The 72,089-nt window shown below is 36.6% G+C and overlaps 2 protein-coding genes and 1 pseudogene across 2 annotated transcripts; 1 reads left to right on the top strand and 2 right to left on the bottom strand.

Annotated features, from left to right (window-relative positions):
• Nucleotides 1–31,284: 31,284 nt before the first annotated feature.
• LOC131845168 (uncharacterized) lies at nucleotides 31,285–32,074 on the bottom strand (annotated as a pseudogene).
• Nucleotides 32,075–37,704: 5,630 nt separating this feature from the next.
• LOC131845167 (uncharacterized) lies at nucleotides 37,705–41,710 on the top strand. Its single transcript, XM_059194203.1, has 5 exons — nucleotides 37,705–37,798; nucleotides 38,615–38,625; nucleotides 38,930–40,213; nucleotides 41,084–41,162; nucleotides 41,592–41,710. The coding sequence occupies exons 1-5, from the start codon at nucleotides 37,705–37,707 to the stop codon at nucleotides 41,708–41,710; spliced, it is 1,587 nt and encodes a 528-aa protein (XP_059050186.1).
• Nucleotides 41,711–43,487: 1,777 nt separating this feature from the next.
• LOC131845166 (uncharacterized protein K02A2.6-like) lies at nucleotides 43,488–47,835 on the bottom strand. Its single transcript, XM_059194202.1, is given in 3 exon segments — nucleotides 43,488–45,107; nucleotides 45,162–46,141; nucleotides 46,144–47,835. Coding segments are annotated over 3 exon segments (4,164 nt in total). The 5' UTR covers nucleotides 47,708–47,835.
• Between the last annotated feature and the right edge of the window lie 24,254 nt (nucleotides 47,836–72,089).

Raw genomic sequence — 72,089 nt, 5'->3', positions numbered from 1 at the left:
GATTTTACACTATCGATGTGCGCTAAATATTGAAACAATAATTAATACCAAATCTCAGTTAATAACATAATAAATACGAAATTCGACTATACTCCTAGTTATAAGTACGAGTATATTTTAGACAGAATCTAAATTATAGCAACTAGTGTTTACCGCTCAATGCAATATTTGAAGTTTGCTAGTTATCGACACTGATGTGAAGGGGTCAACGTAAATTGGTAATGATCGACGTTTTCATACAATATTACTTTCCGTCCAGTACAAGATGAGATATTTTCGCCAGGGATCAATGTCAATTGGTGGCTATCGACGTTTTCATAGAATTTTAGTATTCGTCCAGTATAAGTTGAAATAGAATCAATTAAAGTGAAAAATTGTACTAAAATGATAACAATTTACCAGTTTCAGATTTTTTCCTTTATATTCACCTAATTACCTTGCATGCCAAATTTGAACTTCCTAGGTCATCTGGAAGTGGGTTATAATTTGGATCTATAGTTGATCAGTGATAAAAATGACAATTTTTGGACATTAATATCTAAATAACCGTTTGAGATATGTTTATGAAATTTGGAACACATATTTATCTCGCAAGTCTCAATATATGAACCAAATTTGACAGGTTTGTGTGAAAGAGTTTTTGAGTTATGAGGGAGTCAAAAGTGGCTCCAAATGGTTCGTGTAAATATACACACGGTGCTGCTTGCCAGTTTACTTGAAACTCGGCTTGACACGCTACCGCGTGTCTAGATCAGGATTATTAAGACTGATAGATTGTAACTCTAAGTCTAATTTATATTTAACCGTGCTTTTGTATTTATTAATATTGTAAGCATTTATTTCTCTTTTTGATCTTTTATTATTGGTATTTTTTTTAGTCTGATTACTAAACTTAACAATTTGACCACAGTGATCTGAAAGAAGTTTATTTATTATTAATTTTTCAATATACTCACAGTTACAAAAAACATTGTCAAGACAAATTGTTCTGATGAACAATTACCAATTCTAATTGCTTTCCCTTTGTCTTTGTTAGCAGTTTAAATCTGCAGTCACATTACTTATATCACTATTTAAACAAAAAATAATAGAATCATTTGTTATGTCACAATTTTTATATTGAAGTTTACCATGTAAACTGTTCATGAAGTCAATATTATAAGCCACTAAAGTGGCTATTTTATTCTTATAAGATTTAGAAAGATACATTGTATCTTTTGTCAAATAAAAATCACTAATAAAACTATTAGTGTCAAAAAATGTAAAAACGTCACTATGACGACATATCAATGTATGTAATAAATTATTAAGGTAATGTACCTTATTGTTAATTTTTATGATAATGGCTACTTGTATAAGGAAGAGCGCACAATACAATCTTACATACATTCAATTGTAACAAATATTGAATACCTTTAATTATATCCTGTCTATTTAATTTAATACTATTACCGAAAAATAACACAACTGTGGTCATTTTATTCATTTTAGTAGATTTTTTTTTTTTAATAATTTGTGCAAATGATGCCTCTGGCATACAGTAATTTAATAAATCACCCTTAAGATGATACTTCAATATAGACCCAAAATTACAGCCTATCCTGTCAGAAGACACCATTCTGCTACTTTTAGGATTATAGTCACTGGCACAAACCCCCTGAACTTTTCAGCACAGTTGAAACTGAATTATTATTTGGCAAAGATGAATGATCACATGTACAATGTTTAGTTAACGACTCAAAACGGTCAGCATTGTATTTACTGACATCAATCAAATCATCCATTGCTAAAATATGCTCCTGGTTTGTTTTTGTGAGATAGTATACTTGTTATTTAAGTCATGAAGCGAAGATTCTAAACTATTGATTTTTGAAGTTAGGTAGTCTGTATCAATGTCATATAACTTTTGGCTTTCTACTAACTTATTATTACACTTATTAATGTAATCATGCAATTTTAAATTATTTATAGTGTTTTTTTTTCAATAACTGACCCTTTTTGCAATGCTTATTTAGCATCGTAAATTAAAAGTACTATTTGCGTATATAAACCTAGTATTTTGTTGAGTAGGTGTTTATTACTAATTAATACACATTTAATAAAAGTTATAAATGTATCATTGCATATTAGCGAATTACGTAAGTCGCAGCCTTAGGACTTAAAAAAAAACTAAAATTATTTAAATATAAATTTATTTAAAAATTACAATGTATTACTTATTACTAATTATAATAAAAAAGAGGTGACTCTATCGAGGCAAGAATAGAAGTGGCGGACGGAAGCCTGGTTCGGTTGCACCATTAGGCAACCGCGAAGTCACGTTGTCGGCGCTGGTGCACGTTCCGCTGCATCAGCGTTGGACCATTGCGTTTGGTTAACACCAAAGTCCATGTAGAATCTAGGTCGCTCTTCATCAGCGATATTAGGGTGTCTATGTATTGTAACACGTTCCCCATAGAGCAGCAACTATTTTAAAACGTTGAGTGAAAATGTTGCTGGAATCTTGCCGTGATCTCCGGTATTAACTGGAATTGCATCTCTATGATCCTTTTCTGTTCTGAATGGTTCAGGTTTATTAGATTTATGTTTCTTATAATGCCTGGTTACCAGTAGTATGAGGAGTACTATTATACTAAATAGTATGACGTAGAATGGTATTGTAGTATGATATATTGTGTCAGGAATCTTGTTCAGTTGTATGAACGGCTGAGCTATGATTTCGTCTTGAATAGTGTGCAATTCTTCTAAGTTAATAGAATTTACATTTGTATGTATGTAAACTGGCTGCTGCGCCTCAACGTCATATGGTACGTTGAGAATTTTCAGAGGTCTTCCTTTTATTTCATCGTTACTATTAATGATGGTGAATTCTTCAGTGCGTAGTAGGCAATTAATAGGAATGGTAACGAGGTAACTGCCTTGTATAGTCTCAAAATCCTCTCTGTCACATCTTAACTGTACTCTTGTAGGTTTTGGGAGTGATAAGATGTATTGGCGGCTGTCTAATTCTTGCATGGCTTCCTTCTGGAGATGAATGGTTGTTAGATTGCAGTCTTTACGTAAGGTTTTAGTCATAATGAAGTGCTGGATGCAGTCAGGTTGTGTTCGCAGTTGATGATGTAATTGTTCTTCATAAAGATACTGGCCGTTGTTTAACTTCGGGCATTCAGCCTCCATGTACATGAATGTTTCCTCATTTGTTGCTATGAAAGGATAAGGAGGTAGGAGGGTATGGTTAAATTTATTAGGAAAAATGAACAATTTATATAATGTATAACCATATACTGAAACTATAGGAAACTTGAAAACTATAACTACATTATTTCCATGATAATAGCACAGATAACATAATATTACATACAGATACCCCATCCTATACAAGAAAATGGTTCCTTCCTAACTCGGGCTATTCTTCGGGCTATTTTATTTCGCCACCGTAGCCGCTAGATGTCGCTAGATCTGAAGCAGTTCGGATTACTAGTGGGTGCTTAGTAACAAAGCATGAAAATAGATGGCAGTCAATTCAGTCTACATGACATCTGTTTTGCAAAGATATGTATATAATAGATATGTAGGTAACTGTATCGTGTACCTCATTAGGTACGATTCAAGATTCAATGTAAGTAAATGTGTAGGTATAATATGGTTAGCCGACACTGCAGATATGGCTTATGTGCCAATGTATATACCTATTATGTTATGGTTTATTTTACATTCCATGCCTATTTTTTTGATATGTTGTAACGCGTCTGCGCTATACGTATAGCCTGATTTTGATACGTTTATACTCGTACGTATCAAAATCGGGCTATACGATTTTTTATTTCAATCGTTATATGTATGAGACTGATTTTAGCTACAATTAATTTACTGGTATATACCTCATGTATTCTACGATGTACCCCTCTTTTAGCTAATGAGAATTCCGCTATATCTTATATATAAATTTTGTATCACAGTGTTAGTTGCCATATTTCTCCCACATTTTGATGAAATTTGATATGTATACTTGCCAGGTCTTAGGTAGGGTTGTTCTCTATTTTTTATACCCCTAAGTCATAGGGGTGGCCTACCCCGAAAAAATATTTTTTTGTATTATGGACAATTTTTTATTTATTTATAATGTTACATTGAAAATACATACACGCCTAAATTTTCACCCGTCTTTCACCAACCCCTATTTTTAATAGCGATATTCTTACAAATATTATAAATGCTAAAGTAACTCAGTCTGTCTGTTTGTCTCGCTTTCACGCCAAAACTACTGAACTGATTTAATTGAAATTTGGTAGACAGATAATGTAGACCCTGAGAAAGGCTACTTTTTAATGCGAAAAAGTATTGAAAGGGGAAATGAAAGGCTATATGAGGATATCGTAATTTTTAAAGTCAGATCTTGTAAGATTAAGTGAACAGGGTCGGTCTAGGTTTTTCATTATTAGAAATGTGTAACGGGGTAACACGTTATTTAGTGCGAAATTGTGTATATTACAATAAAATTTAACGAGAAAATATTATAATGATGTCACTGGGACACTCATTGCCTTACTACTATATCGTCCGTTAGTCGCGAACTTTCTGGAAACACGAGAGGCGCGCTCCTATTGGTCGGTCGGCGCGGTTACCGCGCGTAGATGAGTAGATGAGGTAGACGAGTCTCACGGCGCCGCAGCGTAAGTAGTTACTATACATACGTAGTATACATATGGGTGTTACAAATGTTTTTATTACGAGTAATATTACTCTGTTATCTAAGCAAGTAATGTGTGCTTATTTTGAACTTGATAACATTCTGAATTACTCGTATATCTTTCAATATCTTTAGCGGTATAAACCAGGTTATGTACTACTACTAGTATTGTTAGTGAGGGATAAAGTTGATGAACAAAAATAAAACAATATTCGTATTAAAAATATATTCATCTAATATTTTTGGCATTATTTTTAAGTTTCTTCCAAATACAAGGGGTCTGACATGGGGTGTTATGTACCTACATTAAAAGATACTTTTTGAAATGTATGAAATTTTTTAAATGTATGATATTTTGAAATGTATGTACCTACATTAAAAGATAATTTTTGAAATGTATGAAAGAAACGTATTGTATGAAATTTTTGAAATGTGTGAAATGTATGTACCTACATTAAAAGATAATTTTTGAAATGTGTATGAAAGAAATGTATTGTATGAAATTTTTGAAATGTATGAAATGTAAGGACCTACATTAAAAGATAATTTTTGACATGTATGAAATGTATGAAAGAAATGTATGTACCTACATTAAAATATAATTTTTGAAATGTATGAAAGTAATGTATGTACCTACATTAAAAGATAATTTTTGACATGTATGAAAGGTATGAAAGAAATGTATGTACCTACATTAAAATATAATTTTTGAAATGTATGAGATTTATGAAAGAAATGTATGTACCTACATAAAAAGTTCATTTTTGAAATGTATGAAAGAAATGTATGTATGTACCTACATTAGAAGATAATTTTTGACATGTATGAAATGTATGTACCTACATTAAAATATAATTTTTGAAATGTATGAGATGTATGAAAGAAATGTATGTACCTACATTAAAAGATAATTTTTGACATGTATGAAATGTATGAAAGAAATGTGTGTACCTACATTAAAAGATAATTTTTGAAATGTATGAAATGTATGAAAGAAATGTATGTACCTACATTAAAAGATAATTTTTGACATGTATGAAATGTATGAAAGAAATGTGTGTACCTACATTAAAAGATAATTTTTGAAATGTATGCACCGTACAATAACAATACACGTTAAACATCATACCACAGAGTCATACGCAAGTTAAAAACAAAATGCTATGATATTAATGAGAAAGGAAAATCAACTTTATGGTATTCGAGTTAGGGTCGATTTCTCTCTTTTTTTTAAATACTATTTTAATCTTACCAGGTGCCAGTATTCGAAGACAGCTACGATTCGTACTCGATATTTTAAATTATTATGTAATCGATTTTTCAGTACAAATGTAAATAACCAACGACACTAATAATGTACTACTATATTCCGTTCTTTGAAACGGAACACTGCTATAATACAAAATAATGAAAATTTACTGTTCACAACGACTCATTAAAAGCATCATCGAATAATGCGCTGTAATAAAATCCTGTTATCGATTATTAAAAAAATCGATAATACATGTATTGATTTTTAATATGACAACACTTCATACATAAGTATTATTGGAAATAGTAGTACTTGATTGTTCGGCAATTTTTAATTTACTTAAAATTTTTTTATATGTTTAATTTACAATAATAATATATTATTGGAAAATATAAAAAAGACATTTAATTAGGCCGATACAAATGACAACAATGCCATCTATGAAAGCATTTTGAAAACATTGAGCCCCGTATTAGCACTGATTAAAGTGTAATTAAGTACTGGAAAATAACAAAATGAGTAAATATATGAAAATTACTTTTCTAAACGCATTATTTCATTTTAACATGTATATATAACTATTTAAAAATTGATTAAACATTTTTGAAAACACAGTTTTGTTTTTTAAAACGTTTGGAAAACTATGAAGAATTCCATCGATACCAATCACGCCATCTATATGCAACTTTTAGCAATAATAATGGCTACTTCCTCATTGAGTGCCACTGATAATAGTAACCACTTTTTATTATATCGTAGTATTATCTTAACTCTATGTCTAAAATACTTTCCTTACTATATAACTTCCTAAGTTTTTCTAATATTATCTCTAAGCTATTTATTCCTATCATACTATGGTGATTGCTTGATGCACGCGTATATGCTAAACTATTTTCTAACCTATATAATTCTATAAGAATATCTTCAATATTCTCGCTAATTATAGTAAGTAATTGAGCAAACTTAGTAAATTTCATATAACTGTAATTTTGCATAGCATCACTATCTAATAATTGATTTAAGGTATTATTAATTTTTATCTAATTATTAACTAGGTGAGATAAAATTTTACTCTGAGAAGATGTTAGTTCTTTACTAATTGTTATATGACTATTGACTTCATGAGACATTTTTAACTGGTTATTTCGCAGTAATTCAATGGCTTCGTTATATTTTAGTGCATCTGTATAATCTAGGTTACCAGTAATGCTTTTTATAAGGGATCCAAGACCATTTATAAGACTTCTTTTAGCTCGGTTTAGTTGTAAGGTGTTCAACTGATCAATTACTTTATTAATTTTACTGTTAAGGTATTCTATCTGAAATTCGTATAGAATGTATGTATCGTTAGGCAATTTTATTTTAAAATTATATAATTGAGTTTGTAATAAGTGAATGTTAGTCTCAATGTTGTCTAGTCGTATGTGTTGTACAAAGCTATGGAAGTGAGTAATTAAATTAGTTTTGCCTAATTTAAATGGTATTAGTCCGAGTCCGTCATCTAAACTGTCAAGTTTTATCTCTTGGCTGGTCGTTCGTTCCATGGTCAGCATCAGCATCAGTAGGAGTCTGTAACAATTTTGCTGATTCAGGGATTCGTTTTAATCTTGATTTTGCTATAGGATTTCGTTTTTTGAGGTATAAATATGAATCGATAGGTTTGCTAGGACGGTATCTTGATTATAACGTGGGGCTAGTTTTTGCCTAGATGCGAAGGGATTTTTTATAAAAACTTGTTGATCAGGCTGATAGTTAATTTCGGGTTCGCGATCCTTATTTCTATTCTCAATAAGGGTGGTACGGTTAGAGAGGGATGTTTCATTAATAAGTTCATATACATTTTTCATCTGTTCATCATTCAGAGAAGAGTTGGTTTGTAAACTCTGTCCCATTGTCTGTCACTATAACTAGTGGTAGTCCATGATGAGTTGAAAATTGTAGTAGTGCTTGTATGATACTAATAGCAGTGCCATCTCTGAGGTGATAGGCTTGGGTATATTTTGAAAAGACATCTATAAGAGTTAAGTATTTTTCATTTTCAGCTGTAAATAGATCCATATGAATAATTTCAAATGGTTTTGCAGGAGGGGGTACGATATTGAATTTCTGTTTGATTGGGTTGCGATCATATTTCGCCTGTCCACAAATAGTACATTCATTAATATACTTAGTTATTTGATCTTTCATTTTGGGCCAGTAATACTTTTGTGAAAGTGCTAGGTAACATTCAGTGATGCCACGGTGGTTAGTTTTACCCTCGTGGTAGTTTTTTATGATTTCTTGTTGCCTTAAATATTCTTTAACATTTTCTATTTCTGTTTTAGCTAATACGAGATTCATGGATGAGCTTTTAAATTTATCTTGGATGATAGGTATGATAGAATACATCGCTAACGGTGGGTTTATTAATAATGCAGTTTTAACTTTCGGGTTGACATATTCTTTTATTGCGTTTACTACGTCTTCTTCTAAGTTACATTTAGATATCTGGATTGATGTACGTGTGTGAGTGTCAAATGGCTTAGTCGTTGATGGTCGTTTTTTAATGTCTCCTACAATAGTTAAACATATTTGTCTGTGGAATCTGTTAAGGGGTTCGTCAGTGATTGGTATTTCTAGTATGGGGTGTTCATTGCTCGTGTGAGCTGTTTCGGTAACAGATGCTGTCGGTGAGGGTGGTCTTTCTGAGGGGTTGGCGATCATTGAGCTTATTTCTTCGTTATAGATTTCGATACGAGACAACACATCGTCGTTTGTGTTGTTCTTACCCTTTTTGTATATAACTGAAAAATTATATTCACTTAATTTCAATCTCCACCTAGTCAAACGCGAATTTGGCTCTTTTAGATTCATGATCCACTGAAGTGGTTTATGATCTGTCAGTATTTTAAATTTACGGCCGAAAAGATATGGTCTAAAGTATTTGGTAGCCCATACGATTGCAAGAAGCTCTTTTTCTATTGTACTGTAGTTTAATTCGCTCTCATTTAATGTGCGAGATGCGTAGGACACTGGTTTATCAGATCCTATACATCCTTGTGAGAGGATGGCTCCAATTGCAACATTGGATGCGTCAGTTGTCAGTATAAAGTCTCTGTTGAAATCGGGATACATTAATATAGGATCGTTTGTCAGTAATTGTTTGCATCTTTCAAAACAGTCAATGTAGTTTTTATCAAGAGTGATTTGTTGGGTTTTCTTTAAACATTGTGTGAGAGGTTTTGTAATTCTAGCAAAATCGGGAATAAATTTACGATAGTAACCAATCAATCCAAGGAATTGTTTAATCTGTTTAGTAGTTTTTGGTAGTGGATACTTTTCAATTGCAGCTATTTTATCTGGGTTGGTTTGATTCCTTCGTTACTAATTATGTGTCCAAGATAAGCGGTTTCTAGTTTTAAGAATTCAGACTTTTCCATCTGTATCTTAAAATTAGATTCACGGAGTCTTTGAAAGACCTTCTCTAAATTTATAATATGTACTTGTAATGATGTACTAAATACAATTATGTCATCTAAATAGACAAGGCAAATAACGTTTTGTAATCCTCTTAACACATTATCCATCACTCTCTGGAAAGTAGATGGTGAATTCTTTAAACCCATCGGCATGCGTAAAAATTCAAAGTGACCATGCTCTACGTTAAAGGCAGTCTTGGATATATCTGCAGGTTTCATTTCAACTTGGTAAAATCCACTAGCCAGATCCAAAGTCGTAAAATATTGACATTTACCTAACTTGTCTAAAACGTCAGTAATGTTCGGTATCGGGTATTTGTCGTCAATGGTCTTTTCATTTAACTTTCGAAAATCTACAACTAACCTCCATTTTTGTTTCCCGGATGCGTCTGCCCTTTTAGGAACAACCCAAATAGGCGAGCTCCATGCTGAGTCAGATGGTCTAATTATATTTTGTTCTAGCATTTTTGTGATCTGGTCTCTGACTTCCTGTCGATGCACGACTGGATCACGATAGCTCTTAGTGTGTATTGGTATTTCATCTGAGGTTCAAATTTGGTATTTAATTTTGTTAGTGAAGGATAACGGTTCGCCGTCAATATAAAAGACATCTGAATATTGTGTACAAAGATTAATTAAATTTGCTTTCTCTTCTTCATTTAAATGTTCAGTACGCAAGCGAGACAATACTTCGTTTACTCGACTACTATGATTAGTATGAGTGTACTCCATATTAAAAATCACTGCTTGTACTGGACGATCTACACAGAAAATAACGTCATTAGGTGACGTATTTTCGACTTCAATTACGCCGCGATTATTACGCACGGTCGTTATGCATTCGTGTATTAAACAATTGCCTATTGACTGCTGAGGGATGAATCTGTCTCCGTCAGGTGAGTTAATAGGTATTCTAACTAATTTGGATGAATTTGCGGGTATGATATCTTCATATAAGTTAACATTTCGAGAGTTAAACATCTGTAGGGGATTTGTAGAAGTCTGTGTAATAAGTAGTTTGTCTTTTAGGTCAATCTTAGCCTCCCATTTGATTAATAAATCTAGTCCAATAAGTCCGTCAAAGTAGTTATGAAAATTATAAATGAATAATTTTATGTTTTCTGAGTTATTAAACTCTGAAAAACAAGGGATGGTTATAGAATAATCGTTTTTACTAGTTGCGTGTACGTTGGTAACTTCGAAAGGATCAAAATTAAGTGGTAAGTGTGAGTAATAATCTTGTACTGCACGTGGACTAATGAAGGATTGGTTAGCCCCGGTATCAATTAACAAGCTAAGGGGTGGATTCGATATTTTTATATAAGGTAGTTGTCTTTGAGATTGTAAATTTAATTCTATCTTGATTTTCTTATAACCAGTTCTTTGTGAAAATCCTCCTCTGTATTATTAGAAGTCTGGGGTGCGTCATTATTCATATCGTCATTCGTAACGTCATACGGGTATGGTACAGTCATTGCGTCATGTTCGTATGTGTCGGGCATATCGTAGGAGTAAGGGGTTACGTCGGGGTAGTAATTATAGTCCGGTTCATAATTATAATAATTGTCATACTGCGGAAAGTCGTCATAATTATAACATTCATTAAAATTCATTTCTCTAGTTTTAAAATAATTGGTAGGTGGCGGATTACCAAATCTACGCCAGTCAAGCCCCGAGGGTGGCAATGGCTTAGTAGCGAAATGGCTAACTCCACTCATGGGTTGAGGGCCATGGTCCTGGGTTTGATTCCTGTATGGTAATTTAAAAACATTGCTTTGCGGTTTATAATTAGGTGGCATAGCACGGAACATTTGTTGCGTACGTGTAGGCATTTGAGGTATGCGTTGCTGTGAATGGTTGAATTGAGAGGGTTTCCAGCCCTGTGGTTGTGGGTTCAATCTTTGTCAATTTGGTTGAAAATTAAATGGTCGTGGTACTGACATAGTTGGCCTGTGTGGCATGGCAATAGAAGCTAGGGGTGGTGGTTTAGTAAATTGAAATGCCTGTGGTGGTTTCCGTTCAGTATTAGAGGTGCCGGGTGCGTTTCTTTGTTGTAGATACATTACATTTAATTCATCCTGTACGAATTCTAATGCCTTTTCTATTGTTTCTGGACGCATACAACGTATACGGGAGCCTAAGGGTTCCTTAAGCCCTCGTACAAATGCTTGCATTGTAAGCTTACTGTACAATGCTCGCTTGGCCTCTATGGTGGTAGGCAGAGACTCATGTAACGAGATATACGTCATTATAGTGCTGAACAAGGTTTGACAATGATCATAAAATTCTTGTGGTGTGGTGTGACCTTGAGTTGCTAATAAAAGGTCATTATAAAGGGCTGTTTCATCCCTTTGGTCTGAAAAATTATTAATTAAAGCATTTCTGATTCCTATCCAGTTATCTGGGATGCCATTTGCATTAATTTTATTGGCTGCCGGTCCAGTTATTTTGTTCAAAATGCCATTGATTAGACATAAATTACTTAATTCGCTACCTGGTTCGTTATTAAAATATGTAATCACAATCTGATCACATAACTTTATAAATCTTACTAGTACGTTCGGGTTACCATCAAACTCCGGAACGGGACGTAGTGCCTTAAAAATAGTGTCTGGTTCGTAAGACATTTTATCTAAATTATTTAACTTGATTTCTCTATATAAATCTAATCTAGTTTGCCGACGAGACTGCCTAGGAGATGCAGACTCGCTGGTACCCTGGTGCCTAGGATGGAAAATCTTGGATAGGATATTAACACGCTAAAGAAAGCAACAAAAGAGTGATTCAATTGTACTTACATATGTATTATTACGGCTCGTCCTGCGAATCGATTTTCGGATTCTTCTGTGGCTGCGTACCTCGTGGTTCGGATACTCGACGAAGGCTTGATAGCTCAACCAGTGGCGTACGATTGGGAGCAACGATTTTGGATGCTGGAGACCGATCGCGACGCGCACTGACTCGAATATCCTACCGACTGCGCCAATTACGTAAGTCGCAGCCTTAGGACTTAAAAAAAACTAAAATTATTTAAATATAAATTTATACCGTATACCGTATCTCAAAGTTGATGAGACGTACGCATGGTAAGCACTTAGAAGAGTAGTTATACTTACTACCTTTGAAAGATTGTATAGAGCAAATGAAAATCGATTTAAGTCTTTACAAATTTTTTCGATTTGATACTTCCATTTTAATTTATCGTCAATATAAATACCCAAAAATTTTGTATTATCAATGTTAAGTATTTTATGTCCTAAATAGTTAATTTTCATTGTAGCGGTTTGAATTGAGTGTCTATTAAATGTCATCATATTTGTTTTAGTCAGATTAATTTTTAAATTATGTCTTTGTAACCAAGTTTGTGAAAGTCAATTATACATTTTGTAGAGTTATTTATTTCTTTTTCATAATTATAATTGGCTAATTTATCATTTGTAAATAATATAGTACTGTCATCTGCAAATAAAATCATTGGATGATTAACAACCCTCGGTAGATCATTTATGTATATATTGAATAATAGCAGACCTAGTACACTACCTTGAGGAACACCACATCGTATGTATCGCAATTTCGAGGTGTAAATAGTCTCATTCTTACTTTTTACACATATTCTACTAATCTGTGTTACCTGTTGTCTATTGAATAGATACGATTCTAATAATGATAATACATTTCCTCTTATACCATACGACGCCATTTTTTTAAATAATATGTCGTGATTTACATGATCAAATGCTTTTGTCATGTCCATAAATAGCGCTGTTACACTTATTTTCTTATCAGTGTTAGTAATTACAGTATTAAGAAAATTATATATAGCTAAGTTAATGTTTTTATTTTTTCGAAATCCGTTTTGCTCATTAGTAATTGAGTGAATTATCTTAAAACGGTTACATCTACCTACTAAAATGTCAATATAAAGCGGCCCGTTAGAATTTTTTCGCACCTACCTTCTTTTATTGTAACATCTCTATTCAGTGAAGATAACCACTTGTTATGATTTTAAACTAGTTTTCTGTAATAATAATCCCATCAAAAACATAAATGTGAAATGATAGCCGAGTTTAATATTATGATATATACCTTGATTGTTGACTTCTACGACAAAAGAGATGAGATCTAAATGGGTGCCAAGTTCAATGGTCTGTCCTGAAATGTATTTATAACAATATAAAATATCATTTCTTCTTATAACTTAGGATAATATACTGTAGCCTAAGGTCTAACTTGGCCAGTTCTCATATACCAATTATTACTTTCTATTGCTAGTTACTACTAATATTAAAATAGGAACCGACAAGTAACATGTTTAGAACTTGCGAAGGCTACAGTATATTTCGTATATGAAAACTAGCCAAGTTAGACCTTAGGCTACAGTATATTATCCTAAGTTATAAGAAGAAATGATATTTTATATTGTTATAAATACATTTCAGGACAGACCATTGAACTTGGCACCCATTTAGATCTCATCTCTTTTGTCGTAGAAGTCAACAATCAAGGTATATATCATAATATTAAACTCGGCTATCATTTCACATTTATGTTTTTGATGAGATATCATTACTTTTTGTACATAAATTATACGAGGTTCTTATTTATAACTAAATTAATACCAAATTATTTTTGATAAATTACTGTATTTTCGTATATTTACGGGGTATAATTGTCTTTTTTTGTGTTATTTTCTATATTTTCTTGTAACTTTTAAATGTTCAAGTGCATTGCCAATTCAGTATCAGGAATTTTTGGGCAAATCGGGGCGGTATAACGTCCACAGATGGTTGTACTCTACAATAGACCTCTCGTGACTTGGATCTAAATTGTTAAGACGTACTCCATCTAAGGTTTTAACTCTGGAGAGTCCAAAGTAAACCTGCCCTTTATTAAATATAGAGGAGCCTATGTTGAGAAGAGGACTGCTAAAACTAAGGCCTTGTGATTTGTGGATAGTAATAGCATATGTTAAGCAAATACGGAATTGTTCTCTTTCAACATATACATTATTTAATATCTGAAACTTGGTATTGACACGTTATAGTTCGTAAGGACGATTATGTAATAAATTGACTGTTATCTACTGAATTCTCAAGAAAACAATTTGTTACCAATGAGTTCTCATTCTCGAGTTAACTATACATTCCTACTTATAACTATACTAAAATTGTTATTAATTTTTGGTTTAAACTATTGTCTATACCATACGTATTTACTAAAATAATGTAATAATAATATAACCACAAATATATAAGTATAATTTAAGAAAGCTATGAATTTCGTAGCATAAATCGCAACCTTATAGGTTAGATATCGAGAAACAAAACATTGAGTTTTATCGCACCGCTCCCACACGGCGCCCTATACCGAAATGCCTATTATTTAATAATTATTTATAAAAATAATGATTTTACACTATCGATGTGCGCTAAATATTGAAACAATAATTAATACCAAATCTCAGTTAATAACATAATAAATACGAAATTCGACTATACTCCTAGTTATAAGTACGAGTATATTTTAGACAGAATCTAAATTTCTAAATTATAGCAACTACTGTTTACCGCTCAATGCAATATTTGAAGTTTGCTAGTTGTCGACACTGATGTGAAGGGGTCAACGTAAATTGGTAATGATCGACGTTTTCATACAATATTAGTTTCCGTCCAGTACAAGATGAGATATTTCGCCAGGGATCAATGTCAATTGGTGGCTATCGACGTTTTCATAGAATTTTAGTATTCGTCCAGTATAAGTTGAAATAGAATCAATTAAAGTGAAAAATTGTAGTAAAATGATAACAATTTACCAGTTTCAGATTTTTTCCTTTATATTCACCTAATTACCTATCTGCATGCCAAATTTGAACTTCCTAGGTCATCTGGAAGTGGGTTATAATTTTGATCTATAGTTGATCAGTGATAAAAATGACGATTTTTGGACATTAATATCTAAATAACCGTTTGAGATATGTTTATGAAATTTGGAACACATATTTATCTCGCAAGTCTCAATATATGAACCAAATTTGACAGGTTTGTGTGAAAGAGTTTTTGAGTTATGAGGGGGTCAAAAGTGGCTCCAAATGGTTCGTGTATATCTGTATGGGTGTCGTGTAGTAAATATACACACGGTGCTGCTTGCCAGTTTACTTGAAACTCGGCTTTGACACGCTACCGCGTGTCTAGATAATAATAATATATTTATTTGTCAGAATATGGTATGTACAATGGTGGTAAGTATATATAATATATGTTTCATCATATTCTGCTGTTTCACGCGTACAAATATTAAATCAATCAAGTCATTATAAATTCTAAATATTACTCATTCACCATAACTTCTTACTTTAAAAACATTATGGAATATAATAGAATGTCAATATTTCATTAATTGTCAACATTTTATTTTAATTCTAAATAATTCAATTGATTGATACTATTTCGAAATACATCACAATCAGATCAAATAAGAAATTCATCAATTGAATAATAACATTTTTCCAGTATCCATGAATATACACGTTTTTTAAAGAATGTGGTATTGAGACTTTTAAAATTGTCTGGTAATTTATTATAAATACGGATCGCCATGCAATATACATTATTTGAATAAACGGTCAATTTCTGTCTAGGATTTTGAATTTTATAAATATTAGTGCTCCTTTTGCTCAGTGTCGTGCTTTTCTGAAATGAATTTGTATTAGTATGAACAAATACACATATGTGATAAATATATAGACTGGGTAATGGTAATATCTTTAATGGCTTGCAACTATCCCGTCTTGGCACAACAAAGAGATCTGATGCATTTCTTTTGTGTCTTAAATGCCCTATGCATTTCTACTGAGTTGCCCCATAAAATTATTCCATATCGCAGGTTAGATTCAACGTAGCCTCGATATGCTGAAAGTGCTGCTGAAAGTGTTACTGTCTTTCTAATACGATTTAGAATGTATACAAATTTGTCTAACTTTTTGCATATGGTATTAATATGTTCATTCCAACTACAGTATTTATCCATTACTATTCCTAAAAATCCTGTGGAGCCTACTGATTCAATTTTGTTTTTTTTTTTTTTTTATTCTTTATTGTACAAAAAACACGTGTACAAAAGGCGAGCTTAATGCCATAAGGCATTCTCTACCAGCTAACCTTTAGGTACAAATAGAAAGCGTTGTAGGGCAGTAGTGGCGAAAATCTGTGACAATAAAAACTATATAGTAGATATATAAATATAATATACAACTAAAATATACATAAATAAATAAAAATACTATGTATGATATGGATACAAAAATTACATAAAATAAAATAATATATACACGATATAAATATAAATGTGATATATAATGTACATATATATAAATATATATATACATATATGAATATAATACTCTTAATTCAACACCAAACAGTTATAGCTCATTCTGGCGACTCAGTAGGTAGTTAAAAAGTTTCTTTTTAAAAATGGGTTTACTCTGTGTTCTGCGCAGGTCTACAGGTAACGCATTCCAAAGGTTAATTGCCGTGACTGTAAAAGAGTTGGACATAAAGGTTGAATGATGGGAAGGAGTAAAGAGAAGGAGGTTATGAGCTGAGCGAAGGTTACGGGGATGGGAGTCGTTGATGAACCGAAATCTATCTTTCAGATAAGTAGGAGAAGAAAGGTCGAAAATAATAGAGAAGAGTGTGCAAAGGATACGCAGGTCTCTGCGGTTACGAATTGACAACCATTTAAGTTGTGAGCGAAATTTAGAGACGTGGTCATACTTTCGCAGTCCAAAAATGAACCGGATACAGTTGTTAAGGAGACGGTCCAACTTATTCAACTGATCTTGGGAGAGGTTAGTAAGACACACGTCAGCATAATCAAAATGCGGAAGTATAAGTGATTGGACGAGGAGCAATTTAGTGGAAGGTGGGAGAAAGAATTTAAACCGATATAGAACACGGAGAATACCTGTAACCCTGCGAGATATCTCCGCTACCTGCAAATGCCATTGAAGTGTCGGGTCGATAAGAAGACCTAGGTTTTTTACGCTGGGACAGAAAGGGATGATATTATTCTCAAACCGTACATACAAATTTGCCGAGTTTAATTTTGGGAGAAGTTTTGAGCTCCCTATAATTATTGCTTGGCATTTGTTCGGATTAACCGATATGCCAAAACGATGGGACCAACGAGCTATGTTGTCGAGATCAGCATTGAGACGGTCTACGGCCGCAGAGATGTCATTAATGTCCGATTGTACATAAAGTTGCAAATCATCTGCATACAGGTGGTAAGAGCAACTGAGATGGGAGACAACTAGATTAATAAATAGAGAAAAAAGGAGGGGAGAAAGAATACCGCCTTGTGGAACACCGGCGACCAACTCACACCAGTCAGATAAGTCCTGCCCGGAGCGAACGGCCTGCTGGCGACCACGAAGATAAGAAGAGAACCAATCCAGTGCTGAAGACGAAAAGTTGAGTTGAGAAAGTAGGGTTAGGATTAAATCATGATCAACACAGTTGAAGGCGTTGGAGAAGTCAATTAGAACTAGAATAGTAAGTCGAGTGTTCTCCATACCTTCACGGAAGTCTTCAGTTACATTAAGTAACGCAGTGGTAGTACTGTGACTAGCCCGAAAACCAGACTGGAAAGGAGTAAGGAAGTTACAATTATTTATAAAGTAAGATACTTGTTTATGTACCGTAATTTCAAGAACTTTCGATAGAAAAGGCAAAATAGAGATAGGTCTGAAATGATTGGGAAGAGTTGGATTGGAGACTTTGGCAAGAGGGATAACAAATGCTTTTAGCCACAATTTGGGAAAACTGCCTGAAGATAGAGAGAAATTGACGATATGAGTAAGGATAGGAAGGATTGTATCTAATAAGAAAAGGACCATAGTTCTACTCACTTCGTCATAGCCTTTAGCATTTGATTTTATGGATAAAACTGCCTTACGTATGTCGTCCTCAGTTACTGGAGAAAACGTGAAAGAGTCGGAAGAAAGTGCAGACATGGATTTAATTTCCTGTAAGGTGGATTGTTTTGTGATTACATTGAATGGTATTATAGAGGAAAAGTGCTTATTGAGATCGTTTGCTGGAACAGTTGAATTGGAGATGATTGGGGCTTTTCCAAAACCAAGAGAATTGAGGAATTTCCATACGTCTGTTGAAGGAGAATTTAAAACGTTATTGTGGATATGTCGGCGTTTTGCAGCCCTTACCATCTGATTGCAGCGATTTCTAGCACATTTAAAGTGCTGGAAGTTTAAAGCATTTCTTTCCCTTTTAAAAGTGCGAAAAGCCCTGTCTCTTTTTGCCATTGCTTTACGCACTTCGTCCGTAATCCATGGAGCAGGCGGACGTCGTAATTTCACGACATGAACTGGTGCATGCTTATCAAATAAACATAAGATTTCTGAGTTAAATAAGGAGATTTTAGTGTTTATGTCGGTAACATCTAACAGCGGCTTCCAGTCAATAATTGCGGCATCGCGTCTAAACAATGTGCCATTGATTCTGTTAAAATTACGAACACTGGTGATGATCGGCTTTGGCTTAGATGGTTTAATTTTGTATGAAAGAAACAAGAGATCATGACGAGAAAATGCTGGAGCCGAGATTTGACCATAATCAATAACGTTATCTATAAAGGAGGTACATATAAGGTCCAGCCAGGAATCGTCCGTGTCGGTGTTTTGATGGGTCGGTTTTAAAGATAAAATAGACAGATCCGCAGAATTGAAGATGGACCTTAGCTTATTTGATTGCACCGAGTCATTCAACAGGTTAGTATTAAAATCACCCATGATGATGACGTGATTATAAGATGTATTAATGATATCGATGGCGTCATCAAGGTCACTGAAATAATCTGTTAATGGTGGACAGTAGACAACTCCAACAGCAACCTTCGTCCCATTAAAGTCGATCTCTATAAACAAAAGCTCTGCCGAACCCCTATATTCAGAAGGAGATGACAAAATTATTTTATAGGGAATATGACTACGCAAATAAATCGCGACACCGCCTCCACCCTTACCCGTGCGGTCGTTTCTGATTAGTATATAACCAGGAAGGGCGTATGTGGTAGATGGCAAAGCAGGTTTTAACCACGATTCGGATATGAGTATAGCTTGGAGATTAGGCTCAGAAAAAGAGTCGAGTAAATCGGTATGATGTGCCGGCACACTTTGCGCATTAATGTGGCATATGTTAAAGAAATTAGATTGTAACAATTTATCACATAATAAGTTTTTAATACTGATGTTATCATTGAAAGAAGAGTCAGCAGAACACAAAGATAAACTACTACTATCACATGCTGAATGAAATGAGTCGTCGTCTGAGGGCATTGAGTGTATATAATAATATATATATTAAATGTATAATTGTAAAAATAAAAATATGAATTGAAATAAAAATATGCAATATAAGTAAAATATTAAAGTAATACAAATATAAAAGCCAAAAACGCTTTGTAATTTATTTACCTGCCGGCTCGCTGTAACAAATATTATTTATAAAAACACGAGACTTAGCGCATATTATTTACATATACAGACTGGTGAAACAAAACGCAAACATTAATACATAAAAAAAGAAAATTATCACTGTCTCAACTTGCTATGGATGTTACGTCAAACAGTTAGAAATTGAAATGTCAATCGGTATGACACTGACATACGACATGTGTCAAAATGACATATGTGACGACAACTATAAAAATATAAGTTTATAACATTACAAAATTAAAACGGTAATCAGAATATAAACAATATTAGAAGGTATTAAATAAACATGCAATTATTGAAACATCTGAACGGTACTTTGGGAAATAAGATAAGTGTAGGTAATGAAGTATTAAGCTAAGAGAGAAGATAATGTTTACTACTATATCGATCGAGCAACAACAGCTGGTGTATAACAGATTAAGTGATGCAAGTTTGGGATCAGAATGAGAAAATGAAGAACAAAAGATACACACTTTAACATTAATAACGGCAGTTCATTTCTTAGTCGCTCTCGTAGACCGATGATACTTGGGGGCGGCAGATGTAGACCTACTACTAGAGGCTGCACTGTCCACAACCGGGGCTACAGAAGATTCCATTGGCTTCTGCATAGCGATCAGCTTTTCTAAATCCTCTAGCATGAATATTTTAACCCGCGAATTATCAGGAAGCTTCACGCTTATGACACCATCCAAAGTCCAGACTTTATTGATCCCGAAATGCTTCCGAGCTTCAATAAACAGCGACTGCCTCATGCGTGTCAAATACTCGGACAATAAATACGAGCTGCCCTTAAATAGAGACTTTTTTGCCCAGATTGTTTGACGAAGTGATGGATCATTGAACTTAATGAGAATAGGGCGACAGCGACCCACCGAAGGAGCTCCCAGGCGATGACAGACTACAAGTTTGTCTGGTGTTAATTCTTGAATTCCAAGATGCTTGGTTATGACAGTGACTGTAGCTTCCCGAACACTCTCATTTGTCCTTTCATCTATACCACCCAAGAGCAGGAACTTTTTTCGGTGACGATTTTCAATGGCATCCATGCCTGCTATTAGATGACTTATTTGCTGCCGCAATAAACTTACAGAGGTATTGATTTGATCACGGAAACACCGGAACTCTTCATTCAGATGCTTCAGACTGACTTCGCCCGCTGGAGCTTTTAGTTGCGCCTCAAAGGTGTTAAGACGATCGTTAAGTGTCTTCTCCAGGATGGCTTGTGTTTTGAGTACATCCAGTATGCTTGCCATTGTATGAATGTTTTATATAGTATAGTAGTGAAAAGTGGTTCAGCGGCTTCTTGCAGGTAATTAAATTACAACTATCACAACATAAGTATGTCTATGTTAAATATAAAAATAATTTTGTAAAAAAAATAGAGTTTTACTATTTATAAATAAATAAAATTGTAGTGATAACAAAACTCAGCTGTTACTTTTTTAACCACCTACCCGCGAAAAACGTTTTTTTTATAGGATATATTCAAATTTATATCAGTTTTTTTTTAGTTTGGAATTGAATTATCTTTGTTTTATTCATATTGATGTTCAAATTGTTTGTTACTAACCAGTCTATTACCGATATTAGTTGATTGTTTATTTTTGTTTCATAAGATATTTCGTTTTTATTCTGAATAAGTAAAGTAATGTCATCTGCATACAATACACACTCACAGTTAACAATGTTAGGCAAATCATTAATATATGTAATAAACAAAAAAGGGCCCAGTATGCTACCTTGAGGTACTCCAAGCCCATTCACTGCGTATTTGGATCTATATGTTTGTTTACGCGAATTCAATATTTTTGTCACTTCTGTACACTGTCTTCTTTCACATAAGTAGCTTTCCAACCATTTATTAGCTTTTCCTCGTATACCATATCTATCAAGTTTATCCAATAAAATGTCATGACGAACATAGTCAAAAGCCTTTGAAAGGTCTAAAAAAATAGCTGTTATTGGTGTGTGGTCATTAAGGCTTTCTGTTATCTTTTTTACCAAAGTAAAACCAGCTAGTGAGGTCGATTTGTTCTTTCTAAAACCAAATTGCTTTTCAGTCAATACGTTGAATTTATTAAAAAAAGCGTCAACTTTATTGTACATTGCCCTTTCTATTATTTTGGCTAATATAGTTACAAGTGCAACTGGTCTATAATTATAGATGTCTGTTTTATTTCCTTTACCCTTGTACAAAGGCTTAATAACTGAGTATTTCAATCGTGTTGGAAAGTGTCCTTCAGTAAAAGATAAATTTATTATATGGGCTAATACAACCGATATAGATTTCTTGCACTGCTTTAAAATTTTTGTGGTAATATCATCGTATCCTGCTGAATTTGTGTTTTTTAATGAGGTAATTATTTTTTCTACATCTGTTTCATTAATGGGTGTCAAATATATGCTATTATTATTAGATTTTATTTCATAGTTACGATAATTCTTATCATTAATTGTTATATTTTCATGAGTCCGGTATATAAAATGATTGTTAAATTGTTCACATATTATTTTAGGGTCATTATAAGTCTTTTTATTTATTTTTATTTCATTTATTTCATCTCTATTTACTTCTGACTGCATATTGCTTTTTATGATGTTCCAAGCAGCTTTACATCTATTTTTTGCATTGATAATATATTCCGTGTTATTTATTTTTTGTGCTTGTAGTATGCAGTTCCTCAATATTTTTGAATATTGTTTATATTTTATTTTATTTAACTTTTTATTGGATTTATTTAAATGATATTTCAAATACAAGATTCTTTTAACAATACAGCATTTCTTAAGTCCTTTTGAAATCCATCTTTTTTTATGTATTTTTCTTGAATGTTTTATTGTTATTAGAGGGAAGCATAAGTTATATAAGAGGGTTAAAATATTATGGAAGTTATTGAATGCTGCTTCTGTTTTGGTTTCATGTAAAACATCATCAAATGTGAGTGATTCCACATATTGTTGATATTTCTTTATATTATCGTAACTATAGTCTCTACGCTTCTCAAACCAGTAATCATTATTAGTATTAAAAGTATTTGTTAAAGCTTGAAAACTTATTATTTGCGCAGTTTCATGATCTGACAGGCAAAGGCTATGTAAACTAGATTGTACTTTCGTAATATTGGAACATATTAGGTCTATACATGTATTCTTCCTGGTTGGTTTATCAATGTGAATCCTAATATTGTGATTGCTAAGTATTGATGATAATTCAGTTGAAAGTTTACAATTTTTAATCAGATCGATATTCCAATCCCCACAAACAATTAAACTTTTTTTAGTATTTTTGCTCAATGTACCTAAAAGTTCATCCAATTTATTAAAAAATATTTTTGGGTCTGATTTTGGCACCCTATACAGGCAAACAACTACAATGTTCATATTTTTTATTTCTGTGGCACAATACTCAAACTGAAATGGTATTGGTTTTATGGGGATTATTACTGGGCTATAATTCAAAGTATTCTTTAATAAAATACATGAACCGCCTCTACGCTGATCCCTTGAATAACATGAGGCAAGTCGATAATCTTTCAATTGCAAATTACTTTCAGTACCCCTTTTTAAAAATGTTTCAGTAAAACAAATTATGTCAACTTCACCTATTTGTTGTCTTAAATTACAAAGTGTTATTTCAAATATATCTTTTTTATGTAATATGCCTGCAATATTTTGGTGTAGCAATGTTAATTTTGTTGTTTTAGTTACGAAAAAACCCTGAGTTATTTGTATTTTGTTCTAGTCTTTTATTATCTTTTATCCTCATTTGTTCAAAAAGATATGGTATAGTTCCTTTTGTGTTGCTAGTAGACTTATTACTCGCCACTGTAATATTTTTTGTATTGGTTAAGTATTTATTATTTGCATTGATTTTTTTTAATTTGTGAAAATGATTACACGTCTGGTCTTTATATTTTATTAAGTATCTACGTCTATAATCTAAGTAATCAATTTCTACTTCTAATTTAAAACATAGCTTCCTAACAAAAGTATGACATACATACTTGAAGTCATTGCATATACATTTTTTTGAAACCTGATTGTGATTTATTTCGATAAATTTACAATTTTCGTAATTTTTGATTATACACTTCAAATGATCATTTAGGGTAAATTCATTCAGATTATTGTTTTTTTGTACTCTTACTACAAATATTTGTTTACATGATTTTAGTCTATGTAATGTGTTACAAAACATTGATATAAACTCAAAGGGTTTACTGTCGTTCGATCCTAACGCTAAAATAACGATGTCCTGATTTGTAGCATTATTTAGATTATTACAATTATTCAAAATCTGGTAACAATTTGCATTTGGTTTAATAAAAGACGATATCTGGTAACGACGTTCATTTCGATGTGTTTTCCTCATTTCTCTGGAAAGTCCTCGTACTTGTTCGTCTCCCATAATTATAATATTCGGCTTCTTGTCAATAAAATCTACATGTTTGGATGTGCGTAAATTTAATTGTTGACTCATTTCTAATGTAGTCTGTTTTATATCCAATATATTGTTGTTAATATTTTTAATATTTTTTTCGTCATTCTTCCTTGAGTTACCTTGTGGCGATTTCATTATGTCATTTTGTTCATTCGTATTCAACATAATATTCTGGGAGTCTTCAGATATTATATCAGAAAGTGGGGTTGCTAATACAGATTCCTTTTTATTGCGTCGTAAATTAGGTGTTGATGTCTTGGTATGACTAGGTTTAAGTTTATTTGGCGTTAGCACGTTGCTTCTGTTCATGTCATCATATTTAATGGACTTAAACATTTTCAATTTTGTTTCACACTGTTCTACCCGTTTAGTTAACTTTGTATTTTCTAAGTTTAGTTTATCTATTTCTTCGTTGGCTACACTCAGTTGTAATTTTAATTGTTCAATTTGCTGTTTCAATTCTAATATGTATTGTGTATCTTTAGTTGATAAATCTAGCAAACTTGTCGCACTCCAGTCCATTAACGTTGTATCTGAGTTACTCAATTCATTTCCATCAGAATAATTTCGACGTTTATTTCTACAAGTTATATTTTCTGAGAAACTCATATTTGCAGTGTTGCTAAAACTCAATTTTATGTCTTCGCTTCTCTATTTATAAACAAAAAACCAATATATGTAAATATCGGGTTACTGAGATTTGAACGCACGACCATCAGTATTTTCTCACTTATTAAAAATCTATGCACATGACTATTGAGCCACAGCGATGTTTACTATAGTCGTTGAAATTGATATAGACGTTCATGTGTTTATGTACAGGATTCATTAATGATGAGTAACTTTGGAATGTTGGAGATCGCATCACACTACAAAATTCTATCGAACTACCCCATTTTTTGTTTATGATATAAAACTGCACTGTTATCACTGTAAACAAAGATAGAAAACCGTAAATGTATTTTATGTTTTTTTTTTTTATGTTAACGTATTTTCACTGCACTTTTCTGAATTATGGATAATCAGTAAATACAAAGTTATCTTCAATCTTTTTGTTCTAACTGGGGGCGTATTATGAACTCTTTAAAATCCAGTCAGTTTCCAGGCAGTTCAGTTTACGGCCTTAAACTGAATTGTTCTTTTTCGTATTATGAGGGTCCAAATTCAAACCGTATTCTGCCTGGATAGTTTGTCTCTGACTGGTTAGTGGATTTTCTCGCGCTGCGTTCGGATACGCATACATTCGTTGCAACGTTAAGTCGAGTTTTTGTATGTCACTTTTTGGACAAAATATTAATTAAATAAATGTAAATTAAATATAGAAAACAGTAATTAAGATACAATGGTAGAATTTGTGTAATATACAAAAATATTCCAGACAGTTTTATTGTCTTTTTTAATAATTCGGATTTATTTGTAAAAAATATTTTCATTCTAATATCCAAACGAACTTTGTGCATCTACTTAAAATTCCGCGCAAAGTACTTAATTCTGATTTTAATGTACAATTTGAAACTTAGCCTTTCCATTACATTCTTCTTCTCATTCGCTTCGTTCTTATCAGAACGGTCGTGGTCATTATGTAGTGGGATGTGAGGCTGATGTCATCCACCACACGACAGCTCGCCATTTGTCTCTACTATCTGCCATTCTGGTACACTCGTGGAGTGGACCGCCTATTGCTGCTTTGATTTGGTCGGTCCATCGCATGGGTGATCGTCCACGGGGTCTAGTACCATCAACTCTACCCTGTATGACAAGTCGCTCTATGGATGCGTCGTTTTTTCGTGAAACGTGACCGAAGAAGGAAATAATGCGTGATTGTGTTGTTGCTGATAGACGCTGTGTAATGCCGAGTTCTTCGAGTATAGAAACGTTTGTTCTGAATTCGGTCCATGATACCCGAAGCATTCTTCTCCAGCACCACATTTCCAGAGCGTCTATCTTTTTCTTTTCTATATCCCGCAGGGTCCACGTCTCGGCACCGTAGAGAAATATGGGGAACACGAGTGTACGCACTAATCTCACTTTTGTATTCTTTGTTATTTTTCGGTTCCTCCATATTTTTTTCAACTTATCCATAGCGCTTCTTGCCATGGCCATACGTCTCTTGACATCTTCCATGCAACCTCCTCCATTCGAAACTAATGAGCCCAGGTAAATGTAGGATGGGACCACTTCACAGTTCGCCAATTGAGTGACTTCGGGCGAATTATTATTTGCGCGGTCAACAATCATGATCTTAGTCTTTTTACGATTGATTTTTAACCCAAACTCATTACTCACTCGTTCCATTTTCTGGAGTAACGTTTCCAAACGTTCAGCACTAGTCGCAAACAAGGTCGTGTCATCTGCATAGCGTAAGTTTGTAATTTTGTAACCACCGATGTTAATACCGTCAGTCCAGTCCTCTAAAATAATGCGCATGGCAAGTTCCGTGTACACATTAAACAGTAGCGGTGATATTATACATCCTTGGCGAACACCAGCACTGGGGTGGAAACGTTCAGACAGTATTTCGTCAGTGCGTATTGAAGCTGTTCCGCTCTGGTATAGACACTGAAGGAGATATACCAGGTGTGCCGGTGTTCCCATTTCCAGTAACGTTTTCCACAGAACTGGCCATTTCACAGAGTCAAACGCCTTTGAGAAGTCAACAAACAAATATAAGTTGGCCTATTGAATTCACGGGCCTTTTCTATTATCTGTCGCACGATAAAAATTTGCTCTCGGGTCCCTTTTCCTTTAACAAATCCTGCCTGTTCAGGCGTGATTTCCTTAGATAGGCAGGATTTTAGGCGTTCATTTAGTACATGCAACATGATTTTACTAGCATGTGAGATTAGGGCTATGAGTCGGTAATTACTACACTTCTTTGTAGAGCCTTTTTTGTGTAAGGGTACAAAGATAGTATGTGCCCAGTCTGTTGGCCAAACTCCAGTCTGCCATATCCTGTTGCATATTCCATGAAACATTATGACCGCTCTCTCGCCCAAGGCTTTGATGGTCTCAATTGGAATAAAATCAGTACCGACTGCTTTCCCGTTTTTAAGATGTTTAATTGCTGCTCTTATTTCCGATTTAAGAATATTCGGTTCTAAATTCTTGTATTCGAATTTTATGTTTTCGGAGAGGTGAGACTGTGGATCTGCAAAGAGCGATTGACAGTAAGATTGCCATATTTCGGAGATTTTATCAATTTCTGTAGCGACTGTGCCCTGGTTATCTTCTATTGCCCAAGTTCTAGAAGACAATTTTCTTGTGATTAAACGAATCTTCCGAAATAGGTCTCTGGACTCATATCTATCTGCGTGATTTTCGGCTTCTTCACAGATTTTTTGAAGATAGGCGTTATGATCACTCCTGCATCTTGTCTGGATTTTTGCAGATAATATATTTATGGCAGTGATATTTACACCAGCAACCTTTATCTCACGTCTCTCTTCAATCAGAGCCAGGGTGTCATCAGAGATCCAATGTTGGCGTTTTTTTGTTACAGTTGGTGGTGTGGACTGTACCACAGCTTGAGTAATTGCAGCTTTCCTTTTAGTCCATAGCAGCTCTGATGTTATGTCAGCGCAATTATCGTTTGTCCAGTTATCCCAATTTTTCTCCACTATTTCAACAAACTGTGAAATGTTTTATTTCTAACTTTACTTGTTTGCTAGTGTTCCTAGTAGCTTTCAGTTTTAATTTTAATTTTGTAACAAGTAATTGGTGATCTGACCCACAGTCGGCTCCAGGTAAAGTGTGAGAGTACTAAATTGAAGTTCTCCATCGTGAGTTAATTAGAATAGTTAGTCAATCTGGTTACGATAACTGCCGTCGGGCGATGTCCAGGTATAAAGTCTGCGCACATGATGTTCGAAAAGACTGTTTGTTATAACAAAGTTATTTTCGGTGGCAAACTGTATGAGACGTTCACCTCTTTCATTGCCTATACCGAGTCCAAATTTTCCAACGCAACTGCTGATTTTATGATAGTTGTTTCCGATTTTTTAATTAAAATCGCCCAAGATTAATAGTATCTCTCTCTTTAGGACTTTAGAAATAGTGTGTTCTAATTTAGCATAAAAAAATTCTATGATATCATCACTAGCTGTGCTGGTGGGAGCATAAATCTTGAAATAAATGAGGTTTAAGTTGACTGGACATGCTTTAAGTTTGATACTTAGTATGCGATCGTTAACCGCTTCGTAGCCAATTACATAATTCCTAAGGTGTTTTGGAATTACAAATGCCACTCCATTTACACTAGAATTATTATTGCCAGAGTGGTATACGGCGTGGTTTTCGGTAAGAAAATGTCCACTATTTCTCCAGTGTGTTTCGCTAAGGCCGCAGATGTCAAGTCGTTTCTAGTAATTTCCTTTTCTAGTATAGTAAGCTTTCCAGGACATAGTAAACCCCGTACATTCCATGTACCTATCTTCTGGATATGTCGCAGTTTAATGGTGGTTCTAGTGGCAGAGTTTCCATGAGTGGCCTGGTTCCCTACCACAAAATGGCTGGTAGTCCATTTATCACCGCGCGCCCCGGTCGCATCACGGCGCCGGTTGCTAATCGGTTCGCATGGCATTCGTCGTATATCTGATTGCACTTCCATAATAACTTTCTTGGGAGATTTGTAGCAGTGGTTTCCCTTTGCCTTCTGCTCCAGACATTTTTGAAATCATTTAATTCCCAAGGCCGCTGTAGCCTCTCTTATCCAGTTGCCTGGTAGGGTTAGTAGTTATACCGCCACTTTCTCGGTCGCCAGAGCCCCGTCTGTTATCTAGCAGGGAGCACCGTGACAACTTGGTTGTCACCGCCGTTTAGCGCGTGCAGGAGGGGTTGACAGTTGGGCTGAACAAGATGTTGTCATTCTCCCCTTACCCCCATTACTTTATACGCAAGTTAAATTTAATAATTCAATTATTGTGAAAAATATACCTAATGTAACGTAAGTATTCCTAACGGTTTCTTAATAATGTTTTTTTAAAATAATGCTAATATTTAACTGTTTATATTTGTATATTTATCTAACTAAATTGTAGATCAGGGACTGAAACCTCTCGTCAACGTCGTGTATCATACCGGTAATTTGAAATTATATGGGATTTTTAAAATCCCATAGGAAAATGGCAAGTGGCTTTAATAAGTCCGCTCGAGAATACTATACCAATCGCTTGTGTGAGGACGTTACTCAACAATTAAACTCCTTAGGAAAAGGGGGTTTTAAAGACTGGAAAGGATTGTCAAGTTTAAGTGTTATAAGGTAACCATCTGAATTTTAATTTATTTCATTTAATAGGAATCTCAGTAAAATCTGAAATACATGTATCTATGCAAATAAATTGAAGTGTCTGTTTGTAATTCTGAAGTTCACCATACAACAGATTTTCATTAAATGCATACATATATAAGGTAAGATAAATGACATTAAAAAAATAAAAATATTTGTCTGTCCGTTTGTTTGTTCTTGCTAATCTTTGAAACAGCTGGACCAAATTTGAGGGATACTTTCACTGTCATATGTAATGAGTTGTGTAAAGGAGTAACTTAAGTTACTTTTATTTGAAATATTTTATTTATTTTAACAAAAACTAGGTATGCCATATGGACAAAGTCATAGGTAATAACTAGTATATAATAAAATTATCATATCCCTTTAATTATAACTACCAATAAAAGACATAAATAATGTACCTATATCCTTTATTATAAAAACAAATAATTAAAACATTGACCTATTAACAATATTATTATTTATAAATGTTTCAATTTCTTAGTTCCACAACTAAACAACATGGGTTTGTCTAGCAGCTAGACCTTCATTTAGTTTTCTATAAGAGCTCAAAGTACATGTAGGCATCTAATCTAGAAGCCCAATTTTGCTCTCAATGATATTCCATGTTCTTACAGTGTAATATGCTTCTTGTGGTCCTGGTATAGCATTTGAGATGGGAGTATACTTCTCTAAAGCATATCCTGGATCTCCTAAAAAAAAACACATATTTTATACTATAATATTAATATTTATTTACAAAAAGTATTATTTCATTAGAAACACAGCACAATAACTGTTGGTGCTGATACATAACTATGTTTCTAAATTACTGAAGTTTAGAGCTTAGATGTAATGATGTTTGTAGTTTCATAATAAAATTTTGTTCTTACCAAGTAATCATAAGGATTTATTCCAGCTTAAGTCCTCTAGATGTTGCTTAATGCCTCTGCCCAAATGTCATGATAGCTCCAGTTCCAGTTGGCATCCACACTTATAATCTCCATGTCAGCATTACTAACCTAAATTTTTTTTCCAGATTAATTACATTGATGAAGATTATTTGATTAATTAAGTGGATACAGATTATTTGAAACATAGGTCTAAGTGTTATGGTCATTTAATATTTAAGTAATCAATTTATTGTTAGTATATAAGTAGCTTCAGAGATGTATAATCATTAACATATTTTGCATGTCTAAAATCTTGTTTATTGTTAATTTATATAATTATATAAAAAAGATATTAAAAGTGCTTATATTATTAAACATGTCTTTTAATTTATATTTCACTTACCAATTATATATTTAATGAATGGTATTGTTTTCTACAGTAATATCTCTTCTTAATTTACAATGGGGTGGCATGTGTACAGTCAAATACAGCCAATACACCCAGCATTCCAAATTCCAATTATAAAACCTAAAATATAATTAATTTAATTTAATTAATTGTCCTCGGAGGAAAGTGCCGGAGAGACTGCACATCATCAGACTGTTGCATACTTGTATACTTGCTTTCTAGGCTTTACTTGTATGTTACCATATATATTATCAATATATCATATGGTATGGTACATGGTACTCATAGATGTATTTGCAACAATAACAGTTGCTAATTGTATAGAAATACTTTGAATATTTATTATCTATCCTTTACTCAGATGTCCTTGGAATTTTATATATGTATTTACTTTTGGATGTTGGGTAAATGCAATAAATCGGTTATTTGCCATTGGCTGTGCTAGCGAATGAACAGCAATATCACAAGTAGGCCGTTGATACGAGCCTGCAGCATAAACAATAATGCTACTAAAACCTGACATAGTCAGCTAGTGATTTAGTGAAATAATTACAATACAATATACCTTAGTTTCCACTGGTAGGTCTGTAAATTTCGATGATACCGAATGTGCGTAAAATGCGTGCGAACTCATATGCCGATATGAGTTCGCACGCATATTACGCACCAAATCTTTATTTAGATTATAATGTTTTCTAAATTGTTCATTATCTATATCAATTAGATTGGATTGGTGGCGTAATCGACGTCTTTTCACTTTCCTTACTTCTTTTTCGTAGGGTGCACACATTTCCAAAAACACCAATACTTCGTGTTCATCACACATAATTAAAATTAAAACGAAACAAAAACAATCGAAATAACTGCACAAACATGTTATAAACATAATAAAAACTGACATAGAAATAGAAATAATAACCAAATTACAATAATGAAGCTATAAATTAGAAAACAATTCTATAAAAGCTAATATGAAGCCACCGTAAACTGAATTGTTTTTAAACGGTCTTTTTGACAGTTGCGTCCGCTTAGATCTGTCAAATGAAACGCTCATAATACGAAATAGCCGGTCAGTTTTCGGGCAGAAGACGTTCAGCTGTCACGTGACCGCTGACTGGCTGGCTAATAGCGTTCGTAATACGAAATCGCAAGGCAGTTCAGTTTAAGCCGTAAACTGAATGGGAATAAGAGTTCATAATACGGCCCCTGTACGTAGCCAAACACTTCATGACAATTGTTTTAATTACAGTTAGACTGGTAATTTCATTTAAATTATATTCTCTAGACGGGTATACTTATTTGTATTTCACTTTTTTAACATTTTTACAACACAAAACAATTTATTTAGTTTTATATAATTTTTAGAGTACAGAAGCGTATGTTTAGGTGCACAGTGGCGCCGCCATGCGAGAATATTGTGTTTATGGTACTTTGTATGCTCACTCTGTATTAAGTAATATTTAGGTACATTCTTGATTTGGTTGAAAATATAGTTAATAATTTTTATTATTATATTTTATTTGGCCTTTATAAATACTCGTGAGTTATATCTTTGTATTTTGTTAAATATTTCTTTTGTTTGCGGTAATTAATATTTAAAATAAAGATGTCGAATCCTAATGATACGGTGAAAGCGTGTTTATTCAGTGAGACTGTTGAGTATCGTCAGTCAATGGGTACTGTTCGATTGATCAGTGACTGGATTACGGATACTTATGCTTTGCTGCCTTCTGCGTCACGTGATAGGCTTATTGTGCGACTTTCTGAACTGAATGAGAACTATGCTAAATTTAATGAAGCGTGTTCTTGTCTCCTTGGCGGTTTGAACCCGGTGATTGATACGAAGGAGTATAAGGATACTCTAACCTTATCTAAGTCAATGCGGCCTATGGTAGATGAGTTGCGGCTTAGGTTTAGTGAGTTGCAGCCTGAATTGTTCCATGATCCCCCTACAGAGTCGAGTACTCCTAAGCGGCTTCCATTAATACCTTCCCTTCTAATGTGTATTAAAAATAAACTACCCGACTTACCTATTCCTACCTTTAATGGCCAAAGCGGATCCTATTTGAGCTTCGTCGACCAATTTGATAGTATTGTCGATTCCCAGCCTGACCTTAGCCCTACTAATAAGTTACAGTACCTTGTTGGTGCATTATCGGGTGAGCCTAAACATCTACTATTACATTTACGTATTGAAGCAGAGAATTACCCTATCGCTCGTGATTTGTTAAAGCGGAGATATCATAATACGCGAATACTGGCGGATACATATATAACACAGATCCTTACCTTACCTAACATACCACTTAAATTGAATGGATTACGTGCTTCGTTTCTCAACCCATTGTTAACAGCTTATCGTTGTTTAGAACGCTTAGAGCTACCTGTGACTAGTTGGTCATATATGCTAGTGCACATATGCCTTAATAAGTTGCCCCTGGAGTTAAAGGCTCGTTTTGAGCGGCGTTACGGTGGTGATAGTGATCGACTGCCCCAGTTTGATCAGATCATCACTTTTTTAGAGGATGAGTGCCGCCACTATGATAATGTAGGTGATGCAGCATTAGTAGATTCTGCCCCAACTTCCCGTACGTTTGAACGAAGACCTATATAACTCGTATAACCAGCAATCTAACCGCCCGCGTAGGGCCTACGTTTCCCAGGTACCAGTTTCCAATAAGAAGTGCCATAAATTATGTGTAATAGTGGTTCCCATTATTTACGAGAATGTCCCCAATTTCGACCTGTTGCTGGTAATTTCCCCTTGCCAGTCATAGGGGTATGACTGGCATTTCTCTATCCCAGGTCGTAGAGAAATTTTAAAAAATTGAGGAACTGCCTCAAATTCTCAATCCCAATCCTGAGGAGTTAGAGTGCGAACGTATTTTTAAGAATGGCATCACCCGTGAGAGTGACGGTCGTTTTATTGTCCGACTTCCGTTTATCTCAGATCGTCCCCAGCTAGGTGAATCCAAGTCTACAGCGGTTAAGTGTTTCCTAAATTTAGAAAGACGTTTCAATGCCAACTTAGAGCTTCATGAAAATTATATTATATTTATGCGTGAGTACATAGATCTTCACCATATGTCTCCCATTTCCTATAATCCATCATTACTTGAGCATTATTATATTCCCCATCACGGAGTGTTTAAGGCCGACGACCACTCTAAAATTTGTGTTGTTTTTAATGGAAGTAGTCCAACCTCTAATGGTATTTCATTAAACCAGTGTTTACACACAGGTCCCAAGCTCCAACGAGATATCACTCATATCCTTCTTAATTTCCGTAGACATGCTGTGGTCTTTGTGACAGACATAAAAATGATGTTCCGGATGACCTGGGTGCACCCCAATGATCGTCGGTATCAGTTAATCTTGTGGCGTGAATCCCCATCTGCACCTCTTGTTACGTACGAGTTAGCTACAAATACTTACGGCCTACGGTCTAGTCCCTACATTTTCATTCGTACCCTTTTAGAGCTTGCTGAACGTGAGCGCTCATCATACCCACGAGCAGCTGCTGTTCTGGAAAATGATATTTATGTTGATGACTGCCTAACCAGAGCGAGTTCACTCGCTGAAGCTCAAATATTAAAAACAGAACTTCAGTCCCTAATGGCCTGTGGTGGTTATGAGTTGAGAAAATGGATTAGTAATGAACCCGAATTGCTCAAAGACATACCCCTCGAACATCTACAGGGTCCATATGAATTTCATGACTCAGATAACCCACCAACCATTCCTGTACTTGGTATTCAGTATAATCCGACTGCAGATTCCTTTACATGCAGTTTTTCTTTTAAGCCTCAGAAGTCCCTAACCAAGCGTACAGTTCTCTCCCTCATCGCTCGTATTTATGATCCATGTGGATGGATATCTCCAGTTGTATTTAAAGCCAAAGCATTTATACAACGTCTATGGATGTCGGGCCTCAACTGGGATGATCCTCTTAACCAATCCCTTTCTGATGAGTAGTTATTATTTGTACAAGACCTGGAGAATATCAAACAGCTGAGCATTCCTCGTCGGATATTGCCTGCGGATGCCACTTCCATTTCCTTACACGGCTTTTTTGATGCTTCGGAGGCTGGTTATGCAGCTGTTGTATACCTTGGGACTGAATCCTCTTCTGGCCATTGCTCTGTCCATCTCCTCATTTCTAAGAGTAAGATTGCCCCTATCCGTACTCGTCTCACAATTCCCAAGCTGGAATTGCAAGGAGCTGTGCTCCTCACAAAATAAAATTAATTCATCACGTTACCATCTGTCTACAGAAGGTAATCGTGTTGGATGCTATCCACAGTTGGACGGATAGCAAAATTGTGCTGGCATGGAAAAAGACTCCTCCTCACCTGCTTCAAACATTCGAAGCAAACCGCGTGTCTCAAATCACCTCTTCCGATTTCCCTTCCGAGTGGCATCATGTTCCTGGTTCTATTAACCTAGCGATTGCGCTTCCCGAGGTCTTAGCGCATCGTCTCTTCTTGACCATGATCTATGGTGGTCTCCTTCCTGGTTGACAGAATCCCTAATCATTGGCCTATTGGTGCAGACTTGACAAACAATCCTATTGATTCTTTACCTGGCCTTCGCTGTTTGTTAATTGAAATACCTACGCCAGCTATGGATCTCTCGTTTCTCCTCAACCGGTATAGTTCCTTAAATAAACTAGTCGGAGTGTTAGGCTTTATTCTGCGTTTTATTTATAATGTTAAAAAAATGTTAATTTACGTGTTATTAATCCTTACCTTTCTGTTGACGAACGACGTAATTATTTGTTGATGCTTATTAAAGCAACCCAGTTACATGCATTTTCTAACGAGATAGAATCCTTAAAATGCGGTAATGTTATTAAATCCCCTTTAAAACGGCTGTCGTGTTTCCTAGATGAAAACGGTTTAGTCAGAGTTGGCGGACGTATACGTAATTCTGAACTCCCATACGATGCTCGTCACCCATTACTTTTACCTAAGTCTGGCCCCCTTGTTAAATTAATAATTTCCCATTATCATATCGAAAATTCTCATGCTGGTCCTAATGCCTTACATGCTATCCTTTCCCGTGAATACTAGATATTATCGGCCCGACGTGCTATTCAAAACATAATATTTCATTGTCTCTCTTGTTATCGCCTTAAAGCATCCGTATCTCAACCCTCTATGGGTGATCTACCCAGGGACCGGGTTACTTCGGCTAGACCATTTTCTCGTGTTGGCACTGACTTTGCGGGCCCTTTCTATACTAAAGTACAATCCTATCGAAATAAGAAAATAGTAAAGAGTTATCTGTGTGTATTTGTTTGCCTGTCAACTAAAGCGGTACATTTAGAAGTGGTATCCGACCTTACGACTGAATCTTTCCTATCTACCTTTACCCGATTTGTTGCGCGTCGCGGATTACCTACCCTTATACGTTCGGATTGTGGACAAAATTATTTAGGAGCGAGTAACTATATTAGAGAGCTTAATTCATTCCTGTCCCAAAAGCATGATGATCTTGCTTCGCAAGTAGCCCGCAAGAATATAAATTGGGTATTTGACCCACCGGCCTGTCCTCACTGGGGAGGATTGTTTGAAGCAGCCATTAAGTCTGCCAAGACGCACCTTAAACGAGTAATTGGTAAATCCCCTTACCTTTGAGGAATTGACCACTGTATTTGCAAAAATTGAGTCTGTACTTAACTCTCGGCCTTTGTGTTCCTTATCTCAAGATCCCAATGATCTTGAAGTGTTAACCCCTGGTCACTTTCTCATTGGTCAACCCTTTACTGCATTACCCGAGTAGCCATTGAGAGACGAGAAGTAGCATCGCATTTCACGCTTTCATTTGTTGCAACAAATTACTCAACATTTTTGGTCGCGGTGGCGTTCAGAGTACCTGTCAACCCTTCAAACTCGTAATAAGTGGACTTCTCCTATGAATCCTCCTAATGTTGATGAATTGGTTTTGATAAAGGTTGACAACCTCCCTCCTTTGGAGTGGCGCCGCGGACGTATAGTACAGTTATTTCCTGGTCAAGACGGTGTAATTCGAGTGGTCGAGGTCAAAACCTCTACTGGTTCCTTAAAACGTTCTCTTACAAAACTGGTACGCCTCCCTATTGAATAATATATTGTATAGCCCCTTTACCTTGTAATTTTTCCCTTAATTTTGATAATTTGTCCCGTAAACATCATAGCTGTTTAGAGCGGGGGCTCTGTTCAAAATCTACCCTGTAACATCGTAAGCACATATTATTATATTAGAGTCCGTTAGTTTGTGTTCCCGCGCTTTGCCTTCCGCTCCCTCACCTAGTAACAAAGGGACCGTACAGCGGCCTTGACGCGCGCGCGCTATTGTTGTGAATTGAAATAAATTAATTAGAACTGGAAACCCTACTGTGAAAGTGTGTGAAAGCTAGCGAAGATATCTTCGAGACCCTGAAGCCCAAGAAATCCGCAGAACCATACAGGTACGCCAGACACACTAAATCCCCCTATATATTCCCTAACATTTTGGTAGCAGAGTAGTTTTCCAAACAATATTTTATATGCAAACATTACATATGCAAACCCTAAAGTCTTTTTTTTGGTGGGTAGGCAGTTAAAAAGCAACAAGTAAAATTTATATACTCTGTAAATTAATTTATTTAAAATAATAAAACCTTATAATTGTGTGTAAATATCATTTGAATTGAGTATAAATAGGCTTATGACATAATAGCTGCAATTGAAATACCTGCCAGTGGCCGCTAAAACATTTCTCACAATATCACTGTGTATCACACTTATACAATGGCAAGCATCTTTGATGTACTCAAAACACAGGCCGTCCTAGAGAAGACACTTGACGAGCGCCTCAACAGTTTCGAAGCACAGTTAAAGCACAGTTAAAGGCACAGCACCAGCTGGAGTTCCAGTGTTTTCGAGATCAGATCTACTCTTCAGTTACATTATTGCGGCAACATATTGGGATTCTCATAGCTGGATTGAATGCTATTGAGAATCATCATCGTAAGAAATTCTCTTTTTAAGCAGCATCAGTTCATATATATTGTCTGAATATCTGACACGCATGCGGCAGTCGCTGTTTGTTGAAGCTCGGAAACATTTCGGAATCCGTAAAGTCTGGACATTGGATGGAGTCATAAGCGTGAAACTTCCCGACGATAGTCGAGTTAAGATTTTCACGTTGGTGGAATTAGAAAAGCTGATTGCTGCAAGGAAGCCAGTAGAATCCCCTGTGACTACAGTTCCTGAAGCTACGAGTTCCGGTGGTAGATCCACTACCGCTGCTCCTAAGCAGCAGCGGTCCACAAGGGTGGCCAAGAAATGAATTAGTGTTTTACGTTTAAGTGCATTTTATATTGGTTTCTCTAATACGAAAGTTTAGAAGTAAATTCACGATACCAATTCTCTTCTTATTTTTCATTGTACTGTCTAAATAGTCACTACAATTATGTTTTTATATAATACCGTCTAATATTGTTATTGTTTTATTAACTGCACTTTTTACTTTTTAGTTACTGCTATTTCAACTGTCATACTGACGTTTCTCGTATTGACGTTGATTGACGTAACCACAGATTGATTAATATTGTGTCATTGATAGTCTGTCATTGTACTTTTTGTTATATTAATTGCGTTCCGTTTCATCAGATTTTATGTGTATGTTTAATGTCGTGTATTTATAAATTTGTTACAGCGTGCCGGCAGGTAAATAAATTGCAAGGCGTTTTTTGGTACTCATATATATCAGTAATTTTGTTTTTTTTAAGTATTTTAATAGTATTTATTTTAAGAATTAGGTATAAATATATATTATATATTATTTTTTAATATTAATTGATTTAAAAACGCAATGCTAACAGACGAAGACTCATTTCTTTCATGTGATAGTGATTCGTCATTTCTTTCTGCTGATTCATCTTTTAACGATAGCTATAGTATAAAAACTTTGTTATGTAGTAAGTTGGAATTTTTGAAATCTTTTTTTAATGTTTGCCACATAAATGCGCAGAGTGTACCGGCGCATTACACGGACTTATTAGACACGTTTTCTGAGCCTAACCTGCACGCCTTGCTCATTTCAGAAACATGGTTAAAACCTGCTTTACCCTCTACTACTTACCCTCTACCGGGTTATGTTTTAATCAGGAATGATCGCACGGGTAAGGGTGGTGGAGGCGTCGCGATTTACTTCCGTAGTAATATTAAATACAAAGTAATATTGTCTTCACCTTCTGAATACAGGGGCACAGCTGAAATGTTAATAGTAGAAGTTGACTTCAATGAGACGAAAGTTGCAGTCGGAGTTGTGTACTGTCCGCCCTCAACAGATTATTTCGTCGACCTTGATGATGCAATTGATTTTTTAAACGCGTCTTATAATCATATTATCGTCATGGGAGACTTTAACACTAACCTGTTGAGGGATACAACACAATCACGCAAACTCAGGTCAATCCTCGACACAGCGGATCTCTTTATCTTACCATTACGACCGACTCATCAGAACCCTGACACAGACGATTCCTGGCTGGATATTATTTGCACATCCTCCAAAGATTATGTCATTGACTATAATCAATACTCGGCACCGGCCTTTTCACGTCATGACCTTCTGCTTCTTTCTTATAGGATCAAACCTCTTAAACTTAAGCCGATCATTGCTAACGTACGTAATTTTAATAAAATTGATACCACCTTATTGAACCGCGATGCTACATTAATCGACTGGAAGCCACTGTTGAGTTCTACCGATATTAATGACAAAATTTCACTGTTTAATACACACATTTTACAGTTATTTGACAAACACGCTCCCGTCCGTGCTGTAAAATTGCGTCGCCCACCTGCACCGTGGATTACAGAAGATGTTCGTAAGGCAATGGCGAGAAGGGATAAGGCCTTTCGATCCTATAAGAAAGAAAGAAGTCCTGTCAGCTTTCAACTTTTTAAACGAGCTAGGAATCGCTGCAATCAGATGGTAAGAGTAGCAAAACGCCGACATATCCACAATAATATTTTAAATACTCCTTCAGCAGATGTATGGAAATTTTTGAACTCTCTTGGTTTTGGGAAAGCTCCAGCCGTCTCCAATTCAAATGTTCCACCAAATATTCTCAATAAACACTTCTCGTCTGTGACACCTCTCAATAGTACCACGAAAGAATCAACTTTACAGGAAATCAAATCCATGCCTGCACTTACTTCTACCTCATTCACATTTTCTCCAGTTACTGACGATGATATACGCAAAGCTATTTCTTCTATTAAATCTAATGCTAAAGGTCGAGACAATGTGAGTAGAACTATGATCCTTCTTTTATTAGACATTAGACACAATTCTCCCAATTCTTACTCACATTGTCAATTTCTCCCTATTTACTGGCTGCTTTCCGAATTTATGGCTAAAAGCATGCGTTATTCCACTTCCCAAAATCACTAATCCCACTCTTCCAAGTCATTATAGACCTATTTCAATATTACCATATCTCTCAAAAGTTCTTGAAATTATTACTCATAGACAAGTTTCGTCATTTATAGCTAACACTAACTTTCTTAGTCCCTTTCAGTCTGGTTTTCGTCCTGGACACAGTACTACCACTGCGTTACTTAATGTAACTGAAGACATTCGTGATGGCATGGAAAACACCCGTCTTACTATATTAGCACTAATAGACTTTTCTAATGCCTTTAACTGTGTCGACCATGATTTACTTTTGGAGCTACTTTCATATCTTAACTTCTCCCCGTCAGTACTGGAATGGTTCTCCGTCTTCGTGGTCGCAAGCAGGCCGTTCGTTCTGGACAAAATCTATCTGACTGGTGTGAATTGATTGCTGGCGTTCCACAAGGCGGTATTCTCTCTCCATTTTTATTTTCACTATTAATTAATCTCATCGTACCTCACCTCAGATGCTCTTACCATCTCTATGCAGATGATTTACAGCTTTATTCTCAAGCCGATCCCAATGGTATTTCTGCAGCTGTAGATCTACTGAATGCTGACCTTAACAATATATCCCGATGGTCTTATCGCTTCGGTTTATCAGTTAACCCTCAAAAATGCCAGGCTATAATTGTCGGTAGCTCTAAACTGCTATCCAAATTAAACACGGAAAATCTGTGTCTGCGTTTTGAGAACAATATTATTTCATTCTGTCCCCAGGTTAAGAATCTCGGCTTGATCATTGATCCAACACTTAGGTGGCATACGCAGGTGACCGAGGTGTGTCGTAGGGTTACAGGTATATTGCGTGTGTTATATCGCTTTAAATTCTTTCTCCCACCTTCGACTAAATTACTTCTAGTCCAATCCTTAATTCTTCCGCATTTCGACTATGCTGACGTGTGTCTTACTAACCTTTCGCAAGATCAGCTGAATAAGTTAGGGCGTCTGCTTAACAACTGTATTCGGTTCATCTTCGGACTACGGAAGTATGACCACGTTTCCAATTTTCGCTCACAACTTAAATGGTTGACCATCCGTAACCGCAGAGACTTCCGTATCCTATGCGCACTCTTCTCTATCATTAATGACCCTCTCTCTCCCACTTATTTGAAAAATAGATTTCAGTTTATCAGAGATTCCCATTCCCGTGATCTTCGCTCATCCCATAACCTCCTTCTCTCAACTCCCTCACATCTTTCAGGCTTTATGTCCAACTCATTTACAGTTACTGCGATTAGCCTTTGGAACCAATTACCTGTAGACCTACGTAAAACACGATCTAAACCACTTTATAAAAATAAATTATTTAAATACTTACTGAGTACTGAGAATCAGCAGAATTAGCTTTAACTATTGTGCATTGCGTTAGTTTTAGTATATTTATCTATATTTAACGTGTATGTACGTATTTATTATTTTATTAATTCAATATATATCTTACTTATTCATACATGTATATAATAATTTTGTTTACTGTATATTTATATAATATATATATGTATATATATATCTTGCATAGTTATTTATATGTATTAGCAAATTTAAAACAGCTCTCGCTAATACCCCATTACGCTTTCTGTTTATACCCTAAGGTTAGCTGGGAGAGAATGCCATACGGCATTAAGCTTGCCTGTTGTACAAATTTTTTTTTTTGTTCAATAAAGAATAAATAAATAAATGGCCAGTAGTTTTGAAGAAATAAGTTTTTGAAATTGTATGTGTAACTTATACATATACCAGTTTTTTCACAAGAAGGAACAAAAGTAGAATGGCCTAGTTAGGAGTGTACCTGTGTACCGTGGTAAGTCCACACAGACACCCCGGGCTCGATTCCCACCATTGACTATTATTATTTATTTTTTTTTGTTTTTTTTTTTTTTATTATTTTAATAATTAAATTAATTTATACGAGAAAAACGTAGTTAAGTATTAAATTAATTTTAAGTGACATTAACTATTATATTATACATAAAAAATATTAATAATAAAGAAAATACATTTGAAATGTTTTACTTGTTGTGTTAATTATTTATAAGATCCTACTATAATTGTTAGCTGCTTTACAATTTAGAAAGTATAATAGTTAATGTAAATTTAAATTAATGTAATACTTAACAACTTTTTGTTCGATTAAATTAATTTAATTATTAAAATAGTTAATTTAAAATATAGAATAAAGATAAAACAAAAAAAATAACAATAAAAAAAAGTCGATTGCCGGAATCGAACCTTGAGTGTCCGTTTGGTAAGTTGATTTGAAATTCAAATGCTTATTTCTTCGACATTACTGGCCATTTTGAAATAATACTTAGGGTTCGCATACCCTTATCGGATACTACTACTACACGGAGTCTCGTCAAAATAAAATATCTAGATTAGGTATTAATATATATAGTATAATTCATAATTAATAGACCGTTACGGTATCTGTATATATTCGGATCAACACAAGTAATTGATTTTTGAAATATATTCAGAGCCAAAAAGTCTTCTTTCTTTATTTATGTATTGGTTAGATGCGACAGCGACTTTGTTTTATACTACAACTACTACTATGTAATGATTGATATACCTAAAATAAATTATATATCTGATGTTTGGACTAAAACTCAAAATTTATTTTGAAAATACTTTTTTTGCTTTTATTTTTATAGTACTTTAAGTGTTATATTTTAAGTAACAATGTTTCATTATTTTTTAGTTCAATTAGTGGTCTACCTAAGTATTGGGCTAAGGGGGGAGGAGAGTCATGACCTCCCATGACTCCCAAGACCTCCATGACGCTCCCCCCTGGATCCGCCGTTGCGTCTTCTCTTCATTCGCTCAGTAACTGTTAGATATGCGTAGTGAAGACAAGTGAAACGTACACGGGTTCGTATCGCACTGCTTTATTATAAGACAGCTTGATGGTGGGCGCAGCCACACAGGTGTACCAACATACCTAACATCCCTCCCCTTATTACAAAACCCATAAAAAAAACAAAAACAATATTAAGAAAATCAAAGTTTTAACAATAGTTGTACATTTTGTAATTATTGTGGAACTAGTTCAACTAACTCAAGATATATATATATATTAATAAGCCGTTCATGGTTTGACCGTCAGGGTATTTAATATTCATCATATATTTTCCGCTTCCTGAAAGTCATCATTATCTGACTGTGTTCCCAACCTATCATTCACTGCAGAGTCTTCTGAATGCGCCGAATCATTTGGTTCATAAATTTCTGCTCTTCTCTCTCGGGCCCGGCAACTCCAGTCTGGCGACTCGTACGATAATGCCAATTGTTCCGGGTGCAATAAGGTAGGTGATAACGGATCGGAACCCGTTGCTTGCGGTGACACGGGGACAGGCGTTGACGGCAGCGATGACGTCATTGCAGGTGGAGGAGACGACTGGTGCAGCGTCAATCGGGGCCGCGGCAGTGACGACGGCGGCAACGGCAGAGGACTAGGTAAGTACGTACTTCCATCTGTACTTTGCTCATGGTTGTTACTACTCCCGTTATATAATAACAATTGATTTTTGTGTCTTTTGACACATTCTAGGCTATATGTATCTTGTATTATATACAACACTTTACCCAATCGTTTAACTATTATGCCCTTACACCATGTATAACAATTTTTATTTGTATATTTTTTATATATCACACTATCATTTTTGTTAAAATCCCTCGTTTTAGTTTTCGCGTGTAACTTAATTTGCGTACACTGTTTATTTTGTACATGATTAGATACGGTCGGTGACGAGGGTGATGATGATGTTGGATTAATCAAATCTAGTCGCGATCTTAACTTACGGCCAAATACCATTTGAGCGGGCGATAAACCCGTTGTGGTGTGTACGGAGTTATGGTAATCCATGAGATATTTTAGTAATTTAATCTTTGTTTCTCTTACATTACAACGTGACAAAAGACATGATTTAATTCCCTTTTTCACTACTTTGACGAAGCTTTCAGCTTGCCCATTGCTCGCAGGGTGGTATACCGATGTGACGTGTGATATTCCGTTGGAAATACAAAAGCTTTCAAAGTCGTGAGAACAAAAAGCAGTACCGTTATCACTCGCTAGCGTTTTTGGTACTCCATACCTCGACATAAAATCGCATAATTTTTCGATCACTGCGCCGGACGTCGTATTAGTATTCATATTGTACACTTCAACCCATTTCGTGTGGGCGTCTACTACTACTAAATACGTACAACCTTTTATTGGACCTAAATAGTCGATGTGTATCCTATCAAAAGGCGAAAATGGATATTCCCAGCAGGAGGGGGGTGCGCGCGGGGGGGACGGCCGTAACTGAATGCATATATCGCATGATCCTATCATTCTTTCCAATACTTGATCGATTCCTGGAAACCAAAATCGTGACCGCGCTTCGGCCTTAGTTTTGACTATACCTAAATGAGAAGAATGCAATTCATTTAAAATAATCGTGTATAAACTCTCCGGAATGACGACCTTATGACCTCTCATAATACAGCCATTTTCTAACGATAATTGTAATCTACAAAGGTGAAACGGTTTGAGACGTATATCATTAATTTTAGCTGGCCATCCATTTTGTATATATTTTAATACTCGATTCAAAATTGCATCTTTCATAGTCTCGTCTCGCAACTTAGACAGAGTTATTGGTATACTGCCGTCCGTAGTAAAACAAATATACGTCGCCTTATCGCATGTTAACTCGTCGCATTCGTTAGAGATACACTGTTCGGTGCACGCGCACTTAATATTACTAGGCGCGGACGACAGAGGCGGGAGCACCGGCGGGTGGGGGACGGGGCCAGGTACGGTCGCCCGAGACAGGTAGTCTGCGCTGTTATCAGCGCTACGTATATATTCTATAATATAACAATAACCACTAAGAAACAACGCATACCGTTGCAACCTGTTCGCTGTTACTTCCGGTATGCCTTTGTATGGTCCAAATATCGAAATTAAGGGCTTATGATCCGTTCTTATTATAAACGATACAGATCTACCATATAAATATTGATGGTAACGCCGCACACCGAAGATAATGGCCGTTGCCTCCTTTTGGGTTTGTGCGTATCGTTTCTCGGCGGCGTTTAGAGTGCGCAACGCAAATGAAATAGGTCTTTCGATCCCGTCCGCTGCAATTTGTGACAGAATTGCTCCTAAGCCACTGGGTGACACATCTACCGTTAATATCAATTTTGCGTGTGGATCGAAGTGCGCTAGAGTTTGTTCTGACGTCAGTGACTTTTTTATTGATTTAAATGCGATGTCATGTTGTATGGTCCAGTCCCATTTACAACCCTCTTTTAATAGTGCATATAAGGGGTTAAGTATACTTGATGCATTAGGTACAAAATTCCTATAGTAGTTAATAAGCCCCAAAAATGACTGTAGTTGGTTAACATTAGTGGGAACTGGAGCCTCCACCATAGCTTTAATTTTATCTGGTGACTTTTTAAGGCCATCCTTGGTAATTATGTAGCCAAGGTATTGGATTTCGTCCATAAAAAATTGACACTTTTCTTTCTGTAACGTTAATCCTACATTTTGCAGGCGTTCTAGGACCGTATTTAAATTATTTAAATGCTCTGCCCTGTCCTTTCCCGTTATGAGAATGTCATCGAGCATAGAGATGACTCCGTCCATGCCTGCCAGCACCCCTTCGATTGCACGTTGGAAAATAGCCGGCGCGCTTGCTAAACCGAATACCAGGCGAGTATATTTATATAGGCCGCGGTGTGTATTGATACACGTTAAGCTTTGTGAGTCATCATCAACAAAAACTGATTGTAGGCCATAGATAAATCTAATTTTGTGAACTGTACTCCACCATGCAGCTTTGAAAATAATTCACTGATGGTAGGAAGAGGGTACTGTTCCACTAATAACTGTTTATTAAGACTTACCGAGTAGTCCACACATAATCTAACTGAACCATTTCGCTTTAAGACGGGTACTATAGGTGAAGCATACTCGCTATATTCTACAGGTACTAGAATACCTAAATTGACTAACCTATCAATTTCCTCCCCTATTTTGTCTCGTAATGCAAAAGCTATGGGACGAGACTTAAAAAATATAGGGTTAGAACCGTCTTTCAGCAATAACTTAATTTTGTATTTATTAAATGTACCTAAGCTGTCCGAAAATAGCTTGGGGTATTGTTGTTGCAACTGATTAACGGATAAATCTATTTTGTTACAAAAATTTACTGGGCTCAACTCTAATTTAAATAGGGATATAAAATCTCTGCCTAACAGCGGTGGACCACCATCCCGTACCACGTGCACGTCCAGTTCGTGTGTTTGAGTTTTATAATTTACTGGTAACCGTAATATTCCTAAACATACAATTTTTTTACCGTTATATGTCGACAATTGTTTACGAGCGTTTGATAACGGCTCATTTTTAAAATGTAAATTGTAATAAAATTCTGAAATCACCGTCACTGCCGAACCGCTATCAATTTCAAATTTGAATGGCAAGCTATTAATAAATATTATCACCACCATGGGTTCTCCCCTTAATGATCGGATATGATACAACTTACCGTCATCATCACTCTTGTCACCGCCATCCACGTCTACGTAATTCACTTTTGAACACATTTTACGCAAGTGGCCTTTTTTGTGACACTTTTTACACTGATAATTAGCAAATTTGCATTCGGACGATTTATGATTTGTGTAACCACAGACACTGCACTTCACTTTACCCGTATTTGAGTTATTTCTGGTTTTTGTAATCTGATTTATATGACTGTCAGCCGGTAGGACGTCCCTGGACGCTGCCAGACTACTCGCACTGACTGCGGCTGCCACTCGGGCACACTGCAGGTTCTCTGCTAGTTCCACGGCCTTTGCTAATGTGAGGGCCGACAGATCTTGTGTGTATATCTTTTCCTTTTCGAATCCTGGACGCATACCCATGATAAATTTATCGCGTAACATCTCTTCCACGTTGAGAAAACCGCAGTGAGCTGTCAGTCCTCGTAATCTCGCTGCCCACTGTGTGTGGGATTCGCCGGGTAGCTGCGTAGCTGTGTAGAAGTTGTGGCGTTCTCCAAATCCAATACGTTTTGGCGTGAAATGGTCATCCAGAAACGTCAGAATCTCTTCATACGGTACCTCTCCAATGTCTTTTGGTAGTGCTAGGTCTGATGCCAGCGTGTACGTGCCTTCGGTGAGTGCGCTAAGAAGAATGGCCTTCCTCTTCTTACCCGTGGCATCTGTATGTCCATTGATGTCGTTCGCAATAAAATATTGTAGTAAACGACTTTTATATGTCTTCCACGTCTGTACATTGTGGTCGAAACAACTTAAAATACCAAACTGCGTTGTCGCCATTTTGCTTTTTATTCCGCCAATATGTGGGTACCTCGTCGCCAATGTTAGATATGCGTAGTGAAGACAAGTGAAACGTACACGGGTTCGTATCGCACTGCTTTATTATAAGACAGCTTGATGGTGGGCGCAGCCACACAGGTGTACCAACATACCTAACAGTAACGTTGTTACAAAAGGAAAGATTCCCGTCCAAAAAATAACAAGTATTGAGGTTTGATCTGGAGTCACGTTACTCCAGACTGATTTCTATAAATCACCAAGTTTTAATATGAAAGATACTCACGCATACATATGCAAGTTTTTAACAACTTATAGTTCAGGTATAACTATGTATGAGATAATTCTCAAAGACACGATAGTTTACTAAATATTTGTAGTAACTTCCTTAGACCCATTTAAATTATTGAGTTTGAGATAAAAATAAGAAGTTCAATGAACTCTGAACAGGAACATTTCAAAAGATGAATTGAAGTACTTACTTAACTTAAATGATGAAAAAAGAGAAAAATCCAATGCTAGTGAAAATATGTTTTAAGCATTTGACGTAAAGTCGATTATCCTATTCTTTTATTGTTATATTTTATATTTTTAACCTTTCATTTATGTTGCCAGTATTCGTTGTCATTTCGATATAATAAAAAAATATGGACCAACCTTCGATTTTAAATCGATATTTTATTTGTGATGAAATCTAATAATATATTGTTAGGAATATGCTCTAAATTTAATTAAATAAAAGAAACTTATAACAAATCGTATAATTAATTTTAACAAAATCAGTACAAGAATTTATAAAGCAAATACGGTAAGATACGGAGATTCGTTCGAGAGCACGTCTGTCGACCAAAAGAGGCCGCGCACCGGGTTTCGCAGCCTTTTATAGACGCGCCGCACGACGGTGGCGCCACCAGCGGAAGTTACAGCTAACAATACATTATGAATAATCTACCCTCGAATGGAGATATTAAAAAACTAATGATCATAAGTAGTAGGTGTTAGGATCAGTAATATGTCATAGTATTATGAATGATTATCGTTTCAAAACCTTGTACAAATTAGTAAGGTTGAAAATATCCTTCTACAAAGGCAAAATTCGAGTATTTGTAGTTTCTTATGAATATTTGTAAAAATTCGAGGATCCTCATATTTAGCTATCAATGCCAGTAATTTAGATACCATATAACACTTGTTTATTAAGGTTTCATAAAGGTATAGCTGACCTTATATACTCTATACCACATTTAATTCTCATTCATTGTGGGAAAGTAGCTTCACTTTGCGATCTGTGCTTGTTGAGACTGCCGTTGGTCGTGTGATCCTCTGTGAGATTCCGGTTCGCCGTCGAGTCTCCAGAGTGAGCCCCGCAACTGGTGCCCACTAGCGCAGGTCGACAGAGTGAAGATACTCTCAGTGCGTTACGATAACTTTGATAAGTTTACGACTTTGATAAGTGTCCAACGCGCTAGGATTGCAGACCGAATTTGTTGGTGCAAATTCGTCGCTGCAATACAACTCCGACTGTCACCAAAGTGACTGCTGCCCTTCAGGGCCACAACCCACCTTCGTAGAAGGTTCGCAGTGGGGTTCCAACCCCCACACTACCCTCTCCAATCCCGCAGGTGTCGCCTCACGGGGAGGACAAGAGCACCTGCGTAAGATTGATTAGGGCGCGGCCTGGATTGTTCAGGTCGTGTCGTGTCCCAACGTAGGAGTAGACCCATAGAGCATGTCCCAACGGGGAAAGGCCCCAAGGAAACCACCCGATAGGGGTAACCCACGCACAGTTGTGCGTCGGGACCTCACGGATCCGACCAAGCTCGTCCCCACCACCGAGTTGGGGACATTCTACGCTCGCCCGGCAACCAAGGGTACCCCCCCTGCCCTCGCGGGAAGCGGCAATGATGCCAGTTCCGTCTGGTGGACAGGAGCAACCAGCCCCTCCCCCAGACAGGTGCAATGCGGCGATCGCCGCTGCCGCCCCCGCGCTCACCTTCTCCCTCATCTGAAAGCGGGGAAGAAGAGGCTGATGGGTGCTACTACGGCGACGCCTACTCGTCGCCGCAGTCCCCTGTCCCCACACCCCGCGCCTCGCCCCGCGCCTCACCCCGCTCGTTAACCTTGAACCGGGGTGACTTTGACGTAACGTCATACGCGGGCATTGCTACTGACCCGACCCGACGCCGAGGCGGCGCTACCGGCACAAACAGTGCCGACAGTAGCCGCCGATCCGCAAGCGGTGGACGCGCGAAATGCGCCCCCGCACCCTCCGTGACGCGACCGGCACGTAGAGTGCCTGCGCCCGCGCCCAACACACAAGCGCCCGTCAACAGTGCATTAGAAATGCTGATTAGCCTGTTGACGGAGCTGCTGCTCGCGCTCGCGGCGGGCGTGGACATTAAGTCGGCGGCGATAAAAGGATTGGCCAAAATAAACCAATACACGAATGGCCAGTAGCGAGCTACGCATCGTGTAATGGAACCCCGGGGGAGTGAGAGACAAGATCCAGGACCTCCGTCTCCTAGCTCACACCCAGGACGTACACATTATACTCCTGGGTGACACGAAGCTGACAGAAAAGGAGGCGTTGAGGGTGCCTAATTATCACGTGTACAGACGCGATGAAATGTCACCGGTGGGCAATGGGTACCGCGGCACAGCGGTACTAGTTCGCCGCGACATAGAACACGTGCAATTAGAGCGCCCCAAGTTCCGCGTCATGCGCACCATAGGCGTGCGCATCAATGTCGGTGGCGCGGAACTGAAGGTCCTGGCAGCGTATCGCGCCCCGGCGCCTGAATTTTGCCCCTCCGATATCCGGAACGTACTGGATGGGAGGAGCCCTACCCTGCTAATGGGCGACCTCAACGCGAAACACACGGCTTGGGGTTCCCGTCTTGTTTCGCGGGTAGGTCGAAGGCTCCTCCAGGATTCCCAAATCCACGGGTACGAGGTGTTGGGCCCTGCACACCCCACCCACGTACCCACGAACCCGAGACACAACCCAGACGTTCTGGATATAGCCCTGGTACAGGCTGTGCCCTGCCCGGTGACATTGGAGGTGCTGTACGACCTCGATACGCAGCACCTCCCTGTCCTAGCCACGCTTGACCTCTCCACCACCACCACATCGACGAGACCGTCGAGGCGGCGGATGGATTGGCGCGTTTTTCGCGCAGAACTGGAGCACTTGCACCTCGACGGCGACCTATCAGCGCCCGAGGGCATAGAGGCCGCCTCCGTCTTCATGACGGAGCGAATTCGCTCCGCCACTGAGGCGGCCACTACCACCGTAAACGTGGCTTCTCGCCGTCGAGAGGAGCTGCCATACCATCTGCGCGAAAAACTGGCGCGAAAGAGAGATCTCCGCCGCCTATGGGCCCGCACCCGCTGCCCGCGGGTCAAGCGTGAGCTCAACTGCCTGGCTGCGGAGCTGTCGGAAGGGATGCGGGATTGGCGTGGCTCCTCCTGGGAGGCCGTCATCTCCCGGGCGGACGAACACGCCACCACCCTGCACGCACTCAACCGACAGCTCACCAACGCACGACCCCCCGTCTGCCCGTATACACTTGTATCAGATCAATCTAATTAATATTTCCCTCTTCCAAGTTTCGAGCTTTTGTTATGAGCGAACAGATAAGTATATAGTACTTGCATACCTGTCAAAATCTCTCTATTTTACCGTCGTCGAGTAAAAATTATGCATTGCAATTCGTTCCACAAATAAGAGTATAATACAAAATGATAAAATTTTACTGTTTGCAAAGACTGATTAAAAGCACCATCGAATAATGCGCTGTAATATCCTGTTATCGATTAGACGAAAAAATCGATAAATCTATGCATTTATTTTTAATATGGCAACACTTTCTAAATAAGTATTACTGGAATAATATTATTCTCTTGTTCAGCTGTTTTATATTTACTTAAACTTTTTTTATGTTTAATTTATCATAATAATATAGTAAGTACTTATTATTTAAAAATATAAAATAAACATTTAAAATACGGTAATACAAATCAAAACAGCACCATCTATGAAAGTATTTTGGAAACAACAAGCCCCAATTAGCAATGATTAAATTGTAATCAAATACAGGGCAATAACGAAATGAGTAAATATATGAAAATTACTTTTCAAAACGCATTATTTCATTTTAACATCTATATATGACTTTTTAAAAATAGATTAAACCTTTTTGAAAACATAGTTTTGGGTTTTAAACGATTGCAAAACAATGTAGAATTCCATTCGATACCAATGACGCCATCTAAATCCGTTTTTCAAACCGTCCGTCCGTCCGTCCGTCCGTCCGTCCGTCCGTCTGTCTGTCTGTCTGTCTGTCTGTCTTAATAGATCGTGCTGATGTCTTGGAGTCATTGAATCGCAATAAATTTAATAATGTCCCACATAATAATACGCCTACAGGTGCCACACTCTCGCCTCACAATAACAAACAACGACGACCCTTGGATACTAAGTCATTCGCTACAACTAGTGTAAAAAAATCAAACGCACATGTGTATTCCTGTGTTGTTTGTAATGAAGGTCATGGAATATACGACTGTCCCACATTTAAGGCAAAATCCATAAAGTACCGATGGGTTGAGGTTACAAAATACAAATTGTGTGCTAATTGTCTTCGCCAAGGGCACCCTGTAAATAACTGCCGGCTAGGACCATGTCGCGAATGCAAAAAAAGACATAATAGTCTCCTTCACAATAATACTACTTCAGTTGGTTCTAATTGTGCTGACCAATCTGAAACTATTGTAAATTTTTCAAAACAAAATAATACCACTATATTATTGGGTACAGCAGTTATCGAAATATGCAATCCTAATACTGGTATGACACAAAAGGCACGTGCTTTACTGGACTGTGGTAGTGAGTCCTCATTTATTACTAAAACATTAAAGGACCAACTCTCATTAGATTCTAATCCTATAGACGCGCTAAATGTTATTGGTATCGGTAATGTCTGCAATGATAAAGTAAGGGAAACCTGTATTACACAAATAACATCTCTAAATAGTCAATTTACTGCTACACTGTCGTGTTTGGTAATGAATAAATTAACAAGTGATCTTCCAAAGATCCCTATAGATGTACATAAATTTGACATTCCTCAAGACATCAATTTAGCAGATCCTACTTTTAATCAACCTGGTACAGTTGATATTTTGATAGGATCTGATTTGTTTGGGAGATCTTGGGAAACGAAAAACGTTCTCTAGGTCCAAATAAACCTATATTAATAAAGTCTAAACTTGGCTGGTTGATAGCTGGCCCTATGCATTCTATACATAATTCATACAATAAATATACCAATTGTCATCATTCAGTATCGCATGTTGAAGTAGAATCTAATATTGATAGCATGCTCAAAATATTTTGGGAAATTGAAGAACTTCCTAAGAAAACAGTGATGAGTAAGAACGACAAAATTTGTGAACAGCACTTCATAGACAATACAGTTCGCCTAAACACTGGTAGGTTTTGTATTAAACTACCTCTAACAGATTCCACAGACTGCCTTGGAGATACCTTTTACTTAGCAAGAAAACGTTTTCTTTGTCTTGAAAGAAGGTTTAAAAGGCAGTGTACGAGCTAGCATCGTACATTATTTCGCAATATTAACATTTTATTTTACATTTCACATTTCATTAAAATCAGTTCGCATTCGGTCATCAAGGACGCCGCGCGTACTCATTACAATCATTAATCAGTTATATTTTCAGTTTCAATACACAGTTTTAATCAAGTTTCTATCAGTATCATTTATCAGTTTTACCTATCAGAATCTTTATAGTTTCGGTACAACCCGAACATTGGTCCTTCGAGCTTTTAGAAAAAGCGGGACCTTTACACGTGATTAGTTCGGTGAACTTTATTCGTGTCAGTGGTTCCGCGCAGCAACCTATTGGACAAAGTACATTGCTACACGTGTTGTGTACTAAGTTCTGGAATAGCAAGGTTCCAGATAACTTCAACAAGCAGAACTATCAAGAACAGCTTCAACTCAGAACAACAACAAGGTTTTGAGTCATCAGTTAAGTATCACAGAGACAGCAAGCATCGTGGTCATCAGGTATCGTGAGAACAAGCTCACGCAAATACTAATTAGTAAGCAGCATCTCTCAAGTAAGATTTATCATTTTATTTTATTTTAATTATGGGCGTAATGGAAGACATCCTTACCAACCAACAGCAGATTGCCAACGCAATTGAACAGCTTTACAGTAATTTTAAAAAAGACAGTACTGAAAGAAAATCTCCAGATTATTTGCAACGTCGGCTAGATATTTTAAGTAGTTATTGGGCAGAATTTGACAATTACCATCAGAAGCTATTAGAGTTGGGTATAGAGAATCATGTATATGTTATTAAAAAAGAATATGAAAGGGTGAGGGGCAGGTATGAGCTAATCAAAACGTATATTCAAGATTATCAGCCAACGACAGCAGATAGACCAAGAACTCCGGTGTTAAAGGCACCAATTTTTACTGGTCAGTCGCACCAACCATCGACATCTTCACGTGGAACGAACAGCAGAACAGAAGATATGCTGAAAAAACAATGTGCTAATTTTAAAGCGTTCCAACATACAATATCAAACATAGACTTAAGTTCAATAACAGACAAATGGGAGTTCGACGACTTATTACGCACCTTGCAAAGTCGTTGGGCTACTATAGACTCGTTACACTGGGAACTGGAAAGCGAGTTGGAGGGGTCTAACCAGGAATATGAACAGACTTTTTACAGTTATGAAGAGGAGTTTAATAAAATAAAAAAGGCACTAAACAAGAAAATGTGGGCGATGGTACACACAGCAAATTCAACCCCTCAGTTGGACATACCTACGTTCCAAGGAAATTATAATAGTTGGGTTTCCTTTAAAGATCTCTTTACGGAGAGTATTCATAATAATCCCTCCATGTCCAACGCACAAAAAATGCAGTACCTGAAGGGAAAAGTAAAAGGGAAAGAGGAAAGTCTTATTCAACATCTTCAGATCAGTTCTGATAATTATTCTGTGTGTTGGGATATACTCAACCATAGATATAATAATACAAAATTAATATTTACATCGCATATTAATACATTGATGAACATTCCATTGATGCAGCAGCAATCATTAAACCATATTAAACGTATTCATGATACATCGATGGAATGCTTGAATGCCATTAAAAATTTAGGAATAGATATTGAAACATGGGACCCATTGTTGGTACATATATTAGCACAAAAGTTGGATAGTGACACATACAATGACTATATGGAGTCATTAAAAACCCTAGAGAATTACCTATATTAAAAGAATTTTTTAAATTTTTGGAAACTAAATTCACAACATTGGAGACCGCACGTAAAAAACAAGACAACTATACATCAAAACCTAATAGTCAATTCACAAATCAAGGAGGTGCATATTATAAAAATCCATTTAATCAGAAACATAATTTTAACAAAAATACCTTTTCATCAAGTGTACAAAATTCCTCATCAAATAAAAACCTACATGTTAGTTTAAATACTAAATACAACTGTCCAGTCTGTAATTCCAGTGACCATGGAATTTATTATTGTCGGAAATTTTTAGAAATGCCTGGTTACATGAGAAGGAAAACAGCTGCCAAATTAAATCTATGTAATAATTGCCTTTATAATCATAATGGAAAATTATGTTTTTCAAATAATAGATGCCGTGATTGCAAAAAAGATCACAATACATTATTGCATCACGCGTTTACCTATAGCAACAAGACACCAGACGCGAACATTACTCCATCGAGTTCAACGACTGCACCGAATTATGTGCAAAGCAGGTCACACGCGACACTAGAACGTGATACTTCCGAAATTTTGCTTGCCACTGTAGCAATCAAGGTACAGGCTGCAGATGGTACATACCACAGAATGCGTGCTCTTCTCGATCAGGGCTCTCAAACATCATTAATAACTGAAAACGCGGCACAGATATTAAAAATACCACGTCAAAGATGCAAGGGGGTAATTTCAGGAATAGGTGATAAGGAAAACAGTTGTAGAGGAGCAATCACAGTAAATTGTTCCTCACTAAACAGCGATTATACATTTCAAACAGAAGTATATATTATGAAAAATCTAATCAAGAATTTACCAATTTATACTTTCACCAAACCAAGTTGGCAGTATTTAGATCATATCAAGTTAGCAGACCCCGAGTTTTTTATCAGTAAACCAGTGGACTTATTGCTGGGAGCAGACGTTTATTCAAATATAATTATGGATGGTTTATGTCGGTCTGAGTCGACATTGCCAGTAGCACAACAAACACAACTAGGGTGGATTTTAAGTGGCCATACTACAACATATCATAAACAATGTAATGTTATATTACACAACAGTGAGGACATCAGTCGTTTTTGGGAGATAGAAGATATCTCAGACCGGTCAGATATGACGATTGAGGATCAAAACTGTATAAAATATTATCAGTCGACAACTAAGAGACGGGAGGATGGAAAATATGAAGTGCGATTACCATTAAAATCAGATTATCAAGAAAAGTTAGGAAATTCTAAAAATAAATCTATTGCACAATTTTATCAACTGGAAAGAAAATTCAATAATAACACTCAAATTGCATCCAATTATAAATTATTTATTAACGAGTATTTATCGCTCGGTCACATGACACCGGCGACCACCACAGTCGGTAATATGAGTATCGCTAATTATTTACCTCACTTTTGCATATTACGGGATTCAATTACAACTCAATTAAGTTTTTTTAATGCCTCCGCTAAAACTACAAGTAACTACAGTTTAAATGATGTGATGTATAGAGGTCCAAATTTACAACAAGACTTACAAAGCCTTATAATTAAATGGCGTCAATATAAATACGCATTTACAGCAGATATAGAAAAGATGTTCAGGCAAATCTGGTTAAATTTAAAAGATCAGAATTTACAAAAAATAATTTGGAGGGAGAACAAAACAGAAGAGTTAAAGGAATATAATTTAGCAACTGTCACATACGGGACTAAGGCCGCGCCATTTCTCGCCATGATGACACTTAAACGTCTAGCGCAAGATGAAAAAATACACTACCCCAACAGTTCCGCTCCACAAATTCTAGAAGAATCTTTCTATATGGATGATCTTCTTCATGGCTCTCATTCTAAACAGAAAGCAGTACAATTGAAACAAGATATGATTAATCTCTTAAAAGCAGGTGGATTTAATTTAAGGAAGTGGAAGTCAAACTTATCTGAGTTATTAGATCAAGAAAACAACAGCAACAATCAGGAGAGTTTTAACTTCAAACAAGCGGAGTCAACAAAGACCCTTGGGCTTCAATGGAACCCGGGAGAAGATACTTTTACTTTTAATTCAGCAAGTTTATTACAAGCGACATCTTTGAAACGCACCAAGCGCACTCTTTTATCAAATATATCTAAACTGTACGACCCATTAGGATGGTTGTCACCTGTCACTACAACACTAAAAATATTATTTCAAGATGTATGGCAATCAAACATAAAGTGGGATGAACAGGTACCTAATGAAATTTGGGAGAGATGGTGTAAAATCAAAGAAGATATAAACTCGATAGAGCATTGTAAGGTGCCTAGGTGGCTACATACAGAGGAAAATGAGTGCATAGAGTTACATGGATTTTGTGATGCGAGCACAAAAGCATACGCCTGCGTTGTTTATTGCCGAGTAAATAAAACAATTATTTTGGTAGCCGGAAAGGCGAAAGTAGTACCTTTAAATAAAAACACATCTCTACCTCGATTAGAGTTATGCGCCACCGTCTTACTTTCCAAATTAATTACAAAAATCAAATCAGGTCTTAATAATTATAATATTAAATTATATGGTTGGACAGATTCGATGGCAGTTTTAGGTTGGTTGCAAGGAGATACAGATAGATGGAAACCATTCGTAGCCAACCGTGTGAAACAAGTCACGTCAATTATGCCATCGTCGTGTTGGAGTTACGTTCAATCGAAAGAAAACCCGGCTGACTGTGCTAGCCGTGGTTTCACTGCATCTCAGTTTCGAGAACATACGCTTTGGTGGAATGGACCAAAGTGGTTACCTACATATCAGCCTACTAAGGAGAAAAATGTAACAAGTTATACAACAAATCAGGAATTAAAAAATAAAAATGTAATGACTGTAATAAAACCATACCCGAAAAACGATATTATAAGCATTATATTAACTAGATGTAGTAAACTAAGTAAAGCAGTAAATATTTTAGGATGGATTTTAAGATTTATTAATAGGAAAAATAAAAATAAGCAACATTATTTAACTATACAGGAATTGAAGGATGCTAGAGAAATAATTATTAAAGAAGTACAGAGAGAAGAATTTTTTGAGGAAATGAAAGCTTTAAAAGTAAACAAGTGCTTAAAAAATAACAGTAAACTCATCGAATTCAATCCAATATTAGATGGAAACGGTATACTTCGAATTGGTGGAAGACTGAGACATGCCAATATAGATCTTGAAACAAAACATCCTGCGATCATTCCGAGTAACACAAGATTGGCGGACCTCATGATTGACGAAGCACATGAGCTGACATATCATGGCGGAGCTCGTTTAACAACTGCAATTATGAGGCGTAAATACTGGCTTGTAGGTGGAATTCGAGCTACCAAAAAACGACTACGTCTCTGTGTAAAATGTAGGAGACAAAGTCCAGAACAACAGTACCAAATTATGGAAGATTTACCACCTGCACGCACCAATCGTTCTCGACCATTTCTACATACAGGCGTCGACTATACAGGTCACATATTAATTAAAGCCAACAAGGGCCGTGGTATCAAGACCACAAAGGGATATGTGGCAGTATTTGTTTGTATGTCTACGAAAGCAGTACATCTAGAACTTGTATCAGATTTGACAACGTCTGCATTTTTAGCTGCGTTGCGACGGATGGCGGCAAGGAGAGGCGTACCCCGTCACATTTACAGTGATCAAGGAACAAATTTTATTGGGGCAAACAGAATATTACAAGAGGAGTATAATCATTTAACAGAAATATTTAGCAAGGAGTTCATGTCAGAAGTAACAAACATGGGTATAGAATGGCATTTTAACGCTCCTGCGTGGCCCTCGGCAGGAGGATTATGGGAGCGGTCAGTACAAACCCTAAAATATCATCTTAAGAGAGTAGTAGGCGAACAGAAACTTACATTTGAGGAATATAGCACGGTGCTCTCCCAGTTGGAGGCATGTTTAAATTCAAGACCTCTTTGTCCTATGACAGAAGATCCCAATGATCTAGATATTATTACACCTTCTCACTTTTTAGGAAGTGGTCCCACCTTAAACATCTGTGAAACAGAAAATGACTTAAGAACAAGATGGCATCTAACACAGAAAATATTTGAAGATATCTGGGATCGATGGAGTAATGAATATCTTACTCAACTAGCAGCCAGAAGTAAGTGGAGAAAGCCTCAACAGAATATAAAAAATAATGATATTGTAGTAATCAGAGATGAAAATCTACCCCCGGGGAAATGGGCTATGGGTCGCGTAGTTGAAGTGCACCCAGGTAGTGACGGACACGTGAGAGTAGTCACACTTAAAACTAAAAATGGAATTATAAAACGTCCCATTGTTAAAGTATCACTACTACCTGTAAACACAGAGCAGATTGAAAACCAGAAAAATATAACAGAAATTCAGGAATCAACTTTAAAAAACAAACCTAAGCGAGAAAGACGAAAAGGGGTATTCAGCTTATTAACATTAGCGACATCACTACTATTATTCTTATCTATCATATCCAATACACATGCAACATTCAACTTTACCACATTTTCTAAAAATCAAGCTTTATTCTTCGATAAATTAAATAGCATGAAAATCATACGAGATGAATGGAAACTCATTATCTACTACAACATGGAACCTTATTGGGAAGGAATAAGTGCTCTTGAAAAATATACAAAGTCGCTGGAAGAAACATGCAAAACAATACGATATCAAATTCACTGCGACACATTACTACTACAGTTACGTCACGGGTCCAATGAACTCGATTACTACAATCATATGTTGCTCAGTCAGCATTATAACGAGCAGGTGCAATCCGCAAGGCGGCGTCGCCGCGGTCTTATCGACGGTGTCGGTTACATCGCCAGTCCCTATTCGGAGTATTGGATCAAAGATTCGCCGAAAAGTATGAGATGGACATTACTTTACTACGAGACAATCAGAAAAAATTAACATCATTCTGGAAAAACCAAACATCGATCATGGAGGCTGAGTATAACATCTTAAAGCGGACAGAAAATACTATGACTCAGCAACATAAAATGATAAATCAACATATTATAAGTTTAGAACGCGAAATTAGTACCATAAAAAGTGAGACACAAGATAATTTCATAGTAAATCAGTTTACCTTAGCATCAGTCATTGCAAGCAACTTACTCAGCAATATGAAAACCTTACAAGGTACTATCTTAGATACAGTGACAGATCTCTATCATGGTCGATTTAACCCTCATATTCTACAACCAGAACAATTACAGTAAGAACTAAGCATTATAGCGAGTCATTTGTCTAATGACGTCATATTACCAACAGAAAGCATACATACTGACCTCACTCAAATATATAAATTACTTAAAGTTAAAGCAAGAATGTTACAATCATACCTCATATTTGAAATAAGACTACCGCTAATTAGCAGAGATTCATTCGAGATTTTCAGTTTATTCTCAATACCGAAAGTTACAGGAAACAAGATGATCAGAATTATACCCATCTCAAAATACATAGCTATAAATTTGAAGAAAGATACATATATCACAATGTATTGAATTCGATATAAAATTATGCCTTATTGTAGATGCACATTTATGTTATATTAAAAAACCTATATATCAAATTAATACAAATCAAGAATTTTGTGAATCAGAAAATTCCACTTGCAAAACGATCACTAGCAAATGCGAAAATATGTGGGAAGAAAGCAATGAACTTAATAATTATATTTATTTTTGTTGCAATCAGTGTCAAGTACGAGCAATGTGTGGAGATCAGGTTACCGTACATATGCTCACTTATGCGGGATTGAGCACTATAGACAATGGATGCATCATCAAAACCGATAATTTCACTGTTACATCACATTATCAGCATTCAAATAAATTAAATAAATTAAAGATATCACCAGATATATATGCTCACACACATAAAACACTAGTCGCACACAAGATAAAAATACATCATTAATAATAATCTATTCCTCAAATAATCTACTGCACGACGAATATATATGACATATTAACATATCTATTCCTCATCACGAGTGGAATGACATATCGTCAAAATCAGCAACTCACAGAAATTGGAGAAAGAATTAAGTTCATGAAAGAGAACGAACCCGTACTATCAGATCACATAACTTATCATGACGTACATCACTATACTTTAATTTATATAATTATCGCCGTGATGGTGTTAGTCGGCGTAATCTATACATTGCGTCGATTACGCAATTGGAAGGTCCCTTCGACGAGCACAGCATCGCCGACTGTGGCGGTTGGCATGGCTAGCTCTCCCGCGCCCCAACCCCGTGCGATGGAAACAGCAAACAGTGATAGTGTTAGTGAATGTGACAGTGTAGTCTATCAAACTGTCAAAAAGACATTTGGACGTCCTAAATTGTGAGTGGAAAATAAAGCAACTTCACCACATTTTCGTCCTCAATTTAGTAATTAAATTAGGATGGCTTCAGTTGCTATGATAGTGACCGGATTTCCAGTTCTTGGATGGTGGCGCTGCAAGCGGGCGCCTATGGTGCCAGCGGCGGTGGAGCCGGGCGCTCCCCCGCCAACGATCAGTGTTAGTGTTAGTGTTAGTGTTAGTGTTAGTGTTAGTGTTAGTGTTAGTGTGTGTGTCTGTGTAGAAAAATAAGTGTAGTGCCCGTGATATCAGTGAATACTAGAGAAAGTGCGCGTGTGTTAGAGCAAAACAGAAGCACATCGTCTGTGCTAAGATCGGTGTACGCCATCCCTAACGCGTGTGTGTGTAGAATAAGCCTTCGTGTATTGTATTATATCATCTTGTTAAAGCACTCGACTTACTAACAAAATCATTAGCATGCTATCTGTAAGAAACAATTGTACATCATCTTGTAAGTAGTAATTAAGGACACAACCACAGCATCCCCATTTACATCTTCTTTCGCGCCCGGGAATATGTACGAGCTAGCATCGTACATTATTTCGCAACATTAACATTTTATTTTACATTTCACATTTCATTAAAATCAGTTCGCATTCGGTCATCAAGGACGCCGCGCGTACTCATTACAATCATTAATCAGTTATATTTTAAGTTTCAATATACAGTTTTAATCAAGTTTCTATCAGTATCATTTATCAGTTTTACCTATCAGAATCTTTATAGTTTCGGTACAACCCGAACAGGCAGCCTAAATTAAAACTGGAGTATTCCAACTTTATTAAAGAGTATGCGAAATTAGGTCATCTCTCGGAGTGTCCTATACTAAAACCAAATCCAGCTTACTTTTTATGTCATCACGCTGTATTTAAAAACAGTAGTGAATCTACCAAGCTTCGAGTAGTGTTTGATGGGTCCGCTCCCTCTTCCTCGGGGTATTCTTTAAATGACATTCTGATGGTGGGTCCTAATGTACAGGACTCCCTCTTCTCCATTTTGGTAAGAGCAAGACAATACAAATACCTCTTAACTGGTGACATTGAGAAAATGTATCGCCAGGTTCAAGTGAAATCGGAGGATAGAAATTTGCAACTTATTCTGTGGAGAGAAGATGAGTCCCAGCCCATCAGAATATTACAATTAAATACTCTCACTTACGGTACGGCAAGTGCGAGCTATTTGAGCACAAGATGTATCAAAAAATTAGGGGAAGAGCAGGAAGAGGAATTAATTAGTAATATTATTCAAAGAGATTTTTACATTGATGACCTTGTCACTGGATCTAATGATGCAGTTGAATTACGATATATACAAAATAGAGTTTCAGAGATATTACTATCCGGTTGTTTTAATTTAAGAAAATATAGAAGTAATTTGGAAAATCTGTTTGAAAATTCAAATATAGATACGCAACAAAATTTAACTATTAGTGAGTCTTCGAACACTCTCGGGCTTGGTTGGGACCCATCGAATGATTGTTTGCATTTCCCGATAAATTTTCACCTAGAATACGAAATAGTTACAAAACGAGTAATAATGTCAAATTCATTTAAATTATTTGATCTCTTAGGTATCTTAAGTCCATGTATGATCAAGCCTAAAATGATGTTACAAAAACTATGGTTACAAAAGATAGACTGGGATGAACCAGTCCCATATGATATTAGGGAACAGTGGGTAAACTTTATCAAAAATATGCCTTGCCTTCTAAAATTACAGATTCCACGGTGGGTTATTTGCGACTCACCTGTATGTGTGGAGCTGCATTCATTCAGCGACGCTTCTCAAAGTGCTTACGGTGCATGTGTGTATGTGAGGTTAATGGACGCAAACAATGACATTACCGTAAGGTTACTTTGTGCCAAATCCAAGGTAGCTCCAGTTAAACCCATGACAATACCTCGTTTGGAGCGTTCTGCTGCACTTCTTGCTGCCAGATTATGTAGGGATATTGAGACGTCCATAAGGTACACACCAGATCGCATAATTCATTGGTGCGATTCTAGCGTAGTATTGTCATGGATCAATAATGACGTCACGAAACTAAAATCATTCGTAGCTAATCGCATTAGTGAGATTGTCGAACTCACTCATTCTTCAGCATGGCGATATGTCACTACTACAGCTAACCCAGCAGATTTAATATCCAGGGGCTTGGATGGTAATCAAATTATTATGTCAAATTTATGGTGGACGGGACCTTCATTTTTATTTCAGAATGAGGCTGAGTGGCCAATATTAAAATCTTGTACTGAACCCTACGAAACACTATCCGAAATTAAGACAAATATAGCAATGCTTCCGAATCCAATAATTCAAATCAACCGTTATTCTAATTTAACCAAGCTACAAAGAATTTTAGCATACGTAATTTATTTATTTATTTATTTATTTATTTGAGCGACCAACAAGACATACACTATGAGGTTACAATTATTATAACTTGCGAAGAGTTCAGGTATATAGTGTTGACTTAATTACTGGTTGCCACGGCATGCGATATTGGTTACAGAAGTTTATATTTATATATGTATACAATTATTATTATTATTATTATTTTTTTTTTATTTATTTATTTATTTTTTTTTTTATTATTATATATATATTTTTTTTTATATATATTATATTTATATTATATTTATATATTTATATGTGTATAAATATTAAAGTTTTAATTTTAATTGTGTTAATGAAACGGGTTTGACTTTTGTCTCAATATGTGTTCTTGAATGGTTGACTTGAACTTGGAGAAACCAGAAAACACGTCAATATCCGAACTCCTCGCTACAATATTATAGTTATTTTCTAATCTATTAATGGTGGAGAAGTGTCCCAAATTGCTTCTGAATTGCTTTTTTGCAAATAAGGAATACTTTTTACTGCGAGGTAATTTATAGGGTGCGTTTATAGTTATTTGTTCTAGCAATGCAGGGCAATCAAGGACACCATTTATAATTTTATGGAGAAATGCACCGTCAAGCAACTGTCTCCTGTCTTCGAGACTCGTTAGTTTGAAATATTTCAAACGTTTATTAAATGATTTTAGTTTTGCCATTCCGCTATGATAAGAAAGGTGCCAGACAAAACGTTTGAGTATGGATTCTATGCGATTTCTATGTACCATATAATAAGGGGTCCATACCTGACAACAGTATTCTAGACCAGATCTGATAAGCGCGTTAAATATGGAGATTTTAGTGGACGCCAATTTGAACTGTTTACAATTCCGCAACATAAAACCCAACAATTTAAAGCTTTTAGTTACCAAATGATTAATATGAGTGTTAAAATGTAGCCTATTATCAATGTAAATTCCCAAATCTCGTACAACTTCTGCCTCTGTTAATGTACTGTTACATAACTTGTATGAATTAAAATAGTTTTTTTTTGAACGTGAGAAATGAATAAAGTTGCATTTTTTTAAATTCAAAGATAGTTTGTTCTTTATACACCATGTGGAGAATCTGTCTAAGTCTTTTTGTAGTTCGTCACAGTCAGATGAATTATTAATAATTTTCATAATTTTCAAGTCATCAGCATATAAATAAATGTGTGAATTTGTGAAACAATCCGCGACATCATTAATGAAGAGATTAAATAAGATAGGGGAGATGTGGGATCCCTGTGGGACTCCTGAGGATGCTATATACTCTTCTGAAGTAAATCCATTTACCACTACTCGAGATTTACGATTGGTGAGGTAAGATGAACACCAATCAAGAAAATTTCCGGAAAAACCATAAGCGGATAATTTTTTTACCAGAATGTCGTGGTTTACGGTGTCGAAAGCCGTGCTGAAATCAGTATAGATGACGTCAGCAGATGCACGAGAGTCGACAGCGTTCACCACATCCGATACAAAGCATGCCAGATTTGTCAATGTAGAACGGGCCTTTATAAACCCATGTTGCTGACGCAGAATGACGTTTTTTACATGCCAGGAGATTATAGGGCCGATCAGGGACTCAAACACCTTTCCAAAGACAGGTAAAATGGATATGGGTCTATAATTTTTTATATCAGATTTAACACCAGCTTTGAAAATAGGAATGATTAGAGCTTCTTTCCATATTGCAGGGAAAATACCGGTTGCAAGAGACTTATTGAAAATTAGGGAGAGGGGATAAGCTAAAACTGTTGCACATTTTGTGACAAACAATGAAGGTATGCCATCACTGCCGGCTCCTTTGCGGTGATCAAGTCTTTTTAGTGCGCGTTTCAGGTCTAATTCAGAAAAAGAAATGGAGTTTAGGCAATTGTTATTGTGATCTAAGTACTGGGGTGGGTCGTAATTATTTGTTTTGTCATTTTGAGGTTTATAAACAGAAGAAAAATTAGAGGCAAACGAGTTACAAATATCAATACCATTATTTGCAATAATATTATTAAAGTACATTTTGGATGGGTATGAACTTTTAGAATCACGTTTTTGTTTTAAAAAGGACCAAAATAATTTAGGATTATTTTTAATGGACGATTCTATTCCAGACAAATAGTTTTTATAGCACGATTTCGAATATCTATTACATCGTTCTTTTAAAATCTGATAAGATATTCTATCTAGTGGGTTTTTATATTTTATAAATAATAAGCGGTATTTATTTTTTTCTTTTAGAAGTCGAATAATTACACTGTTATACCATATTGGATATTTTTGTGATTTAGGTGCATATTTGGGAACATATTGCCGGATAGTGTAATTCAAAATCGCATAGAATCTCCCAACCATCTGATCTACATTGTCACAATCTGCCAGCTGCTCTGTCCAACATATTTTGTGTAAATGATCAATTATTTGCACATAGTTAGCTTTATGAAATTTTAATCTAATGCTATTGTTAGCGCTTAAATAATTCGGTCCTGATGTACATGACAATGCAAATTCCAGAGGTGGATGATATTGATCTATAATACTTAATGGTGAGGCACACTTTAATACGTTCTCCACCGGTACATTGGTTAGGACAAGATCGAGTATTCCATTTTTGTGATTTACAATATTATTATATTGATTTAAATTATTGTATGAAATAAAGTCCAACAGCATATTCGAAAACAGACTGTGGCTTTTGGAGGAGCCATGCAGAGGACTATTGGGCTTTCCAGACCATTCAATATTACTTAAATTAAAGTCACCTAATATTAGTGTGTTGGTGTAATTACTAAGAACTGTAGTAGTATTGTCCAGAAAGTGTTCCAAGATATGTTTTTGTAGAGGCGGAGGCAGGTATACACAACATATGTAAAGTTTAGAAGGTTTGTTGTTAATACAGATATCTATAGATACCCAAATATCCTCACATTTACTCTCTAGGTTCGACAGGCGGCAAGAAGATAATCGCTTAGAGACCGCAATTAAAACTCCTCCGCCAGATTTGTTGTTATGGAAGCCCGAGGATACTCGATCTCGTCTGTACACAACAAAATGGTTACAAAATAGTTCTGAGTTGAAAATACTATCATTTAACCATGTCTCACATAAAACAACTATATCATAGGAACATGTCGCAGTATTAATGAATAAATCCGTAGTTTTAGTCCTTAGACCTCTTACATTCTGAAAATATATATTCAATTTATCTGAGAATTTTTTTTTTTTTTTAATTTTATTTATCACTTTCAATTATATATACCTTTAATACAATGCTGAGATGACTAAATTTAAGTTTTCAGTTTATTTAAAACTTCTAAGTTATGGACATAAACTAATTCAGAGGTTTCAGATTTTCGAATGTAAATTCGTCCAGCTCGAACCCATACGAATTTATATTTAAGTTCTTTAGCTCGTAAGCGAGCAGTTGCATGTAACATTTTGTTGTCCGGTGATAGGTTTTCGGCTACATATACAGGAGATTTTTTATCGTCAATGCCGAGGGTACTGGAATTTATTTTATCCTGTGGGTGGCTTTTATTATACTGGTACGCAGCTGCCAGCAGACAGTCGCGGGTGCGAGGTGTGTTGAATTTCACCAGTATAGCCCGAGGGCGGTTACTGTTGTTATTTTTTTTAGCTATGCGTGAACAATAAAATATTTCATTATCATTGACAGGACAATTCACAGTGCGACCTAGTTGTTGAACTATCGATATAAGGTTTTCTGTTTTATGTTCGGGTACGCACTGAATTTCCAAATTACAAGACCTGGACATTTGGTCCATTTGCTTAACACGGCTTGTTATGATATTTAAATCTGAACGAAGTTCAGAATTTTCTTTCCTCAGTGTTGTCAACTCGGAGTTGAAATTACCCGCATCAATTTTTAATAAATCAAATTGATCACTTAAGAAATCCAAAGATTTATGGAAGTCACTAATGTCAGATTTAATATCATTTAGTTTCGATTCTATAGTAGAATTCACTGTATTCATAGATTCCTTAATTGCATCACGTACTTCTGCACGAATTATTTCTCTGATAGTTGTGAGAGAAACGTAATCGGAGGGAATATGTGATTGCGACGAGTCTTGCTTGGTATTAATTTTGCGGCGGGTTACGTTAAAAGTTACGTCGGCTGTATTTGTTGGTGTGGAAGGGCGAACCGGTGCGTTGGAGTTATTTCCTTTCGGTTGTTTGCATAAACAGTTCGGACAAATCCAACCCGCAGAGTATTCCTTCGACAAACACTCTTTTTCCGATAAGTTTAAGCAGCAATGATGAAACGATTCGTTGCACCTTATGCATTTGACATAGATGTCATTTTTAATGTAATCACGGCAGGCAGCGCAAATCTTCATTATGGTTGGTTGTGAGTGTGAGACCCAGTACTTAGAGTGAGACAGCACTAATGTTGTGTTTGTTCTGCTTACAATAACTTAGCCAGGTCGGAAAGGGACAAACTGTACTCTTGAACGCACTATGTTTATTAGAACACTATTAGTGACTTAAAACACAATATTATAATCTCACAGTAATGAACGCTATTGCTATAGCGTTAAGACTCAAAGTTCTGTATTGATTTTATTATGAATAAATAAACTGAGTGTGACACGTCTACTTCCGAGTAATGCAATCGATGACTCGTAATGAGGTTTATATATGTCGCCGCAGCTACATTATAACCCACAAATTAAAAATAAGGAGATGAATGACGCATCTGCTGTTGATTTACCATATTGATTATCAACATTAATAGAAACTGAATCACATTCATTACATCTTTAATATAAGGACGATAGATGGAGCTACCATGCGGCTTAATATCAACGCATAATCGCTTCAATTAATGCCGCTAGATGGCGTCATTATCAGTCCTTTTTAATAACTTATGTTTGTTATTTAAAATTACTAAATATAGTAAAAACTAAATTAAATATTAAAATTTATTATGAATTAAGCAATTGTTATGTGAATTGTAAATAAATTTATCTATGTCGAGCGAATGTCGGATGTTGCGTAACGTCCGCCATTTGCGTGCGGATTTCCTTCACAATAATTAAAACTTTGATAAAATCTTGTAACCATTTTAAAAAGAAAATAATGCAATCATCTTGATTTAAATTTAAATACCAAAAAGTTATTTTTAACAATAATGTAACGTTCAATTATTTTGCATTTAAGTTGTTAACTAAAATCAACATGAAAAACATCCGGATGATTCGGTTAATAGTGTAAGTCAAATTTATTAATATTACAAGTTTATGGCTTTATTTAATTGCTAATATTATTAGAATAACTAGACGGTAATTTAAGTAATTATGCCGCTTTATTATTGTTTAATTATAAGCCTTAGGCAAAAATGGTATTTTACTTCCGGCACTGTGGCGATCGACACCTTCCGACTTGAGCGCGCGTTCAAGTTGGAGGGAACACGATTTGACCACATGGCTGGTCTTGTGAATAAGATTCATTCTGTGTTCGGTGCTCGAGCGGCGTGGAAGTAAGTTGAAAACTCTTGTTACTTTAGTAGAATCAATTTGTAATTATAATCACATTAGAAAAGTATTGTGTTATAAAATAAAATGAAAGATAGACTATAATCATATTTAGAGATTATTATTATAATAATAAACTAATCTAATTTCGCTTGTTCTTTTATTATTTTAATGTAATGTTAAACTACTACCACTAGTAGAACCGATGATCCTATTATAGGTCAACGGTTCTGCGGCTTTTTAAAAAGTATTCCTGCTTTCCTACTCCGACATATATAATTTAAAAAACAATAAAAATCAACGTTCAGGAAAATTAACTATAAATGAATTAAATGAAGCTTTTATAATACTCTGTGGCATTGCTCAACAAGAAATATATCCAATAGAATTAAATGTACTATCAAATAATAAGATGTTAAGTTCTAAGTCGAAAATATTGCAGTTGTCTCCTTTTCTAGATGATCGCAAATTAATCAGGGTTGGAGGACGAATACATGCGTCTAATTGTACATATGAACAGAAGCATCCTATACTTTTACATGCATCTCACCATTTAACCAAGCTCATTTTCGAAAGAGAACACATAAGTCATATGCATGCAGGCCCACAGTTATTATTAGCCGTAGTGAGAGAAATTGTGTGGCCTGTCAATGGAAGGCACCTAGCTAGGCGTGTTGTTAATAACTGTGTACGCTGTAGGCGTCTTCGTGGCAAAACACTTTGCCCTAAAATGGGTAATTTACCTTCCCAACGTATAACTCCTGACTTCCCATTTTTATCAGTTGGCTTGGACTTCGCTGGTCCTTTTCATATACTAAATAGAAAGGGACGTGGCAGTAGATTGATTAAAGCATACTTGTGTCTGTTTGTATGCTTGCGATACAAATGTATTCGTTTATTTGCGGCTTTCTGAACTGAATGAGAACTGTGCTAAATTTAATGAAGCGTGTTCTTGTCTCCTTGGCGGTTTGGACCCGGTGATTGATACGAAGGAGTATAAGGATACCCTAACCATATTTTTTTTTTTTTTTTTTTTTTTAACGTGTGGAAAAATCTTCAACAAGACCGTCACCCCACCGGAGGGATGGCGAGGTGGTGTGTGGGACTCGTACCCACTAAAAAACCACACGGTGTACCTACGAGCGCCTATGCCGGAGGCAGGGGATTCGCAAGTGCATTCTACCCCAGCTCCGACGGCGACGGCCCGCCCTGTAGATGTTGTAGGGCAGGCCCCATCTCGTTTTGTGGTTAGGGCGACCTATTTCGCCCTACTCCATTGTGGAGGCGTGTGGGTACACGCGCACACCTCCGGGGCCTTTGGATTGGGGGACTGCCTCCCTCAAGGCAGTCACCCCGGCCCCAGTGGGGGATAGAGGGGGGCGGAGTTGGACACGCCCCCACCTCTAGGCCTGGCTCTTCTGCGGCGGAGGGAAGCGGACGAGCTGACTCCCGCTCCCTTTCCGCCGCCTCCTTCCGCGAGATAACTTCCTCGCAGAAGGAGCTCACCGCCAGCCACGATCTCTCGCTACTGATCATCCTCCGAACTAAATTCGGCAGCGAGAGATCGTCCCCCACTATTCGTGTGAGGACACGGCGCTCACTCTCGAACGCTGGACATATTTCCAGCGTGTGTTGCGCCGTGTCCTCAACACCTCCGCACTCGTGGCAGCCGGTCGTCGGCTCCTTCCTCGCCACATGACACAGATACCGCCCGAAGCACCCGTGCCCGGACAGTATCTGTGTCATGCGGTACGTCAGTGGCCATCTCCTATTCATCCATCTTTTGAGGATGGGACGGACAGCCTCGACGGTCCTCAGGCCGGCTGACGGGCTCATTAGCCTTGCCCGCCATTCGATCCTGAGGATCCGCCGAAAGTCGGACCTCCGCGCTCCAATCTCGTGGCCAGCGGGTGCCTCCCCCATGGAACGTCGCTCCGCGCGCCAGTGATACACTGACGCGTGGAGCTCCGCTACCAAGTCCCACGGAGGAGACCCCGCCAGCAGACCCGCCGCTTCCCCGGATATGGTGACCCTAACCTTATTTTTTTTTTTTTTAACGTGTGGAAAATCTTCAAAAGACCGTCACCCCGCCGGAGGGAGGGCGGGGCGGTGTGTGAGATTTGTACTCACCAAAAACCACACGGTGTACCTACGAGCGCCTATGCCGGAGCCAGGGGATTCGCAAGTGCATTTCTACCCCAGCTCCGACGGCGACGGCCCGCCCTGTAGATGTTGTAGGGCAGGCCCCATCTCGCTATGTGGTTAGGGCGACCTATTTCGCCCTACTCCATTGTGGAGGCGTGTGGGTACACGCGCACACCTCCGGGGCCTTTGGATTGGGGGGACTGCCTCCCTCAAGGCAGTCACCCCGGCCCCAGTGGGGGATAGAGGGGGGCGGAGTTGGATACGCCCCCACCTCTAGGCCTGGCTCTTCTGCGGCGGAGGGAAGCGGGACGAGCTGACTCCCGCTCTCTTTCCGCCGCCTCCTTCCGCGAGATAACTTCCTCGCAGAAGGAGCTCACCGCCAGCCACGATCTCTCGCTACTGATCATCCTCCGAACTAAATTCGGCAGCGAGAGATCGTCCCCCACTATTCGTGTGGGGACACGGCGCTCACTCTCGAACGCTGGACATATTTCCAGCGTGTGTTGCGCCGTGTCCTCCACACCTCCGCACTCGTGGCAGCCGGTCGTCGGCTCCTTCCTCGCCACATGACACAGATACCGCCCGAAGCATCCGTGCCCGGACAGTATCTGCGTCATGCGGTACGTCAGTGGCCATCGCCTACTC

Source organism: Achroia grisella, unplaced genomic scaffold (genome assembly GCF_030625045.1).
Source record: "Achroia grisella isolate CSIRO2021 unplaced genomic scaffold, CSIRO_AGI_Agris_v1 utg4567, whole genome shotgun sequence".
In the NCBI taxonomy this organism is placed as follows: Eukaryota; Metazoa; Arthropoda; class Insecta; order Lepidoptera; family Pyralidae; genus Achroia; species Achroia grisella.
The sequence above is the reverse complement of the archived record's forward strand: the minus strand, read 5'-3'. Positions and strand labels throughout refer to the sequence as shown.

Bases quoted from the DNA above. Each gene is read 5' to 3' on its own strand.
- LOC131845167 (XM_059194203.1), top strand. From the start codon at position 37,705: ATGGCAAGCATCTTTGATGTACTCAAAACACAGGCCGTCCTAGAGAAG. The intron at 40,214-41,083 runs GTGAGTAGAACT...TTCTGTCCCCAG, and splicing joins ATGCTAAAGGTCGAGACAAT to GTTAAGAATCTCGGCTTGAT. The intron at 41,163-41,591 runs GTATATTGCGTG...ACTCATTTACAG, and splicing joins GGTGTGTCGTAGGGTTACAG to TTACTGCGATTAGCCTTTGG.